Here is a 72,089-nt window from a genome sequence, read left to right as displayed (position 1 = left end):
GCTGCAATGCTTCCTTGAAAAGCACAAGCAAGCTTTGCTCGTCATGACTATCCAGATTGACCCTCGCCTAGTTACAACAATGTAATGTAAATCATTGATGTGTTCAATCAGCAGAAAACAGGAAAATAATAACCATGAATAATAGCACTTACACGTAAGTTGGACAGGAAGATGTGAAAATGGTGTTTGTCTTCACAATAATCTTCCCATGATGGGAATATATGCACGTAGTCCCTAACAACATTGAAAGCATTGTCTTTTAAACTGGGAATAAATGGAATGGGGTTCCAATCTACAGGAATTGGCCGTCTCTACAGTTGGGATAGGTCTTCGGCCGGTGGACTTGCTGTACTTTTTGCTGGAGTGAGATTTTTCTATGGTACAGCTGGTGCTATGGCAAATGAAATCGGTATACCTTTTGTTGGAGTGCAGGTCCTGTGTGGTGGGGCTAGTGGTGTGGCCAGTAAAGTATGGGTACAGTCTGCTGGAGTCGGTCCTACGTTTTGTCCTACTGGTTGTACAGCCAATATAAGTGGGGTGCTGTCTGATTTCTCTGGCACCACCACGTTTTTCAAGGACTTCACTGGTGCTCCTTTAGGTTCGGCAATCACCCTCTTCCTTTGTGATGTCTGATGCACAAGAACAACATTTGAGTGGAAAAACATGGTATGATGACAGATGGAATATGTATTGATAATGGATGGGCATGGCATCTCGACATATATGATGAGTAAACTAAGAAGATGGCGGTGCAACAAAGTAGAAGAAATGCAAGACAACATATGCAAGATACGCGCAATCAGTAAAACCTTACCAAATTAGAACAGGCACCTTGATGGGTGAACAGGACAGGCCATCTGCCTTTGACTCCTCGAGGTTAGAATAGTCATTAGGATGATATTCTGAACAAGAATCAACAGATGGGGAGTGTACGAGTTTCATTGCTTCCAGAATGGCACTCAATGCCTTGCTGCCAATTTTGTAAGTCATTGCAGTGTTCCACAATATTCTTCTGATGCGCGAATTCTGATATTCACTGTAATTGCGTATAATATCTGAGAACCATGAAAACATAAATAGTTGTGAGATTATGTTTGTAATGCAGATGATATTCTAATATAGGGGTGCCCCTGTAAACACTTGTGTGCTATCACTGGATTCTGATGAGAGAGCTCATGTGTGCTGTAATATGGTGTGTGCATTTATATAATCTGGCACAAGTACACAAAAAATAGGCTCCAGAAGTAAGGATAGTTGGCAGATGATAGGTTCATAATATACTGTATAGAGAGTTTATTGCCAAACCATGATAACAAGAGCACACAACAACTAGGCAGATCATAGTGTACATAACAGGGGTACACCATAACCAGGATATATAAATCGGGAAAGTGGAACTGGCTGGAAATTATGGTGTTGTATTGCCGCTAGTAATTGAAAGCCCATCGATCACGTACAGGCCAGCTCTATCAGCTATTGACTGCAAATGTCCCTGCTCCCCTTCCTGATAAGGAACATACTGTGCTTCCCATACAGAACACCGCACGGGCCGCCGGACGAACCACCGGCCCCACCGCCTGTGTTCCTCCACCACCCCCACCCCGCCCCCACCTGCGTCGAGTTTTCTTCGTTCGACGAGGCCCCACCGCCGCCTCCCACAACCACCGTCCCCACCCGAGCCCCTTCGATCGCACCGGCGAACTCCGGCGAGCTCTGAAAAATCGACTAACCCAATTTTGAAATTTAGTCTACTGTGATTTAACTAGTGTGGAATATAAAAGGGGAAAACCATAAGCATTGCAAGTATGGTGTTGAGCGTGCCATGGTGGATCTGAAGGTGCAAACCGAAGAAAGGCAACTTTGCAACCAAGACAAGAAATCAGAGTAAAGTAGTGGCGATCTATTTTCTTGCTGCGATAAATAAGTTGAGCAGATACGAAAGAGTACCGCCTCTGGTGCGGCGCCGTGTACGCATCTGCTGAGAATTTGATGGTGCTGCGGTAGCGATGGCTGTCGGCGGCGTGGAAGCAGATCTAGGAGGGTAGACGGTGGCGGCGGGGCGCGGTGGACGAGACGGTCGTAGGAGCGGCGCCGGCAAGGTGGACGACGGCGGGGATGAAGCGAGAGGACGGGATGCAAGGATCCCGGTCCGAAGCCGTGGATGAGAGAGGTCGATCTCTTGTAATGGACGGCGGCGTCGGGGTATCAGCTCCGACATGGTGGAGGAGGACGGTGGTGGATGGGGTGGCGAACGGAGGAGGGTGGGGTGGAGAGGGTGTTTTGGCGCCCACGGAGTACGAATGGGGAAAAGGGAGGTAGAGAGGAAGGGGGGAACCATGTATTCAGGGCGCACTTGTCTCAAATGCGAGGAAATTTACAAACTTAGCCCCCGTTTCAAATTTCTACTACATCACAGCAACACTAGTCGGTTGGGGATAGGACGGTAATCTCGCATACACCGAATATTTGCCGACGAGAGTTTGTTTTTGGCGCCCAACGTGTATGAATATGAATCAGGGAGGGAGTCGATTTCGGCCAAGGACACATTGTGTTTTGGCGCCCACCGTGTATGAATCCGGGTGAGAGGCGGTTACGTCATGTTTGGGTGAAATTACAAACCTACCCCTATCGAAACCTATAGAAATCCAGCATATAGGCTTTGCATGGCAGGGATAGGCAATAGTGATTTCCATCTCACAGATTTTGGTTTCGGGCGGTTACTGCGACTTTCCCCCCTTCGTTCAAATTTTGCAGAGTGCACGTTTACCGTGCCAACTCAATTCGAATCCCGTTTGTATTCTTTTTTTTCGGGCGGGATCCATTTTCAATTGGAATTACATTCTATATACATCATTTTTTTATATATACTTTCAAAAGCACAACACCATTTATACATAAATATGGTTTACAAATGGCATGATCTTAGATTCATAAAGTTGTATCCATCAATTTGGATTTTCAAATATTTGAAACCACTTTATGTTAAAATCCAATGTATGCATTCCTCGCTAACTGTCTCCAATTAATGTGTGTGTCATGCGGGGTTTTTTTACTTCTCAAACATGTATAATGTGTTTCACATACGCAACATATAGTGTAATCCCGTTTAGACATTAATTGCATATAAACCATGCATTGTTTGTAATTGAAGAATCTATGGATCACCAATATTAATAAACTATATAACATTACACGTGTGCCCAAATTCAAATGAATATGCATGTTTGATACACCAATTTGCGTTATGATATTATCGATGTCGTGATCTCCAGTTTAAATATTTGAATCCCCTTAAATCCAGATATTCGTCTCATATAGCTATCACTCATGCTTATATAGGACTATCTCTCTGGACCTATACGTGTTCATCGTCTCTCAGGTATCTCTCGTGCTACCTGTATGTCAACAATGATCTTTTATCTTCGTAACACACTGACGGTAGTCTCTCCCTCGACCTTCATCACTCTATCTCTCTCTAAGTATATCTCACTCCCTGCTATGTGTCTCTAACTATGATTATCCATGTGGAATCTCTTTCTCTCACACAAACACAAAACTTTGTCTCCCGGGGTCTCATTTCTCTCTACTATTCCCATGTGTGCCACTCGCACACCCCTCATACAGAGATGTCTTTCGCTCCTTAGATATGAGAACCTACGACTCTTCCTCTTCAATATCTCTTTCTCACACACAAACACAAACTCTATGTCCCAGGGTCTCATATTTCTCCATTGTTCTCTTGTATGTCGCTCACACACACCCTCTCTCCCTAGAGATATCTTGCGTTCCCTCGTATGTCTCTCTAGCTATCACTCTCGTTGTGAAATATCTTTCTCTCTCGCAGACACAAAACTCCGTCTCTCTGGATCTCATTTCTCTCTGATATCTGTTTGTATGTGACTCACACGCACCCTCTCTCTATCTCTCTCACACCCACACACATAACCCAGCCTTCTGATCCACTCAACTCCTATCTAACGCACACTAGCTAGCATCTTTATCTTTCTATTTATCTGTTTCTCCATAAACCTTCTTTCACGCCCTCACTCTTGATTCCTATCACGCACACTACATATGTTTCTCTCTACATGCAGTTAAGTGCCCTCTCATACACATATATAACTTCACCCTTTGAACCACCCAACGGTCATCTCCAACACCCAAACTAGCGGATATCCCTCTAGCTAGCATCTCCATCTCTGTATCTATCTGTAGTTTCTCCATCAACATTTCTTTCTCGCACGGAGTCTTGCTTCCTATCACCCACACTATATATGTCTCTCCATACATATGCATTTATAGGTTGGTCTCTTTTGCACAATCGTTGCGCCTCACTCCCTCTGCTCGCCATAGATGCATGCTCCAGCCCACGCCACTATCTCTTAAAGACAAAAACACATGCTCAATTGTCGGGACTTCTTCCATGCATTCTCACATGCATGCATATTGTCATACCGATCCGTCTCTCCCATGTCGTTGATCTTATGACTTATGTCTTCTTTCTTTTATCTCAATCATGCGCGCGCGCACACACACACATCCCACGTATACATGTATACCTCTCACACATGCACGTTCAAGGTCTCTAAGACTCCATACGTAGTTAATTACCCTCAATCCTAACGCCACATCGAACTGTTCTCCTCTTTTGTGCACATAACTTCCGCCAGGATGGGTAAAACACACACTCACACTTAACAATCTCCTTCTAGCTACCCCCCCCCCGCCTCTCACTCTTCCCCTATATCCCCGAAACCAATAAGACCATCCCTTAGTTTAATTCCCGCCTACATGCACCATCGATATATAGTAGTCTTCCTCGGTGTCTCTCGAACAAACACGTTCTCTTGAAGTCAACTCCTCTCACGCACACACACCTTCTCTTCCCTCTCTAAGGGCATTTTCTCTCTCGCACCCCATCGTTGGTGGCCTCTGCCATACACATCACCTCTCTATGATGAAAGCCATGCACACTTAAATTACATCCGCCACAGAGGACCCCGCAACACACACACACACCACACGCACCCCCCAACACACACACACACTAAGACTCCATCTCTCTCTCTCACACACACACAAACACACACACACACGCAAGCACGCACGCCCCCCCCACACACTAAGACTCCATCTCTCTCCCTCTCTCTCTCACACACACAAACTAAGACTCCATCTCTCTCTCTCCTCTCTCTCTCTCTCACACACACACCCCACACACACACACACTAAGACTCCATCTCACACACACATGCTCTAGGCGGAGCATTTGTTCCTACCACCCTTCATCCAACCTTACCCGTATGATAAACAATCACCTTTATTTACTTGCATAACATGGACAAATTCCACTTTACTTTAGTAGCCAGCAAACTTATCATTTGTACCCTTATAAAAAATGAGTTGGTGGTGATGGTGTGCCTGCCATCTTGTAATACAGACCGTATGATCTATATCTGAGGATAGAAAGCAAACTATGATAATTTTACAAAAGATACCGGCACCTCTCTCCACATCATTATCTCTCGCAACCTCATTGCTCAACAATTAAAAAAGGAATAAGTCTCTGGAACAATCTAGCATGCATGGTGGCCGCTGCCGCCTGCCGGCGCCATCCATACCCATGCCTCCTCCCATTCCGACCACCAGTCACCACCACGCTCCACTCCTCCTCGCCTTATATCTCATCTTTCATTTTTTTGATGACATTCTCGAGATACCCATTTTCCGATATAATTCTTGAGATATCATTAGTTTTTACACATGGGATTACTCCTGCATGGGTCAATCACAACAGGTGTTCTGTAAAAAATGCATATTGATGTTCCGTACAATGCACGAGAATCTTGCTTGTAATTATATAACGCAAATCACGAGCAGGAAGTGACATTTTTTTGACACAACCACGTTAACATGGCCACGTAAATCACTAGCTAAAGTAAATACCATTATACTTATATCCCGATGCAAAAGGTTGAGTACATGTCCGAAGAGTAGAGTCGCACACACGCACTCTCTCTCTCTCAGAATCTCTCTCACACACACCAGTTACATGATGCCCACTTAAGCAGACACGTATGTTACAATTTGTGCACCCGCGGGTACACGTGATGCTGCGCATTTATTTAAGTCGGAAGGCGAACCCAAACAGTAGCTGCATTCATTCCCCTCCCGCCGCCTCTTCTCTGGTCGCCATCGCCCGGTAGCCATGGGCCGAAGGTAACAACATACGCCATACTCCCGCTGGAGCGGCGCTTTAATATGGAAATTTTAGTGGTCATGCATGCATCTTTTTGTGCTAGCACTCCTATATAAGGGTTGACCGGTCGCTTCCCGCGGACGTGCGCGGGCGGTGGAAGAGGAAGGAGAAGGGAAGCGGGCTGTGGAGTAACGTTTTTCACCACAATTTCTTAGGAAACTGAGTGCAATAATTGAGTAGTTTTGCAAACTACCAGTACTACACCTGAAACGGTTCAAAACCTATACTCCCTTGCCAGCGCGTGCTTCCCGCGTGAAACGGTCAGCGTTGCCCTGGAGCGTCAGTGCCGCATTAATGCCCATCCAGAGCGGAGGCGACCTCTCACTGGCGCCGGCTTTGAAGTGGCGCGACGACCGAGAGAGCGCCGCTTCCCGGTGCACGTGACTGCTCCGCGTCGAGACTGGCCATAGGCCCTGTTTGGATCCATGGGTTAGAGTTAGTTTGAGCTAGTTGGGGCTCAAATAGCCCTAAAATATCCAAGCATGAGGGTTTAAATTGGAGCAAGTTGCACCGAACCCACCAAAAAAAACTATCCCACCCAAGAGGTGCTAACTGGAGATAGTTCTCATTGGGACCACTGAAAAATCACTTTTCTCTCTCCATGAAGTGCATTTATTGTCAATCTAACCCTATCACCCAAACACCTCTTTGGCTACAGTTAGTTCAGGGTTAGTCATGAGTTAGTCTAACCTCTAGCTAAGTTAGAGTATCAAACAAGAGCAGTATAGGACATGCAAGTTGCTCAAAGCATATAGGCAAATTCGTACGTGAAAGGATTTTTTTCTTTTTGAAAACGGAACGTGAAAGGAATTTTTTTTAGAACGCTCTTGGCATGTCGCTAACATGTGATAGTTAACCGACCTCAATAGACGGCAGAAACGCCAGCCCGTCGCACTTTGATAGAGACGAGGAGGGAGAAGCGATACAGGCTACTGGATTACTAGAGATAGGAGTCGCACGGAAGCCAAGAAATATGGTGATAGCGTGGGTTAGCCATGTACTAGTATGATACTACACTGGGCTGCCGTGTTTCGTACTCTTCCAGTCCACTGTTGAGATGATTGGTTAATTTTATATCACTGAATAATATTAAATATTATGAGTGCAGATGCTCCACCACGAGGTTCCTTGCTCCTTCTCGGTCGTCCGGAATCTATGTTCTTCCACTCTATTTTTTTACGTGAGCTTTGTTCACCCTTTTGCCAACACGCGAGACATCTATCATCAAGGTGCACGTGTTATGCAAGGATCGTTCCATCTATATGAAGAACACGTGGGACTCGAACTACGAGACGAACATGTACCCAGGAGTGGACGTACGAACCTGAGTAATGTAGCACAGTAAGTGAAGTAGAAAGGCACAAATGGTATGAACATGCGTGGCATATAGGGTGTGTTTGGTTGCGTTCTCGTCTCAGCATAGTTGTTCCCTCTTCATGCATGCTCAACTCAACACCCCTCTTCATGCATGCTCTCTTCATGCATGCTTCTAGTGTATTTGTGCTAAACTAGTGTGGACTCATGCACCCTCCATACACTCTACCAAACACCCAAAAGTAGGTCGAGAAGGGAACTCTTGGGTGGCATTTGTCTCTTACTACGTACTACCACTAAATGTTGTACGTGCAATGCACAGTGATGTTATGGAGTACGTGCCTAAGTACTCTACTACTACTATATTAGTTGGAGGCACATATTAACTTTTATATTTGTTTACGTGTATGTGCCCCGAGACCTTCCAACTAGACGTGTCTTTGTCTCCAGGTCGCACTTTGTATCGTTCATACCACTAAGTACTACTACGTGTGGTCTCCGACCCAGAAGTGGAAGAAGTGGAGACGCTCTACCACGATGTTTTTTTACGCTGGGCTCTACCACGCTGTTCATGTCCCACTCCTTTCGCTGACGTGTGGGACATCCAGCACATGCCGTGTTTGGCACCCTTCGTCGTAAGAGTTGAAACGCTAGCATTCATCAGAAGTAAAAAATAATTATAAATCGGCAGTGATACTATTTTTTTGCGAACCAATCAGCAGTGATACAATACCACACGGTTTCCTTGCTCCTCAATATCGGAAAGAATACTTCCGTTCGCCAACATGTGGGACGTCGACCATCCTGGTCCACTTGCCATGCACGTAGAACTCCAAGGGAGTCACCCAGGTCGTCGCGCCGCAGTAACAATGACTAATGAGCCGTCAAATCACAGGCCCACTTCCCACTTTGAAGTTGCTTGGACGAAGGAACCATCATGACTTCGTTGAATTCCGCTTCTTGAAGAAAACTACTGTACCAACAGTACTGCTAGCTACAGTAGTTACTCCAATAGAGGCCTCCTTTCGTTCATAGGATAGGAATATGAAAATCATAGGAAGTGAGATGACATGCATCTCAATTCCTATAGAGAAAGAGATGCCATTTGATGCTTAGGATAGGAGTATTTCCATTTAGTCAAGGCTAATGTACTGGTAATTTTCTCTAAAAACTACAGTAGCAACTAGTAGTACTGGTACATGCTCGTACTCAGACACACACACACACACTAACTACTAGTACTACTACTTCTCACATGCTGGCCAGACGCCGTCGTTCTCCTTCCCGGCTTTTTCGGCGACACCCCACTGTGCTTGGATCTCCGCCGACCTCTCCGCAGCAGCGCGTGCGTCCTTTTCTTTCTTGCGGCGGCGGGCCTCTCTTTTCTTGAGTGCTTTCTGACTTTTCCGCTCCCTCTGTGCGGCTTTGGCCGCCTCTTGCTCTACCGCCCATTCGGCCTTGGCATCTTCAAATTCCTCCCACCTAGTTGTGAGGTCGCGAGCGGTGATGAACTCGGCACGGCAGGATGCCATCGCTTCCCTACCATTTTGTGTGCGGTCGTGGGTGGCGAGGAACTCGGCGCGACGGGATGCCATCACTACCTTACCGGTTAGTGTGCGGCGCGGTGGCATGAACGACGCTTGGTGAGAGCTCTGGGGTGGAGTGGCCGGACAACCGTATAGTGCATTGGTTTGTCAAGAGCTCAAGGACAGAAGACAAAGCAAATTTGGATTCCCCTTCAATCCTGGTCATTTATTACCGAATAAAATGCATTGGCGGTCATCGAACTTGTCTTGATAGCTCACTTTGATCATTGTATACGAGATATGGTGATTATACGGTCACTGGCTCAGCGTATAGCTCCGTATTTGTCTGGTTGACCAGTCAAACAGTCCGCATGTGCCTCATCAGCTCGTGTTCTTTATCTATATACGTGGGCCTACCTGTCAATGGAGAAAGAAATATTGTAAAACCAAAATTATGCTAGAGTCCGGACCGCTTCCGGAGCCCGCTCTCACCGCCCTGGCCCCTCAAGACGCCAGCTGCATGCATGCATAGCAAGTAGTACTCCTTATGTAGAGGAGAGAGAGGCATTGACAAAGTCAAGGAGTGGGCTCTGCAAGAGCCCGTCTCTACACGTGCTCCTAGGTATAAAAAAATAATTCTAAAAAAGGCATAAAAACAATTGTGTCTTAAAAAAAGGAAGGTAAAAAACATTTGAGGAAATAGATAGAGAGAAAGTGAGAAAAAGCTATAACCTGGGCATTACATGAGGAAGGAGGGAGTGGTGCACATGCCAAGTTCACTGGGCTGCCGTGTTTCACACTCCTCCATCGTAACAGTGGAGACAATAGCTTTTATAAAAAATAAACAATGAATACTTGTTGCTCGTCCTCTATATCGGAAAGAATACTTTCATTCGCTGACATGTGGGACGTCGACCATCCTGGTCCACCTGCCATGCACAAAATTATCCTGGTCTACCCCGGTCGTATCGCAGGCCCAACCATTCCCACTGTAAGTTGTTCGGACAAAGGAACCATCATGACTTCGTTGAATTCCGCTTCTTCAAGAAAACTTATTGTATCCGCAATACTGCTACCACACGCGAAGACTGGACGGCACTGTACCACGTCATATCACTGAAACCCACTAGGGCAAACTAGCCCGCCTAGGTCATCTATTTTGGAACGGAGGGAGTACGTCTCTGCACTGCTATGATTTTGTGTTGCACGTCATATCACTGAAACCCACTAGGACAAACTAGCCCACCTAGGTCATCGATCGCTAAGCCTACAATTTTAGGAGCAAGGGCTATTGGTCGATCGACGAGGGATAAGTATAAGCGTACCACGAGCTCATCAGCCCCAATGTTTCTCTTCGGTGAGTGTTTTGCAAGTACTATAGCTCGCACAGTAGCTAGCCTACTAACACCAAGAATCATCAAACAAGCCCTGCTGATATGATAACAGTTCAAACTTACATCTAATCATGCCATATATTACATCAAAAGCTGGTGAGGATACATCTGTTTCCATAACTCGGAGAGGGTTCGCATGATTCATCGCATGATTCACTATCAAACAAAAGTAGCAAGATCCGCCCACACAAGATAGTGCACTAGCCCTAAGATGGTTTGATAACAAGCATTGTTTTGGTAATTAAACACAGGGTAATGCAAACTACCCTGAAGGATTAGCGCGACCAACTATTTCTTGTCATCGATCTCTCGGGCAATGACCACAACACGGACAGCGGCATGGGAATCGATTTCTAGGGCGATGTCCATAGTACTGACCGCGACATCGGAATCGATCTCTGGGGCGATGTCCACAGGATGGACAGCAAGATCGGAATCGATCTCCAAGGCGATGCCAACAGGACGGGCCACGACATCGGAATCATTAAGGACGTCCACCGGCACCTGCACAACCCTAACATATTAGCAAGCACATTGCAAATAATCAAAAACCACAACTATGGTAATAAGCCATTATTTTTTACCTTGTGCAGCTCACCCAGGGATCTCATCCCTCCGGGGGCCATCTCCTCATCCTCGATGGGGGCCATCACCTTGCCAGGGGAATACTGCTTCTCAACGGCGACTATCTCCTCAAACTCGGTCTTGAGCCTCACATAGGTGGCAATCGGAGTTCCTGGGGTAGGCACAGTGGGGCCCTTGCCGTTCTTCCAACTTTCTTTGAGGAGTTCGTCCGCCGACGTCCTCAACTCTTTGGCCAATGCTTGTTTCTTGGAGTTCCTCGTCTCCATGGGTTGGCCCGCCAACATGGTCAACTCGTTGGTCGGTGCTTGCTTCCTGGAGATCGCTGTCTCCGGTGGGTTGTCCGCCGGCAACTCTTTGCCTAGTGCTCCAGGATCCATCAATGAACTGACAAACAAAAAGCAATTGAAAGGAAACCACAATCGCAATGAAAACGGGAAAAGAATAGGATGTGAGAATCGGTCGGTGCTTCGCAAAAAAAGATTCTTGGAATGAAAATATAGCAGCATAACTAATTCGCCCACCTTTCCTTCGTCGGTACAGAAGAAAAATGGCAGAAGTGAGTAGCCTGGAGTGAGGTTTTCTTCAAGAAAGGGAAGAAAGGGCTTGAACGAGCGTTCCAGTGAAATGATGGTTGCTTCGTCCAGTCCAACCACTGCTAGTAAAGGTGTGGGTTTTGTGATATGACGGGTCATGACGGCCACACCGGGGTTACAGGTGAGTCTCGACTGTAGCACCTCTCTATGATTTGGTGGATGGCACGCGGGCCCGGATGCTTTGAAATGTCCCGCATGTAGATAGAGCGGCTAGTCATATAGGAGTGCTCAATATTGTGCACCGCGACCAAGGCGGAGAGGAAAACGAGAGAACTATGTAATTAATGCATGAGTTTAATTAGGGTAGTTTTGTAAAGTACGAGATACATTCCTCCAATCGCAAAATGCCTTGGTTCATGAGATTTGAGATTTGAGCCCTATAAACCGGAAGGGAGGGAGTACTGCACACGGTGTAGTCTAGTCACTTGTTGAAATCTCTAGAAAGGCAAATACTCCTTTCTGGTTTACAGGGCTATACTACTCCCTCCGTCTAGGTGTGTAAGTCATCTTAGGAAAACCAAATAGTCCCAAAACACTTAGGCTCCATGCATTAACTTCTACCTTGTTTCTTGTTTCTTGAGATATCAACCAATAAGAGATGAGAGGTGTGCATGCTTTTAATGACTTGCAAAGGCTAGTTCATTGCATGCAATGCTATTAATTAGCAAATAAACATTGGTGACCCCAGGAGGAAACGGTGCTAAGCGCGTGGACCTATGCAGAATGAGTATCAACCAATGGATAATGGAGTTTAATTGTTAAACAATAGCAATTTTGTCTCATGCAAGAGCCTGGCTAGTACTCCAACGAACCGCACCACGCGAGCGTTCGCAACTTCCACGTTCGGGTTGCGCTTGGCTCTTCGCCTCTTCGAGAAGACGAACAATAATGATGTTACTCCTACTTCTACAGTATCGAATCCACTGCTGCATGTCCGTCCACCTCGTGCGGGAGGGATAGCGAAAGCTTCAACTTACTGCTCCTGCCTTTGCGTCCATGATAGGTGGGCCCAACAGGTGGTTGGCCCTCCTATCATGCAGCCAAAGGCAGGTGCAGTTAAGGCACCGGAGCTCAGTCCGCGAGGGAGAGGGCGTTGTAGTAATCAAATTTCTTGGTCTTGTACGAGTTGACGAAGATAGGGGTTGCTTGCTTGCTAGGGTTGCTCACTACGTATATATATGCCGGAGCCTCCGCGCTTTCTTGCTAGGGTTGCTCTATTCACACACTCTCATCCTCTCCAGATTTAAACAAGATAGGGGTAGTAACACTGTCTTTCTCCTTTCAAAAAATACTGGCTTTCTATCCTCACCGCTGGTTATAGATCCGGACGTATCCCCCTCCGCCGGTGAAGGGGAGGAGGGGCAGTGTTTAGGCCGTCGTCGACAGCAAGGGAGGAGACCCACTACCGGCCTCACCGTTATCTCTAGCCGAGCACCGGCGCGGGAGGTCCTCCGATCCCTTCGTCGTTGCATGTGGGCGGATCCGGCCTCCTGCTGCCCACCTATCCACATCCCGACGACCTTCAGGTATATCTTCGTTCGAAACCGCCTTAGCTCTACTTCCCTAGCTCGCTACGTCGCTGCATGTGCATCATTTTCTACCTCTCAGCCCCTCTCAATCGGATGGTCCAACGTCACATATTTTTTTCTTCTATTGTTAGAGGTAAAGCTACTTCATGGAGTCGAATCTTGTACTCCCTCCGTCCGAAAATACTTGTCATTGAAATGGATGTATCTAGATGTATTTTAGTTCTAGACACATCCATTTTGATGACAAGTAATTCCGGACGGAGGGAGTACTTGGTTCAAACAAGAAATAAAGTGGGGGTGGGGGAATTTAGTATGTACATCGGACTTGGTACAAACAGGAAGGAAAGGGGGTGAAAGTACTACAGACTGGTCATCCAACCGGTCTCTTGGTCGAAAAGGGAAATATAGGGGTAACGCTGTACACAGTGGTATGACCAGGACTAGATTTGCTATCCACACATAGGAGTAGGTGGCTAGAGTGAACAAAAATGGGACCAACCCAGATATGTTTCTTGGATGTTTGTTTCTCGGGGCAACAAACTATGAATCACCACTTTATGCCCTTGTTTACGTACATGGTGCTGGACTGCTGGTGCACCCACTGTTATAAGCCATGACAAGTTTAGCCAAATGTTTTTGCCTGTAATTGTTTGAGACTCTGACTGTTTCCTCTGTGCCTTTTTGTGCAAACAGGGATATCCAATTCACCTGGTTGTTGTTGTGACCTTTTGGTGCACTGCACAAAACTCTTCTTAAAAGAAGTGACTTTTGTGCTGTTTAACTGGAATGTCAGAATGGAACAGTTGGTTCATTTTGGTGGAACTTCACAAAGGGAGATCTGTGTTCCAATCCTCATCATCCATATTGGCGCCATAACCTTCCTTTAGGTAAGAATGATATTTAATGCATGTGTTCATCTCTATTTTCCGACTGCCATGAGAAAATAATGTTGTTTTTTACTAGTACACTTGTACTCCCTCACTGACAAAACCAATTCTGAATTAGAAGGCCAATCATGTACTTAGTTTCACCAACTGGTGAGGAGAAAGATAAACAGAGCATGAAGAGGAAGAAGAAGAATAATAAGTAGTGCCAAGGCGATCTTGCTGAAGCCAGAGGCCTCAGTCGAGGCCATTCAAGGGCTCCGGCAATGACTACCTTACATGTGAGACGATCCTCCAGGGAGCCCTTCCACTTCTGTTGTCTCACTTAATTAATTAGGAGTACTTAAGTACCACTAATTTATTACTGCCTAATTTTCCTGTTGGAGTTAAATAAATCTTTAGTAGGACCCTATGCTAAATCATGTACGTGTGTATGTTTGTCTATGGAGGTGAATCATGTGGTGGAGCAGGGAGGGAATATTATTAGTGCCATGACATAATAGTGTTATTGTTTTGCATGTCAATTTATTGCCATTGGTTCAATGAGGCAATGTTTTGTGTATTGTCCATCATGAATTTGATGCTACTGGTTGAGTAATATGCTAATGTCTTCCTATCCTTTCTCACTAAGATAATGAAGGTTTCACCTTGTTCCTACTTGTGCAAACAGGGATCATGTTGTGCCAATCATACATTAAATGGAACTACACAAGACAATACAATGAACTGTATCCCAGCCAGTGCTTTAACTCTGCTGGAAGTTCTTGATAATCTTTCGATATAATCTCAGCACTGGTAAACAAGAGTGATTTCAACCATACATTTGAAGTGCACAAAAATATATACTAGTGTGTGATTCCAGTGAGTGCTTTATCATCTCTTATGGGACTACATGAATAAGCTTTTTTCTCAGGTTGGTACAGGCCTAAGGCCTTCATCCATATTAGTTTGTTGTCATATCTATTTGTATCGTGCTACTGTCATGAGAAACTCCTTTATCTTTGCACGTTAAAGTTTTGCAACCTATGATAAATGGCAATGCTTTGAGTGCTGAGTTGAGCTAATTGGCACTGATTAAATAAACTAATACCTCTCTTTAAGCAAGACTACTATGTTGCTAACTTTACCCATTAAGATAATGAGGGTGCTTATATTTGTTAGTGTATGTTTCATAAACTAGTCCCACTATTACAGTAATCTCACTCTCTCAATATATGTGCCAACAGGGATGCTCGATTTTGGTGGAACTGCACAAAAACTTTGGGTGCTTCATTGCCTCTACAGCTTCCGTCCTTTCCTGTCAGTCGCTATACTCCGCATGCTTTCTTCCTTTGTTGTCAGTCGCTTGGCTTATCTCGGCTCCAGTCAAAGGAAATAGTAATTGATATGCTACCTCACACAGGTTGGTACTGGTCTTTATCCTGATTATTGTGCCTGTCATATGTATTGGTAATTTGGTATTGTGCTACTGTTTACCGATTCCATAAAGGAGTAATTTGGAGCCTGAACTCGTAGGCAAATCATTACATCGGGTGATTTCAGTAGAACTGCACAAAATGATCAGATGGACAGGTACTTATGCTGCTGCTATGTACTCCAAAGTTCACTCAGACAAGCATCGATGTTGACAAGAAGTGCCTATATTCATTCGAGTATCAACCGGCGTCAACCAATTGTCAAACTCCAAGTGTTAGGAGAGTGAACGCCAAAAATATTGCTTGGTGCATAGCCCAGAAAAACGCAGTCCAGTCTTTGGTCCCAACTTGTGCCTTTTGGTTATCGGCACATATGGTAGCGAACTATATGGCATGGAGTCTAAAGATTCTAGACAAGTTGGTTGACGCGTATATTCATCTGGCACTTAATCAGTCTGCACGCCAAGGATGCTCCATTTCAGTTGAACTGCACAAAAAAATTGGGTGGTTCATTTTCTCAACCGCCTCCTTTCTCGTCTTCAATGTAGAATTTTGGCGAGATACAGGACCAAGATGAATCAGTAAACTGGTTGGATGAAAGTAGTGGCCAAGTTGCTCAAACCTCCCTGGGCACGAGGCCACTATTTGAGGATAAACCTACAAGCAAAGTTCAGATTGTCTGTGCTGCCTCTTATGTACTCGAAAGTTTACTCGTACAAGAATTAATTTTAGCAAGAAGTACCTCTGATTGAACACCATTTACCAGTCTGTACCCTAGGTAATTAAAGTTCGTCCATGGATCATATTGGCTGTGATCTCAATCATTTGGATGCATAAACATACTGAACATGTGTATATCTGAATCTTTTTGTAAATTATGTATGAATATTGTCGTGTGATCTATCAATCATTTGGATGCATAGATATGCTGAGCTTGTGTATATATGAATCTTTTGAGTTGTTGATCCTGAATGTTGGCTATGGATATGAACGTGTCCTGTGAACCTGAGTTTGATATGAATGTTTACCTTTTCTGTTGAATTTGTGTATGAACTTGTTAGTATGCCTACTGTGGGGTATAAAACGCAGGTCTCTTATAAAAGTAATGTTGTGTCCAATTTATGTTTTCCCTTCTAACCACATTATATATATTTATATTATTACTATTATCATATATTTTATAGAGACTTATATATACATTATAAAAACATCCCAACTTATAAAAGTAAATGTTTAACGAAAGTTGGCAAGGAAAATCCTGGTGATTGCATACAAAAACTTGCGAAGATTTTAAGGACCAATTTAATAATAACGCGCTCATTTTTATTTTGAGCAATAACTCGCTAATTTCTTAATTATATATATATAAAATGTGTCTCTCTGGTTTATTCTTTGATATTAATTGCTCCTTCTAACATAACATTATACTCCCTCCGTCCGAAAATACTTGTCATCAAAATGGATAAAAAGGGATGTATCTAAAACTAAAATACATCTAGATACATCCCTTTTATCCATTTTGATGACAAGTACTTCCGGACGGAGGGAGTATATATAACGAGCCCACCTAATATGTGTATTTCAAGGAAGTGCAAATGGGCTGGGATTTCTTAGAAAATATAAATGGGCCTGATTGACGCGAAATTATTTGTTCACCCAGCCCAGCAAATGGACTGTACATTCTAGAAAACATGGGTTAAATATATGCCACATTTTTGCAGGCTGACATGTGGGCCAATAGGTCGAAGCCTACACAGGGCATTGTCAACTTGGTCAAAAAATGATTGTGTCATCCACAGCCATTGGATTTATATCCAACGGCCGGCATGCACCTTCAATCTCTCGTCTTCTTCCTCCAGCATCGCCGGGACCGCCTGGTCTGGCCTCCGGCGGGTAGCGGCTCTGCTTAGCACGCATCGCTGCGAAGCGCTACCCCATCGCCGGCTAGGCTATCCCTCCACCCCTCGACACCTCCTGTTATTCTCCACAGACTACAGCCCCACGCCGCAACAGAACCAGTTATAACCCTTCTCCTCCTCTCAATATGCGACTCCACTGCCGCGTTTTCCCATCTCCGAGTCGTTCCCATCCGGGGCCTCTCCATCGTCCACCGCCTCGCTGCGTTCGGTGCGGCGTGGTCAACAAACGAGAGTCATCGGAAGAGGACTTTACGTGGAGAGCCTGACGGCTGGGACCCACGAGGTCCATGGTTGCATGCAAGGAAAGTTCCTCCTTATTAAGCCGAAAAAATGTTTCCTCCACCTGACAGCTGGGACCCACCGGCTGTATCTTCGCACGGAAGGAAGTGCCTCCTTGTTTTGCGAAAAAAAATTATTCATCCCGTTGACAGCTGGGACCCGTCAAATTTGGTGACTGACTTGTGGGCCTACTAAGCGGACGTGTACGCATGGCTTTGTCAACTTAATCAACAAATGATTCTAGCAGCTGGACCGTTGGATGTTAATCCAACAGCCGTGCTCCTTCTTCAACCTCTGTTCTTGCTCCTATCTCCCGTGGGCGGCACCGCGGCTGTGCTGCCGCGCACCCGAACCAGTGAAGTTTCCCACTCCTCTCCATCTGCGACTCCACTACAGCTTAATAAATAGTAACGTCTTTGGTTTTAGCCTGGTTTTCCCTAGATTAACCAGGCAATTCTCTTCTTCTTAATTAATCGACGAGGCAATTCTTTTGCCTCCGTTTCGAAAAAAATAGTAACGTCTAACTGAGCCAGTTAGTTAGATGCGTACACTTGGTGTAGTAGGATCTTTATTTAGTTTGATGCATACACTTGTTCTTTTTTGGTAGCCCTTTTGTAATGATGGTTGATGTTTGGTTTGGAAGAGAGAGCTGTGTCTTCACTCTTCTGGCCTGCTTACTGCTTCTGTTGCACCCCCAGCCCTGGTTGCTACTGCTGCTGTTTTCAATGTACAATCAGTAGTATATTTCGTCTGTTGGTTGAATAAATGTGTTGTTAGAACGACAAACACAATGTTTTGGAAGTCGTTGCACGGTTCGATCCTTTAGTGCCCCGTACCGTACGTAGCGCATACTATTTATCGTACGGAACACATTTTTTTGAAACTCGGAACACATTTTCCACTTGTTGATAACATCCAGCGCACTGATGAAGGCCCAATAGAGAAGCGCATAATTAACTAGAAGGGAGGCTCTCACATGAATCCGGCCCAGGTGTTACGGCATATCTCGCTCAAGGTAGTTTTGGTGATTGATGACAACATGTTTGCGGACTAATCCTGTGCTTTGAATAATTCACAGATTCTCCCCTGGCACGAGACGCCTTCTTCCCCTCGGAGTGTATTTCAAGACGGTGTAGCTCTTTCGTTTCTTTCTCGATGGACTAGTTGCGTAGAGGGCACCGTACTATCAAGAGGGGGTCCGCTGGGGTTTTGCATGGGTGGAATCATCACGTACACATCAGCTTCTCACCCTCCGAGCATTTCCTTTCCATTGAAGAGATCTCAACTCTCTTCCTTGTCCTGTCTGGGTCAAAGCGGTAGTACCGCGCACCCAGCGGTAGTACCGCTGAGGAGCCAAGCGGCAGTACCGCTCCGCAGCGGTAGTACCGTCCATGTCTCCACAGCAGTAGTACCGTTGGGGGCCTGGCACCTCCGCCTTGTCCTCAGCATCTTTGAGAGATTCCTTCTCTCTCGCGCGCGCGCCCCAGCGGTAGTACCGCACTACCTGCGGTACTACGGCCGAAGGGTCACAAGCGGCAGTACCGCTCCACAGCGGTACTCCCGCCCTTGACCCCACTGCCGTAGTACCGCTGGGCAGTCTGGCTCCTACCGCCTCGATTCGAGAGGTCTTTTTCTTGTGTCGGGTTTTGCGGCACTAGTCACGGTTGTAGTGGCGGTAGTACCGTTCCAGGAGCGGTAGTACCGCCCTACCACCGCGGTAGTACCGCATTTGGGTCCGTTCCCTACTAGTCTCCTCAGTGCGGCAGTACCGTTGTCCTGGCGGTAGTACCGCCCCCTCTCAGCGGTAGTACCGCCCTGTGCGGGGCTGGTTGGTGGGGGGCATTGCCCCCACTATAAAAGGGAGTCCCCTTCCTCCTTCTCACCTACCTCTTCCTCCCCCAAGCTCCATTTATTGCTCAAGCTCCATTAAATACTCCAAGCTCCATTTTCGCCCGATCTATCTCTCTAGCCAATCAAACTTGTTGATTTGCTCGAGAGTGGTTGAGAAGGCTCCGATCTACACTTCCACTAAGGGATTTTCGATTCCCCCACTCATCCCTAGCGGATCTTGTTACTCTTGGGTGTTTGAGCACCCTAGACGGTTGAGGTCACCTCGGAGCCATACTCCATTGTGGTGAAGCTTCGTGGTCTTGTTGGGAGCCTCCGATTAAGTTGTGGAGATTGCCCCAACCTTGTTTGTAAAGGTTCAGTCGCCGCCTTCAAGGGCACCAATAGTGGAATCATGGCATCTCGCATTGTGTGAGGGCGTGAGGAGAATACGGTGGCCCTAGTGGCTTCTTGGGGAGCATTGTGCCTCCACACCGCTCCAACGGAGACGTACTTCCCCTCAAAAGGAAGGAACTTCGGTAACACATCCTCGTCTTCACCGGATCCACTCTTGGTTATCTCTTACCGTTACTTGTGCAAGCTCTTTAGTGTTTCTTCCCTTGCTTGCTTGTATGCTTGTTGTTATTGCATCATATAGGTTGCTCACCTAGTTGCACATCTAGACAACCTACTTTGATGCAAAGTTTAATTTGGTAAAGAAAAGCTAAAAATTGGTAGTTGCCTATTCATCCCCCCCTCTAGTCAACCATATCGATCCTTTCAATTGGTATCAGAGCCTCGTCTCTTTATTAAGGACTTTACCGTCCAAAGAGTATGGTTGATACCGTAGACGGTGTGGAGGAACACTCCGGTGTGAATCCGATCTCATCTACGGGAGATGGGGGAACTTCGGTCTCTCATGACGAGTTCAATGTGGCCTTGGAGACATTGAAAACCTCCATGACGACCGAAGTTGAAAGCATGTTTACTAAATTTCTTGAGGGGCTTAAACTATCCACTGCACCGTTGAAAGTGGGTGATCCCGCCAACAAGGTGACGGATGCTATCCCCGACAAGGGGGAAGCTAGTAGTGAAAAGGCTCCTTCTTCTAGTGGCAAGAATGGCACCGGCATCTTTGCCCATGTGGAACCACCACTTGTTTATGGTGGACCGGTTCCTTCCACTCATTTGAATCATGTCGGTCCTCCCCCTAAGATTGTGAAAAATGAGGATTTTGATTCTTGGGTTTACCGCTTTAAACGTCATTTAAATCATGTGAACACTAGCCTTTGGAGAATCATTGAAGAAGGTTTCTATCCACATGATCCAAGCAACTTCACTCCTCGAGAAGCCGCGGACAATCAATTCAATGAGAATGCTCTCTTCATCATTCAAGATGCAATTCCACCCGAAGACCTACCTCATCTTCGTCCCTTCGCCTTGGCCAAAGATGCATGGCATTGTGTCGTGTCTCTCTACCAGGGAAGTGCAAGCATTCAACGCTCCAACTATGAAGTGGTAAAAGATGAGGCCGATGAGTTTGCAATGAAGGAAGATCAAGAACCTCGTGAGCTTTATCGGAGAGTAACCAAACTCGCGGTCTCACTACGAGATCACGGGAGCAAGGACACGGATTACAATTGGATCAAGCACAAATTCCTCAAGGCAATGATGCCCTACCACAAGGCCATGTCCTCCGTCATTCATCAAAGACCGGACTTCCACACTTTGACCTCAAGCGAAGTGTTGGATGAGTTTGTGGCCATGAACATTTTGGACAAGACCGCCGACAATGCGGTGCTCTGTTCTCAACGGGCAAAGAAGCCTAACCTTGCATTGAAGGCCAAGCTCACCGTGGAAGAAGAAGAAGAGGAAGAAGAGGAGAGCAACCCCGAAGATACGAAGTATGCATATCATGAACACATGGCACTTGCTTCAAGGCAATTTTGGAGCAAGAAAAACTCGAGGCCCAACTTTAGCAAAAACAACTCGAGTGGCACAAGGGGCAAGCAACGTGTAAGGACTTGCTACAATTGCGGCAACGTGAGTCATTTCGTTACGGAATGCCCGTATGAGAAGAGGGAAGACAATGGTGGCAAACTCATCCGAAAGGACAAGGCCAAGTCGTTCCCCAACAAGAACAACTTCACCAAGAAGACTCCTCCCAAGGCTTTGGTTGTGCAAGAAGAGTACAATGAGGATGATGAAGATGATGAGTCGGTTGCCATGGCCTTCGTTGCCATTGCAACAACGTCACGGGTGTCTCTCTTCGACTCACCCAACGAGAGCATCACCGCCAAGTGCCTCATGGCTAAAGCCACCAACAAGGTAACCTCCAACATCAAAACTACCATCATTAATCATCCTTCCCCAACGGATAGCATTAATGAACTTGAGGGAGCTAATGTGGAGGCTAACGAGTTTGAGGCCTTTATGGGCAAACTCAAGGGAAAATCCAAGAAGCACTTTGTTGCTCTCTTGGAACAACTTGGTGAGGCCAATGACATGATCGAGGCTCACGAAGACACCATCTCCAAGATGGAAGGGCATAGTCGTGACTATGCCGATGAGATTTTGGATCTTTCCAATGCTCTTGAGGAAGAGCGTGGTATTCGTTTGGCTCTTGAGGAGTCACACAACGTTGATCATGCTAAGTTAAAGAAAGATTATGATCATGCCCTCATTGTTTCTCGTGTGCTAAATTCCGAGAAGGCCAAACTCGGGGTTGATCTTGCTAGACTCAAAGAGGAGTTTGATATACTTGACAAGGCCCACAAGGCCTTGAAGGGTATTCACGCTAGTCTCAAGGAGTCTCATGATCAACTCCAAGTGAAGCTAACTAAGGAGAAAGCAACTTTTCCTCATATGGTTTTAATTGATAATGCAAATTCTACTAACCCGTGTTTTGAGCATATACATCTTGTTGAGGAAAATGCTAAGTTGAAGGAGCAACTTGATAGAGGTCTTGCGACTTGCATACAAGGCAAGAAGAACCTCAACGATCTCTTGATCAACCAAAAGGGAGGTGTGGCCAAGGAAGGGATTGGGTACGTGCCCGACTCCAAGAACAAGAAGAAGAATGACAAGACCAAACGACCTCCTCCCCTCATGCAAACCTTTGTGAGGGAGGGAGAGAGTGCCCCCGAGGAGAAGAAGAAGAACAATGTCAAGAAGGGCAATGCCACCTCTCCCAACAAAGCTGGCGATTTTAATCCTTCTTATGTGTTATGCCGTGCTAGTGATGGGCATGTTTATGCCAAATTTGTTGGTTATCTTCATGAGTACATTGAATGGTCTATTTGGGTTCCTAAGACCCTTGTTACTAACATCAAAGGACCCATTACAAAATGGGTACCTAAAACCAAGCATTGATCTCTTGTAGGTGTTTGCTTCCGGTGGTGGATCATGGTTGCTCAATAGCGGAGCTACAAATCATATGACCGGAAGCAAGGACTTGGTGGTGGACGTGCACAAAGTTCCATCTATGCCCACCAATGTCGAGTGGGGTGACGCCTCATCCTCTAAGGTATTGGGACTTGGCAAGGTGGTCATCTCTCATGATCTCACGATCGAGAAGGTCATGCTTGTTGAGTCCCTTGCATACAATTTACTTTCCGTTCGTCAACTTGCAATCATGGGCTTTGCCACTTTCTTTGATATTGATACCATGGCCCTCTTGTGGAGCAAGACTCTTAAAGTAGCTTTTGTTGGGCATGTCGAGAACGGTCTATATTTGATTAACTTTTCGGAGCGACCCACTAAGACCGCGACATGCCTAATGGCTAAAGTTGATGTGGGATGGCTTTGGCATCGCCGTTTAGCCCATGTCAATATGAGATCTTTGCAAAGTCTCCTCAAGGGGGACCATGTCCCTGGACTAACGGATGTTAGTTTTGTTAAAGATCGAGCTTGCAGTGCTTGTATCGAAGGAAAGCTACATGAGAAGTCTCACCCTCCCACGACTATCATTTATTCAAAGAGGCCCTTGGAGCTCCTTCACATGGATCTTTTTGGGCCCCCATCCTTCTATAGTCTTGGAGGTAGGAAGTATTGCTTGGTGATTGTGGATGACTACTCAAGGTACACGTGGGTGTATTTCTTCAAGAGGAAGAGCGAGACCCAACAAACTGACATTGACTTTGCAAATGAAGCACAACGTCAACACAATGCAAAGATCTTGACAATAAGAAGTGACAACGGCACCGAGTTCAAGAACTACACCTTGGATGAATTTCTTAGTGATGAGGGAATCAAGAATCAATATTCCGCACCATACACCCCTCAACAAAACGGTGTTGCGGAGAGGAAGAACCGGACGTTGATGGATGCGGCAAGGACCATGATGGCGGAGTTCAAGTCTCCGTACAACTTTTGGGCCGAAGCCATCAACACCGCGTGTCATGCATCCAATCGGCTCTACCTCCGCAAGGGATTGAACAAGACTCCATATGAGATACTCACCGGTAACAAGCCCAACCTCAAGTACTTCCGGTATTCGGGTGTAAGTGTTTCATTCTCAAGAAAGGTGTTCGGTTGTATAAATTTGAGGCTAGAGCTTATGAGGGCATATTTGTTGGTTATGCTACAAACTCTCATGCTTACCGTGTCCTCAATAAATCCACGGGACTTATTGAGGAGACGTGTAACATGGAGTTTGATGAGAATAACGGCTCCCAAGTGGAGCAAAGTGGCACTTGTGATGTAGGTGATGAAATTCCTCCTCAAGCCATAAGAAGAATGAGTGTTGGTTTCATCCTACCCATTGAGGAACCCCTTGTGGCCGAAGGAGAAGGACAATGCTCCACTCAAGTGGAGCCATCACCAACCCAAGGCCCACACGCTTCCGAAGAACAAAGTGAAGGCCCTTAACCTCATGAACAAGACCAAGGGCAAGATCATACTCAAGATGGTGTTGACACACCAAGTGATGCCCAAGGTCAAGTTCTCTCCCCCAAGCAAGTTCAAGATCAAGAACAAGTTCATGACGGCGCTCAAGATGATCAAGTAACCGCTCCTCAACTCACCACCGAGGAGGAATTAGAGTGTCGTGTCGCCAAGGTTGCTTCCAAGCTCTCCACCAAGGATCATCTCATGACGAATGTGCTTGGAAGCTTAAGAAAGGGGGTAAGCACTCGTAGACAATTAGCAAATTATTGTGAGCATCACGCGTTTGTCTCTTGTGTGGAACCCCACAAGGTCTATGAGGCGCTAGAAGATCTGGATTGGCTCAATGCCATGCACGAAGAACTCAACAACTTCGAGCGCAACAAAGTGTGGAGATTGGTGCCAAGGCCAATGGGGAACCACAATGTCATTGGAACCAAGTGGATATTCAAGAACAAGCAAGATGCCCATGGGATTATCATTCGCAACAAGGCTCGTTTGGTAGCACAAGGCTACTCCCAAGTCGAGGGTATCGACTACGGTGAAACCTTTGCTCCCGTTGCTCGTCTTGAATCCATTCGCATGTTGATTGCATATGCTTCTCATCATAACTTTAAGTTACAACAAATGGATGTGAAGAGTGCTTTTCTTAATGGTCCCATTAATGAATTAGTTTACGTCAAGCAACCCCCCGGGTTCGAGGATCCCTACTTTCCCGATCATGTGTATCAACTCGATAAGGCACTCTATGGCCTTAAACAAGCCCCACGTGCGTGGTATGACCACCTTACCGAGTTGTTACAAGACCGTGGTTTTGAAGTTGGGCTAATCGACCCCACTCTTTTTACTAAGAAGGTCAAAGGGGAGTTGTTTGTGTGCCAATTATATGTTGATGATATTATCTTTGGTTCTCCTAACAAAGCCTTCAATGAGGAATTTGCCGCTCTCATGACCTCAAAGTTCGAGATGTCCTCCATGGGAGAGTTGAAGTTCTTTCTAGGGTTCGAAGTGAAGCAAAGAAGAGAAGGAACCTTCATCAATCAATCCAAATACACTCAAGACATGCTCAAGAGATTCAAGCTAAGTGACGTCAAGCCGGCCTCCACTCCAATGCCCACCAAGTGCCAACTTGACTTAGATCCCAATGGTAAAGTGGTGGATCAAAAGGTATATCATTCCATGATTGGATCCTTGCTTTACCTTTGTGCATCTAGACCGGACATCATGTTGAGTGTGGGAATTTGTGCACGGTTTCAAGCCGCACCTAAGGAAAGTCACTATGTGGCGGTCAAACGAATCTTTCGATATTTGTCCCATACCCCAAACTTTGGCTTATGGTACCCAAGAGGATCAAACTTCAAGCTTGTAGGGTACTCGGATTCCAATTGGGCGGGAGACAAAGTGGATAGGAAGTCCACTTCCGGAGGGTACCAATTCCTTGGTTGCTCTTTGGTAAGTTGGTCTTCCAAAAAGCAAAGTTGTGTGTCTCTCTCGTCCACTGAGGCGGAGTATGTTGCCGCCGGTAGTTGTTGTGCACAACTTCTATGGATGAGGCAAACTTTAAAGGATTACGGTGTCACTTGTGACAAAGTGCCTCTTTGGTGTGACAATGAAAGTGCCATCAAGATTTCTCTCAACCCAGTGCAACACTTCAAGACGAAGCATATTGAGATTCGGTATCACTTCATCCGGGATCACATTAGGCGAGGAGAGATCGAGCTCAACTATGTCAACACTCATGACAACCTTGCAGATATTTTCACGAAGCCCTTGGATGAAGCAAGATTTCGCGAGTTAAGGCATGAGCTAAATATCATTGATTCGAGCAATGTGGCTTGAACCCGTGCACACCCTACCACGCTCTATTTGTTGTCTAGTTTAGGTGTAGGCATGGACATAGGGGGAGTGTTGTTCTCTCAATGAACTCTCCCTCCCCCCATTATGCATAAATTGATCAAGTCTTTCACTTTAGCCATTGTTGATGGCACTTGCGCTTCAAAGACGAGTTTTGGTCATGGGCCCAAGGTTAAAATCTTCACGGTGCCATACCTTTTGACTCAAACATAGGTGGCCTCGGCCACCGCCCTCTTTTGAAGAGGTGTGTCTTGGTCGTTTGCTGGTGTGTTTTTTTTCTCTTGTCGTTTTTGTCGTTTTGTCGAGCTAAAGCCGTGTTTGTTTAGTTGCCGTGGCGTGCTGGGCGGTACTACCGCCCCCCAGCACGGTACTACCGCTGGGGGACAAGAACAGGGGGTCAAGTCGGGGCAGGGGGAGGTTTCTTCTCCCCCATACCCATTCACTTCGTCCCTCTTTTCTCTTCCTCTCTCCAGCCTCCTCTCGCCGCGGGAGGGCTCCGGCGGATCTCCATCTCCGGGGCGTCCCTCTCCATTTCCTTTGGTGGAGTCGATCCCCACCTCGTCCTCTTGCCATGGATGCCGGTATTGCCCCGTTCCTTCTTTCGTTTTGTCTCTTTTTCAGTTCTTGTTTCTTAGGGGCAATGGTGGTTGCATCTCTAGATTTTTGGCTAAATCTAGGCTTGAGTTGGTTGGAGAAGGCAACTAGACTATCTCGATTAGAGTTTGGTAGGATTATTTTTGAATTTGGTAGGCCGGTAGTGCCGGATCTGACCACGGTAGTAGGAACCCGCTGTTTCACCGCCTCGTGCTATAAGAAACTGCTGTTTCTCCGCCTCAAGCAGTACTACCGCTCTCTTTGGAGTGGTACTACCGCTTGACCTAGAGCGGTACTACCGCTCCCTTTGGAGCGGTACTACCGCTTGGGGCGGTACTACCACGGGCAGGTCACGGTACTACCGCTGCATGCCAATTTCCATCATTTTCCTGCCTTACCTTGATCCTTTTGTTGAGTTTGTTGGCTTATGCTCATTCTTTCTGGTTGTTTTGCGTGTTCTTGTGTTTGGCTCTAGGTGATGACCTTTTCGAGCAGCAAGGTCGCCGTATCAACCCCGGGCGTGCCACATCAAAATGCTACCGCACCTCAGAGCCAGCCGGTGGTTCCTCGAGCACCCAACCGCCTCCAGCAAGTGCATCTGCAAGTGTTCCTCCACCTCCTCAGCAATCGAAGCGAGCCGCCCACAAGCCAAAAGGGAAGACTGTGACTGAGATGACCAACAAGGAGTTTTGGGAGAAGCGTCGCCCCAACCCCTATGCGGTGGACCAAGAACCCACTTTGGTCAACCGCCCGTTCTGGAACCGTTTTCAGTTTGCCATCTACTTTGATGTGATCAAGGCCAAGAAGAATCTATTTGTTGATGTTCGCTCTGTTGATACTGATGCTATGGAGAAGGACCCAGAGTACTTTGGCGAAGCCCTTCAGATGTGCACTCAGTTGAACATTCTCAGGATCATGCAATTCAACAAGGATTTCAATGCGGATTTGGTAGCTCAATTCTATGCCACCGTCCATCTTGGGACGGATGTCGACAGGACTCTGACATGGATGACCAATGGCAAGCTGCTTTCCGTCAAGTGGCAGGCGTTCATGGGGTTACTTGATGTGGTGGATAACGGGCTTGAGACTCCTATCGGTTTCCGTCCTCACCGCAATGCTACATCCACCCACAAACAAGCCCTTTGGCCCTACTGCACTATGAAGGTTCACCCAGTAACTGAGAAGAAGACCTATGAGCTGTCTCCGTATCTGGACATTCTTCATCGCATATTCCATGAGACTCTCTTCCCTCGGATCAGGAATCTGGATATGGTTCACTCTTACCTCATGGACATGCTCCTTTTCTGTCAGCATGAGAAGGAAGCAAGCACTGGAGAGAGCCTGGATATCTCTCATGTCATGTGGTCTGAACTTCTATCTGCCGTGTCTGAGCGCAAGTGTCCTATCTATGGTCCATTCATCATGAGGCTCATTGAGAGGGCCTGGGCACAGACTTATCCGAGAGTGCTGCTAGAGACTGGTGACTTGGTTGCTCATGAGATCAAGCGTCTGAGGAAGAAGGACAACTGGACAGCGCCTCACACAGGGGGTCCATCTGCTACTGCTGCCACAGGGGGTCCGTCTGCTGCTGCTGCCATGGGGACCGAGGGTGAGGCTGCTACTGATGCCCATGAGGAGAACTTTGGCCCCTCTAGTGCAGAACCGTCGTGGGCACAGAATCTTAAGCGCAAGATGAAGATGAAGAAGCTTTTCTGCATGGAGTCTCATGGTCAGTACATGACTCATGTGGCGGAGAAGCATGCCAGGACGCGCCACAAGGAGCTCATGCGTCAGATGGGAGCAATAGTTGCCAGTGGGTCTGAGGGTCAGATCACTGAAGAGGAGGACTGGATTTATCAGAATTGCCACTGGACCGACTCCGATGCCGAGCAGTTTTCGACCCACGATGAAGATGCAGAGATGTGATGTTCGAGATCTTCCTCCTCCCATCACCTGGAGTCGTAGTGTCACTCTATGCCCTTTTTGGTGTCTCGCTGCCAAAGGGGGAGAGAGTGTAGGGATTTGCTTCTTGTGTCGTGCTTTGAGTCGTCTTGTGGTTTCTTGTGTGTTCTCTCGGTGTCCTTCTTTGGTTTGGTTTGGTGTGAGACCTAAGTTCTAGACATATGGTGTGAGACATATGCTCCCTATCGCTACCTTATTACTTAAGTCATTTCAGAGTACTGTAGTTTATTGTGAAATGCATGCTTGTCCTGCTGTTTATTCACTTCTCTCATATATCTTGTGCTTAGTATTGTTGGACTATAAAATATAGGGGGAGTGTTGATCCGAATGTGTGTGTCGTGCCATCTCTTGGTGCACGCATTCTGGGGGAGCCCGTCTATATTTTGTAGTTCTTAGCTTTCTTCGTTTTATTTCTTTTCCTTGCGCAAATCCCTAGTTGTCATCAATCCACCAAAAAGGGGGAGATTGTTACGGCATATCTCTCTCAAGGTAGTTTTGGTGATTGATGACAACATGTTTGCGGACTAATCTTGTGCTTTGAATAATTCACAGATTCTCCCCTGGCACGAGACGCCTTCTTCCCCTCGAAGTGTATTTCAAGACGGTGTAGCTCTTTCGTTTCTTTCTCGGTGGACTAGTTGCGTAGAGGGCACCGTACTATCAAGAGGGGGTCCGCTGGGGTTTTGCATGGGTGGAATCATCACGTACACATCAGCTTCTCACCCTCCGAGCATTTCCTTTCCATTGAAGAGATCTCTCCTCTCTTCCTTGTCATGTCTGGGTCAAAGCGGTAGTACCGCGCACCCAGCGGTAGTACCGCTGAGGAGCCAAGCGGCAGTACCGCTCTGCAGCGGTAGTACCGCCTGTGTCTCCACAGCAGTAGTACCGCTGGGGGCCAGGCACCTCCGCCTTGTCCTCAGTATCTTTGAGAGATTCCTTCTCTCTCGCGCGCGCCCCAGCGGTAGTACCGCACTGCCTGCGGTACTACGGCCGAAGGGTCACAAGCGGCAGTACCACTCCACAACGGTACTACCGCCCTTGACCCCACTGTCGTAGTACCGCTGGGCAGTCTGGCTCCTACCGCCTCGATTCGAGAGGTCTTTTTCTCGTGTCGGGTTTTACGGCACTAGTCACGGTTGTAGTGGCGGTAGTACCGTTCCAGGAGCGGTAGTATCGCCCTACCACCGCGGTAGTACCGCATTTGGGTCCGTTCCCTATTAGTCTCCTCAGCGCGGCAGTACCGCTGGCTGGCGCGGCAGTACCGTTGTCCTGGCGATAGTACCGCCCCCTCTCAGCGGTAGTACCGCCCTGTGCGAGGCTGGTTGCTGGGGGGCAACGGGATTGTTGCCCCCACTATAAAAGGGAGTCCCCTTCCTCCTTCTCACCTACCTCTTCCTCCCCCAAGCTCCATTTATTTCTCAAGCTCCATTAAATACTCCAAGCTCCATTTTTGCCCGATCTATCTCTCTAGCCAATCAAACTTGTTGATTTGCTCGAGAGTGGTTGAGAAGGCTCCGATCTACACTTCCACCAAGGGATTTTCGATTCCCCCACTCATCCCTAGCGGATCTTGTTACTCTTGGGTGTTTGAGCACCCTAGACGGTTGAGGTCACCTCGGAGCCATACTCCATTGTGGTGAAGCTTCGTGGTCTTGTTGGGAGCCTCCGATTAAGTTGTGGAGATTGCCCCAACCTTGTTTGTAAAGGTTCGGTTGCCGCCTTCAAGGGCACCAATAGTGGAATCATGGCATCTCGCATTTTGTGAGGGCGTGAGGAGAATACGGTGGCCCTAGTGGCTTCTTGGGGAGCATTGTGCCTCCACACCGCTCCAACGGAGACGTACTTCCCCTCAAAAGGAAGGAACTTCGGTAACACATCCTCGTCTTCACCGGATCCACTCTTGGTTATCTCTTACCGTTACTTGTGCAAGCTCTTTAGTGTTTCTTCCCTTGCTTGCTTGTATGCTTGTTGTTATTGCATCATATAGGTTTCTCACCTAGTTGCACATCTAGACAACCTACTTTGATGCAAAGTTTAATTTGGTAAAGAAAAGCTAAAAATTGGTAGTTGCCTATTCACCCCCCCTCTAGTCAACCATATCGATCCTTTCACCAGGTACATGCTCATGGTCCCCTAAACATAAATAAGTAAATAAATAAATAAAGCTAAATGCTCATGCACCAGTTCTTTGGGAAAATAGGTAGCCCAGTATTTCTTTTTGAAGAATACCCAAGCTAGGCCTATTTGTTTTCTCCGAATTACTGGGCTGCAAATCTTTCAAGACGAGGAGGGATGCATTCCGGCCTGGCTTAAGATTATGGTCAATGTCTGTTAAAAGTAATATCAAAAGGGGTTGAAAATCCAAAAAAATTATAGCAAATGGGATATAAGTTTCTTTTTGTTTTTGTTCTTCACTGATATCTTATACGTATTTCATTGGATTTAACATGACATAGTACTAATTTATTTTTAAATTTGTTTTAGTATGGCTATTAATTTTTGGATTAAGAATATTTCGTTCCCCAGCAAAAATTTGCGAATTTTCAAAATTTCCCACATATTTAGTTAATTTTTTGACCCTGGTACTGACCAGAAAATGGCCAGCAATTCTAAAAATGGAAAACAGGCTGCAATAAATTCCATATGAATTAGGAAATGAGTAAAATTTATAAAAATAATAGCAAATGGGTTGTACACGCCACAGATTTCGAGGCTGACTTGTTTACGCAAGGCTTTGTCAGTGAACACACGATTCTAGCAGCAGTTGGTGTTGGATGTCCATCCAACGGTCGACGTGCTTCTTCAATCTCTAATCTTCCTGCTCTAGCAGCCTAAACTAGCGCCGGCGGGACTGCCTGCTCCCTCCTCTCGTGGCCCGCTGTGACGCCGCGCAGGCTTCCCCGGCCCACCCTACTCCCTCCGCTGGCCTGGCCGCACGCAATCAACTGCCTCCTTATTACGCGAAAAAAATGATTCCTCCCACTAACATCTGGGGCGCACTAGTTGGGAGGCTGACCTGTGGGCCTACTAAGTTGACGCGTACGCAGGGTGTAACACCCTCGATGCGACTATATCTCCCACGTGTCGAGGCACGACTTAGAGGCATAATCGCATTGAAGGCATATGTCGCAAGTTAGGCAATCATCACAAACATCCCAAGTAATATAATCAATAAAAGGGGAGATAACATAGTTGGCTTACACTCACCACGTCAATCAAGGTACATAAATAACATTACATCATCCAAACACTCATGGCCCGACTACGGCGCCAAAATAAAAGATAACCCAACATGCGACACGGTCCCGATCACCCCCAACTGGACACCACTACTGATCATCAGGAAAAGAAACATAGTAACGTTGAGAGTCCTCATTGAACTCCTACTTGAGCTCAAGCGCGTCACCTGGAGCGGAATCATCAGGCCCTGTATCTGGTGTAATAGTAATCTGTGAGCCACAAGGACTCAGCAATCTCGCACCCTCGCGATCAAGACTATTTAAGCTTATAGGTAAGGCAAGGTAAATATAAGTGGAGCTGCAGCAAGCGACTAGCAAATATGGTGGCTAACCTGTTCGCAAAAGAGAGCGAGAAGAGGAGGCAAAGCGCGAGCGAGAAACTAGAGAGCAACCTGCGCAAGCATTACTCCAACACCGTGTCCACTTCCCGGACTCCGCCGAGAAGAGGCCATCACAGTAACACACTCAGTTGATTCATTTTAATTAAGTTAAGGTTCAAGTTATCTACAACCGGACATTAACAAATTCCCATCTGCCCATAACCGCGGGCATGGCTTTTGAAAGTTCAAATCCCTACAGGGGAGTCCCAACTTAGCCCATGACAAGCTCTCACGGTCAACAAAGGAATAGACCTCCTCCCAAGACGTTCCGATCAGACTCGGTATCTCGGTTCTTCAAGACACTTCGACAGGTTAAAGCAAGACCAGCAACACCACCCAGATGTGCCGACAAATACCGATAGGAGCTGCACATATCTCGTTCTCAGGGCACACCGGATGAGCAAGACGTCGGGTAGGCCAGCCCAGAGTTGCCCCTGGTAGCCCCGGACATCGCTCGGTTGGACCAACACCCAAAGGAGCACTGGCCCGGGGGGGGGCTAAAATAAGATGACCCTCGGGCTCCGGAAACCCAGGGAAAAAGAGGCTAGGTGGCAAATGGTAAAACCAAGGTTGGGCATTGCTGGAAAAGCTTTAATCAAGGCGAACTATCAAGGGGTTCCCATTATAACCCAACCGCGTAAGGAGCAAAATCCGGGAACATAACACCGATATGACGGAAACTAGAGCGGCAAGAGTGGAACAAAACACTAGGCGAGAGGCCGAGCCTTCCACCCTTTACCAAGTGTATAGATGCATTAAGATAACAAGATAATATAATGATATCCCAACAAGTAAATAAATGTTCCAACAAGGAACGGCCTCCAATCTTCACCTGCAACTAGCAACGCTATAAGAGGGGCTGAGCAAAGCGGTAACATAGCCAATCAACGGTTTGCTAGGACATGGTAGGTTAGAGGTTTGACATGGCAATTTGGGAGGCTTGAAAGAAAATGGTAAGCATCGTAGCATTGGCATAGCAAAAGAGCGAGCAATCTAGCATAGCAAAGATAGTAGTGATTTCGAGGGTATGATCATCTTGCCTGCAAAGTTGTCAGAGTTGACTGGATCCTCGAAAGCAAACTCAACGGGCTCCTCGTTAGCGAACTCGTCTCCCGGCTCTACCCAAACAAGACAAACAATCAACAAGGACACAATCAACCACGTGCAAGGATCAACCAATATGATGCAAGGATGGTATGCTATGCGGGATGCGATGCGGGATGCATATGCAAGAATTGACAAGGGATGCAAGAACCTGGCCTCAACTTGGAAATCCAAGTGTTCCACTGGAAAGATAAGATGAAATCGCTTGAAAACGATATAAAGATCACCGGAATCGGAGTTACGGTTTGGAAATGGCAAACGATTCAAATATGACACCGGTCTGCGATTTACAGCAAGTAGCCATCTAAATGCAATGAGATGAACATGCTACAGCATCCAAACATGACAACAAAATACATGGCAGGGATGTACTCAAGATTCTTAACAAAAGTCTAGCACTGAGCTATGGCCAAATCATCCATTAACAGGTTCAAACAAGCATGGCAAAAATGCATATGACAAACAGATTTCAGACTTAGTGAAATTAACACTTGTCTGGAATTTCAGATCAGGTAGCACTCTTCGGAGCAACAAAACTACATGCTACAGGACCTGAACATGGCAAAGTAAAGCATGGCATGGAGCTACTCAAAGAGCTTAAAAAAAGTCCCTTAGTGACCTTGAGCCAAAAGGGATCAGAAAATACAATCGCAAGCATGTGAACATGGCAAAACATAATCAGTTTTCAGACTTAGTGAAAACTGGAGCATGCTGAAAACAGATATCAAGTAGGCATGTTTACGAGCTTGATGCACTCACTACGGAGCAAGACATGATAAGCTAAGAATACACCCATCAAGAATACACAAAATGCAAGCTAGACATGGCAAGAACAATAGCATAGCATGGCACGGATCAACTACAACATCATCGGCAAAATCGCTAAAAGTAGACAATCTGCCCAGATTCACGAAGTAGCAAAAGTAGAGCTCGATTGACTCAAGCTAGGGTGCTCCGTAATTGCAAACAAAGGCATGGATGGATAGAGCACTACAATATTAACAAAACATCCTTACTGATCATCCTCAAAAGAGGCACGGATCACTAGGAAATAACATGAACATATGGCCATATGAAATAAACAGGTCAAGGACTTAGTGGAATTGCTAAGTCCCTGAAATCAGCATTAACAAGTGCACCACTTTGCAAGCTTGTGCTAGCCACCACACACATCACAAAAATACATGGGTTGCACCTCTGGAAAGATGGCAAAACCCTTAACAAAACATATGTAGAGCTCATGGGCATATCATGCACACAATAATCAAGTCAAAAATGACAAATATCTAAATGGAGTAGCAGATCTGACAAATATCTCAAGTAGCCCTCTTCTAACAGCATTTCGGGCATCAAGATGAACTCAAATGAAAATGATGCAATGAGTTGGAATGATGTACTCTCTGAGATGAACATTTTGATATGCTATATGCCAAAAACGGAGTTACGGATGCAAAGTTATAGCATAATGAAGATGGGCACATGAACTAGGGTTTCCGGGCAAAAGTCAACCGAGATATTTTCAAATCTGGATCTGGCACGGATTTCGGAGCAGCCCGCCGGAGTTACTGTTCACGCGCTCGCCGGAGAAGCTCGGACGGCGGTCGGAGGGGAGGTCCGGCCCGGGGTCTTGCCGACGTGGAGGAGGCGGCGCGGCAAGGCGCGGTCGCCGGTGCGCGGCGGCGTCGGGCGGCGGAAGCGGCGCGGCGGGGCGGCGCCGGAACGAGGAGGCGGCGTGGGCGGCGATGGCGGCCACGGCGGCGCGGCGGCCCGGCGACGAGGCGAAGGGGCGGCGCGGCGAGGCGCTCGGGAGGAGGAGGCGGGGCCCGGGCGCGGTGCGGAGAGGGCCGGCCTTGGGCCCGAGCGGGCCTCGGCGGGAGTGGCGGCGACGATGCCACGTGTCGGCGCGCGGATGGCTGGCGGCGGCGTGTCCGGCGCCGGCGGACAATGTCTGGCGCGCAGATGGCTGGCGGCGGCGTGTCCGGCGCCGGCGGACAATGTCCGGCGCACAGATGAGGAGCGGGGCTAGGTTTAGGGTGGTTTGGATCCGGAATTTTTGGGGAGGGGATATTTATAGAGGTAGGAGGAGTTAGGAAGCTCCAAATGAGGTGCGGTTTTCGGTCACGCGATCGTGATCGAACGCTCTAGATGATGGAGAGGGTTTAGGTGGGTTTTGGGCCAAATTGGAGGGGTTTTGGGCTGCAACACACACGAGGCCTTTTCGGTCCCTCGGTTAACCGTTGGATTATCGAACGAAGTCCAAATGATACGAAACTTGACAGGAGGTCTACCGGTAGTAAACCAAGGCCGCTTGGCAAGTCTCAGTCCAATCCGGAAATGTTTAATCCCCACACACGAAAGAAAGGTAGAAATGACCACCGGAGGAGAACGAAGCGCCGGAATGCAAAACGGACAACGGGGAAAAAGCTCGAATGCATGAGATGAACACGTATGCAAATGCAATGCACATGATGACATGATATGAGATGCATGATAACGATAACAACAAAAGGAGACAAAAACCCGAACCCGAGAAAATAAAATAACTTAACGCCGGAAACGGCAAGAGTTGGAGTACAAATTGGGAAAGTCATATCCGGGGTGTTACACAGGGCTTGTCAACTTAGTCAACAAACGATTCTAGCAGCAATAACCGTTGGATTTGAATCGAACGGTCCTGCTACTTCTTTAATCGCTGCTCTTCTTGCACCAGCCGCGCAAACCAGCGCCGGGGAGACCGCCTACTCCTGCCTCCAGTGGCCGGCTGTGCTGCCGATGAGGCCTCATCGCCCCCTACTACTCCCACCGCTAGCCAGGCCCTGCGGCGACGGAAGCCTCACACCGCAGCCGAACCAGTGAACCCTCGTACTCCTCTCCGCGTGGGCATCCATTGCCGCGTCTTCCCCGGCTCCGCGTCGTCCCCTTCCTAGGCCTCGCCGTCGTCCACCGCCTTGGTGCTCTCGGCGCGGCGTGGTCAACGTGGTCAATGACATTCCATCGGAAGAGTACTGTACGTGGAGAGGCTGACAGCTGGGTCCACAGCCACAGCCCAGTTTTTTTTGTGATTTGCCAAGTAAGTCGCTTTGTCAGGCCTGTTGGGCTGCAAATCTTTCAAGACGAGGAGAGCTTTCATTTGGCTGCCCGAGAAAATGGCCCATCAGTAATGAGAAATGGGCTGTACATTTTTAAAACACATCAAACCGGCAATTAGTTTCAAATATCTTTTTTTTCATTTGAAGATTTGAAATTACATTAATTTTTATGCATGAAGAATTTGTTGGATTTTATATTGATATACATTTATTTTAAAAATCAGTTTGAATATGAGTCGAAATTTCGGGATTAAAAACAGTTCGGACCGAACCGAAATATGCAAAATTTCGTATAATTTTTTAACCGTGGCCACAATATGGGCTGTAATGCTAACAAAAAGAATATGGGCTCAAAAAAACCCTTAATAATTAGCAAATGGGTTGTAAATTATTAGAAATAATGGCAGATGGGCTGTATGCTGTTTTCCACAGATTTGAGCCTTTCCTAAAAAAAAGGTTGACACACAAGCAATGACTATTGGATGGCCATCCAACGGCCGTCGTGCTTCTTCAATCTCTACTCTTCCTGCTCCAGCCGCTCAAACAGGCGCCGGCAAGACTGCCTGCTCCCTCCTCCCTGCGGCCGGCTCTGCTGCCGCGCAGGCCTCACCGCCCCAGCGTACTCCCATCGCTGGCCTAGCCATCCCTCTACTCACCCACACCTATTGTTATTCTCCGGCAACGGCGGACGAACTAGTAAACCCTCGTATAGTCATACTCCCCTCCGCGTGGGAAACAACTGCCGAGTCTTCCTTGCCTCCGTGTCGTTCCCTTCCTAGGTCTCGCCGTCGTCCACCGCCCTGGTGCTCTCGGCGCGGCCTGGTCAACGTGGTCAACGATCGACATGCATTTGAAGTGAACTTTACGTGGAGAGGCCGACAGCTGGGTCCATGGCCGCACGCAAGGAAATGCCTCCTTATTACGCGCAAAATAATGATTCCTCCACCTGACATCAGGGACCCACCGAAAGGGCCTCTGTATTTCGCGAAAAAAACGTTACCGCCGCTGACAGCTCGGGCCCACCAGCTATATATTCGCACGCAAGGAAGTGCCTTCTTATTATGCACAAAAAATGAATACTTCCCCTGTTAGCTGGGACCCAGTATAGTGGCAGGCTGACTTGTGGGCCTACTAAGTTGACGGGGACGGAGGGCTTTGTCAACTTAGTCAATATGCACGATTCTAGCTCCAGTGACCTTACGATGTCCATCCAACGGCCGTAGTGCTTCTTCAACCTCTGGTCTTCTTACTCCAGCCGCCCAAACCAGCGCTGGTCGTGCCTCGTGCTCCTGCCTCCCGTGGCCGACTGCGATGCGGCGGAGGCCTCACCGCCCCCTACTACTCCCACCGCTGGCCAGGCCATCCCTCTACTCACCCACACCCCCTGTTATTCTGCGGCGACAGCAGCCTCACACCGCAGTGAACCAGTAAACCCTCGTACTCCTCTACGCGTGGGCATCCACTGCCGCGTCTTCCCCGGCTCCGTGTCGTCCCCTTACTAGGCCTCGCCGTCGTCCACCGCCCTGGTGCTCTCGGCGCGGCGTGGTCAACGTGGTCAAGGAACGACTTCCATCGGACGTGGACTGTACGTGGAGAGGCTGATAGTTGGGTCCACGGCCGCAGCAAGGAAGTGTCTCCTTATTACGTGCAAAATAATTATTCCTCCAGCTGACAGCGGGGACCCATCGGACGGGCCACCGTATTTCGCCCCCCTGACTGCTGGGACCCACCAGCTACATCTTCGCATGCAAGGAAGTGCCTGACAGTCGGGACCCACCTGGTCAAAGCGTACGTAGCGTTGCCATTCTGGTCGCGAACGTGTACGTACATATATACTGGTGGATGTAGAGGCGCGCACGCGTCGTAGTAGAGGCGGCCAGGGTGCAAGAAAAGAAAATACGGCCACGTATGTGTACATACGGGCGGGGTCTCGAACGCCTACTCGCACATACGTACGGCCAGGGCTCGTGTACATGGCTGGGTCGAAACGAAGAAACAGCGTCGTCGTCGTGTTCATCGGGAGGCAACAGAATGCGTCGTGTTCATGGGGAGGCAACGGAATGCGTCGTGTTCATCGAGAGGGCTTGGACGGAACAGGCGATGGAAACGAGGCCTCGCGTACCGCAGAACGGAGGAAACGGCCTTGTGTTCGACCGGCCACGTTCGAAACGGGATCCTGTTCATCGGGAGGGGTCTGGCGTACCGCAAAACGGAGGAAACGGACCTCCTACGGTCAAAACGGGGGTCCTGTTCATCGGGAGGGGTGTGGCATACCGCAAAACGGACGAAACGAACTTGTGTTGGAGCGCTACGGTCGAAACGGGGGTCCTGTTCATCGGGAGGGGTGTGGCGTACCGCAAAACGAGACTCAACGGGATACTGTTCATCTCCACCGTCGACCCCTTCCAGCCTCCACGAGCTACTGTTTATCCACCGTCGACCTCCTCTAGCCTCCACCTGCGACTGTTCATCCACGGGCTCCTGTTCATCCAGCCTCCACCGCGCGCTACTCCACTGGCTCCTGTTCAACCAGCTCTCTCCACGGGCTCCTGTTCAACCACCCCTCCACAGGGCTACTGTTCATCCTACCCTCCACCGTCTACTGTTCATCCTGCCCTCCACGGGGTGGTCCTGTTCATCCAGCCCTCCACGGGGTCCTGTTCATCCAGCCCCAACCGGCTCGATCGATCGGGGTCCTGTTCATCCAAAGGCAACACCACGGGGTCCTGTTCATCCACCCCCACCGGAAACTGTTCATCCAAACCCCCCCCCCCCCCCCCCCCCCGCAACGCTCACTGTTCATCCAGAGGCAGCATCGATCGGCTTCAGTTAGTAGCAGTAGCGAAGGAATCGCTCGATCGGGTTCAGTTAACAGCCATCGATCGATCGATCGGGTTCAGTAACGCGTAGCCTGCAGTGCAATCGCTCGGGTTCAGTTAGAGCCCAACGCCTCGCTCGGGTTCAGTTAGAGCCAACGCCTCGCACACACGCGCATACGTGTACGAGAGAAGCGCGCATCGCTCGGCCCCCGACCTCCCACCGTAACCGGGAACTCTCCGAAATTTTCCTCGCCCTCGCTTCTACCATGGTTTTTTCCGTCATGGACGGCCCAAAGAATGTCATGCAGCTGCGTCTCCGGCCCGCCCAGGACGAAAAGCCCATTTTCTGTCATGATTTTTTGTCATAGAAGTAGGAGCCCACCACATCTATGATGATACCAGGTTTTGTCACAATTATCGTCATAGAAGTGTCATATGTATGACAGGAAAAAAATTCGTTCGGCCCAAAATGTCACGGATGTGTCTTTTTTTGTAGTGAGTAGTAGATGCAGGCAGGAGTCGGTCTACTTGTCTTGGACGTGATGCCTATATACATGATCATACCTAGATATTCTCATAACTATGCTCAATTCTGTCAATTGCTCAACAGTAATTTGTTTACCCGGCATGAATACTTATGCTCTCGAGAGAAGCCACTGGTGAAACCTATGGCCCCCGGGTCTATCTTCATCATATTAAATCTTCCAATACTTAGTTATTTTCATTGCTTTTATTTTACTTTGCATCTTTATCATAAAAATACCAAAAATATTATCTTATCATATCTATCAGATCTCACTCTCGTAAGTGACCGTGTAGGGATTGACAACCCCTTATCACGTTGGTTGCGAGGATTTATTTGTTTTGTGTAGGTGCGAGGCACTCGCGCGTAGCCTCCTACTGGATTGATACCTTGGTTCTCAAAAACTGAGGGAAATACTGATATGTCTCCAACGTATCTATAATTTTTGATTGCTCCATGCTATATTATCTACTGTTTTGGACATTATTGGGCTTTATTATCCACTTTTATATTATTTTTGGGACTAACCTATTAACCGGAGGCCCAGCCCAGAATTGTTGTTTTTTGCATGTTTTAGGGTTTCGAAGAAAAGGAATATCAAACGGAGTCCAAACGGAATGAAACCTTCGGGAACGTGATTTTCTCATCGAATACAACTCAGGAGACTTGGACCCTATGTCAAGACACGTAACAGGAGGCCACGAGGTAGGGGGGCACGCCCTACCCTACCAGGCGCGCCCCCACCCTCGTGGGCCCCCTGTTGCTCCACCGACGTACTTCTTCCTCCTATATATACCCACGTACCCCCAAACAATCAGATACGGAGCCAAAACCCTAATTCCACCGCCGTAACTTTCTGTATCCACAAGATCCCATCTTGGAGCCTGTTTCGGAGCTCCGCCGGAGGGGCATCGATCATGGAGGGCTTATACATCAACACCATAGCCCCTCCTCCGAAGTGTGAGTAGTTTACATCAGACCTACGGGTCCATAGTTATTAGCTAGATGGCTTCTTCTCTCTTTTTGGATCTCAATACAATGTTCTCCCCCTCTCTTGTGGAGAACTATTCGATGTAATCTTCTTTTTGCGGTGTGTTTGTTGAGACCGATGAATTGTGGGTTTATGATCAAGTCTATCTATGAACAATATTTGAATCTTCTCTGAATTCTTTTATGTATGATTGGTTATCTTTGCAAGTCTCTCCGAATTATCAGTTCGGTTTGGCCTTCTAGATTGATCTTTCTTGCAATGGGAGAAGTGCTTAGCTTTGGATTCAATCTTGCGGTGTCCTTTCCCAGTGACAGTAGGGGCAGCAAGGCACATATTGTATTGTTGCCATCGAGGATAACAAGATGGGGTTTTCATCATATTGCATGAGTTTATCCCTCTACATCATGTCATCTTGCTTAAGGCGTTACTCTGTTTTTAACTTAATACTCTAGATGCATGTTGGGTTCAATCTTGCAATGGAAGAAGTGCTTGGGTTCAATCTTGCGGTGTCCTTTCCCGGTGACAGTCAGGGCAACAAGGCATGTATTGTATTGTTGCCATCGAGGATAACAAGATGGGGTTTTCTTCATATTGCATGAGTCTATCCCTCTACATCATGTCATCTTGCTTAAGGCGTTACTCTGTTTTTAACTTAACTAGTTGACCCGTTGCGCCAAATGACGCAGAGACCCGCTAAAGCCATGTTGTCGATGAAAATAGTTTTATTTTGCAAGAACCTATTCGATATTGGTAGTAGAAAGCTCATTTTTTAAATCATGATATATTAGAAATATGGTTATTACGCTGCGAAATCCGAGTTTGAAAAAAAAGTATAACATGTACAGACGAGCTAAGGAAGCATTGTTTTAGCTGAAAATATGGTTATCATGGACCCGTTGCGCATGCCAAGTCACGCTAAATCTATGTGCATAATGAAACAAATATCCATGGTTTAATTTCCTTTAATAAAAAACATAATGAATTGTTGTCTACAATAAGATGTATATACACATTTTAATTTGATGGCACAGACCCATTTGAAATCATGCATGCAAATAGCGCAGAGACCCACTAACACTCTCAAAAAAAGACCCACTAACACTCATGCTTTGAAAAAAAACACGTATCAATAGACTTGTTCATGGGCAGGCATGTATGTCAACTTAAACGCCCGTGTGTACATCTATTTATTTATTTTTGTACAGGGAGAAGAGTTGGTAAATGTAGGCAAGTATAGGTTGATACTTCTGGCCTTTTTCAGTTGTTTTCGTCATCAGCAGTGGAGGAAATATCAATTACTCTTTGGGAGCTTTGCCTTTTCCATTCTCTAATGCACCTGCATCTTGGTTGATTGTCTGAATGTTCAGAATTTATGCTTGAGCTCGCTTGACGGATGGATGGTAAATTAAAAGACAGGGCGCAAGCTGTTTTAAGTTAGGTGAACATTGCACACCGCCACAAGTTTGGTCACTGATGGTAACAGGTATTTAGACATTTAAAACCTCTTAGCAGAACTGATGTCACTGAAACAACTTGAAAACTATTCGAGACAGCCAAAAGTTTTGCAAAATTGGACACTTTCCAACCAAAGAAGCGTCATTTCAGCACAGGTTCTGAAGACTACATGTAACAGGCAGTTTTCCATCCTGCATTAGCAAGTAGAAGAAAATGTCAAGGGCTGAAAAAAAGTAGTTGGGGTATTTAACTATGAATCTGAATCGGAGAAGAGAGTCTGACTGCCATACAAAACTTCCTTCTCTAAGACACAATGCAAGTGGAAAATCAGTTCAATACAGGAAAACTGATTTGTTAAGATCATGTAGCTCGATGAAGGGCTCTGATATGTTAACATTAAGCTGCTTGCTTGAATTTAGCGACACCACAGTACTGGGAGATACATCCAGTGCATGATCAAAACATTTTCGAAGTATATTTAACTGAAAACATGAGGACTATAAAAGGCTCCCACATAACCTACACACATATAAATTGCCATTCCTTTACCATGAAAAACATGATACATCGGACAGCAAGGAAGCATAACTTTACCTTGTCGATGTTTTTGTAATTTATCAGAAAGTCAACGAAAGTAGAAACTTCAATCTCAACACCCATTTGACTAAATTGCAGTGACAAGTTTTTCACCAAGGTCTCTATAACAGGTCCATGACTGCTCCACTATCAAGAAAACATTACCAAAAGAATGAGCCAAATGTTGAAGCTGAAAAGTAGTTATCCAACGAATTAGATAAAAGATCTTGATAAATATACATGTCAATAATTATTTTTGGTCGAAAGTTGCATAATCTAAATTAGCCGTTGTGGAATCCTTCAGAACTAATCGGCTGACATAAAAGCGGTGAAATCAATAACACAACAGAACAATAGTTAAATGCTTAATTTTAGTTAAAGGCATAGACCTGAAAAGTAGTTATCCAACCAATTAGATAAAAGACCTTGATTTCAGTATACCTGCAATCAAACCTTTCATTAACAATCGCTTGTTGGTCTGCACCATATGAACCCAAAGTGAGTTTTCCCTTTTACTTTTGTTTTTTCATGGAAATGTGTAACAGAGAGAGGGTCTGAAAACAGAGATAGCTCGCATGCATCTATGCATGTAAGGATGATTAGAGATAATTATTAGTTTTTTAATTGTTAGGCGTCTATATATAAGGCACATCTACTTCATATTCGTAATCCCTAATCTGAAAGCTCTCACTACTTAATTACTCTCATGAAACCGTATTAGACACACGACACTCATCATTAGTAATGACCGAAGAAAAGAGGCATGAGAGTGTTTCAATAACCTGAATGATTGCTTAAACCAGAAAAGCAATTCCAACAGAAAGGCACGATCCTCTTCATTTTTCGATGAACTGAAGGGCAAAAAGAAGAAGTAACCAACAGAAACCTTAGCCTGTGAAATAAACGCCTTCCCCTTAAGTTCATATGAAAGAAATGCTAGATTAAATCTTCTCAAATTAATCTTTCATGGCACTGATTTTATGCTTCAGTAATTAGGATATGCCGAACCCACACAACATATAGGTGCGATCATGACTAACTTTATATACCTATATATGACTACTCTACTACTCCAAAAATTAACATTGTTGTACTTATTGAAGTATAAGATTCTGCAAATTGCTCGAGCTAAATAATCCAGATAGGTGAAGTATGGGTGAGACAATGGATCAAAACACCAGTACATCACATCTATATAGGAACTTCTGTCTAAACAAATTCTTACTAATGGGTCTCATTATCAGGAAACTCATGATTCCCAATAACAGACCACAATGTCAATTTCTGTAGTAACATAATACAGGACGTACCTTCAAATGTTGATTTTAGTCGCTTTCTTTCAGATTTTCCTGCATTGACCAGCTTATCCCTGAAAGTAAAGTTGAATATCATATTAGCAAATTAAAGATTGGAGCATCAAATTAGCAGCTATATATTGCAAGCATGCATTTTTAACTGTAAAAGAGCTAATAAAGTGTTTACTTCAAGAAAATACAGCAGGCCAAGCAAAAAATGTATATCTAAATGGTGAACAAAAAACTGAAATACCAATCCTAATTAGGGCGTGCAGGACCAAATAATTAATATGACACTCTGGGAAGAAACCTTCAAAACTACCAGCGATTGTGTTCACATGGTACAATTCATTCCTCCCATCATCACATGAAAAAGTACTCCCATAGCCTCACATATGTACTCGGGATGCTGCAAGAAGCAACAAACAACCAAAAAAAGATAAATTTGCATATGTAATACAAAAACATTGAACCATAAACTACTTTGCAATTATACTGAGCCATAAAGTTGTCACCAGCATAAAACACTTATGGAAAAGAAGATAGAACGACCCAGGATGGATTCAATGGGAATTTGCAATTTAACAAGGATGAATTGCACATGAGCTTTGGTTGTACGAAAGAGATAAAACTTCGCACAGATTAATGACCGTGTACAATAGTGAATATAAATTCTAATATTTCTCAGTATAAGAAAAATCTAGAGAGGTAATTACGGCAACAGACACATCCAATCTTTGCTCAATGAAAACTGAGGAAGAATTCTATAACTATCCTACTCCTTACTGATCATTGCATCATAGCAATATTTGTCTTGTACAGAACTAAATTTCGACAAGCATGTAACCACCCAATTATTATCCGAACTGCCACAGTCAATATCCATTGCATCCACACTGATCTCGTGGGAGAGTGTAGACCCCCCACACATAAAACTGGGAAAGTAAAACCGAGGATAAAGTAAGAGCAGAGTCATGATCAGAGTATTGAGGAATAAGTAGACATAAGTGTTGTTTTTTATAACAAAAGAGTAAATAGAGACAAGCAGCTGTATTTCTCTGGAAGAACAAAACAAGCCTCTCCAATTGACAAAGAGGGGGGAGAGCTTAGGTACAAGGAACAGGAGAAGGTCATCTTGGATGGATGACAATGAGAAACGTGACAAAGTTTATGTTTTTGTGAAATTTGTTCTGAACCTGCTATACACATAAAAACCCGAAACTGGGAATAAAAATATTTTGTACACACCCAATGGAAAGCACCCAGAAAATTGGTTTACATTAGACATTTCTGAAAAAGAGAAAAACTGATCTTCAATTCAGTGTTTTGTTAATCTCACTCTGCCAAGCATCAATGCTATTTAAACTCCCACCGTTTTCATGAAACTAATAAAACAAAACCATCCTTTGGACATGCTTATTGAATTTACAGTCAAAGAGAGCCTATTAGGCCAATAACCCGTATAATGTGATTTCTTAGGCCAATAAATAACATCACAACACCACTTTCCACATGATTACCATCTTCTCAAATTATTTGCTCCTGTTGAGTTAAAAAACTCACTACGGAGCAAATGGTCGAGCTCGCCGTAGGAAGGAACACACCAAAACATGCCAAGAAAAGTGCATTGGTAAAAACAAAACAAAAATAAAATATATGAACAATCAGGAGGGGGTTAATGCTTTGGGAGTTGAGAGAGTTGATAGGAGGGACAACCGAAGAAGCATACCAAGAAGAAATTAGCATCTGCTTGTCCAAGATGATGTGCTCATCTTGATGCCTCGGTAGATGATCATCATCATGAATCCACTGTGAAGGTCCTCGATTCTTATATGCATTCAGTTTCTGCAAGTTCAAAAGGCACACTATATAATCACTAAACAGAGGCACTAACCTGATACTGAATTTATAGAATAAAAGTGCAAAGCCTTTGTTGAGTCCTCTGCAATCTCACACAGTTGATCCAACTAATGTGTGCATGATTCAATCTATTTCAGAAATTAGGATTTCTATTTTCTATGTGATCCACATAGAACATGAGGACTCACCAAAGCTTAGCTGCTGTATCAGCCCCAGAACATTCACTAATGCAGTTAAATATCTACATAAATATAAAGAACATGAACATACAATTTCATGGTTCAGTATATGAACAAAAAGACCCACGTCCAGAGAGAGAAAGAGAGGAGCTAAAAGCAAACCATGAACCACCTCCAGCTCCCTGCTACGTTTCGTGCTCGACCCACTACTCGCGTGCACCAATGGCCTCATCCATGAGACAAATTGGGGAAAGAGAAAGAGAGGGGGGAGGAGCTAGAGGCAAACCTGAACCACCTCAACCTTCTTGCTCCTGCTGCTTCGGCCATCAAGCCTCCCTCCACGGCCGACCCTGACCTTCGCCGCTGCACCAACTCCGCTGCTTTCCTCATCAAGGTCGAGCTCTCCTACGCGTCGTCATTGTTGGCTGGATTGGCCACGGGTTTCCTCTTGTACGGAGGGGCTCTGTACTGGCTGAACTGCTCCGGGGCCTCGCGGTGCGTGTCTCCGCCAGCGTGCTCGGGTTGGAGCATGTGAGAACGGAGGAGGAGGAGCTCGCGGCGGCCAGGGAGGGGCTCGTACCAGGGAGAGGGAGGAGGACGGATGAAGGAAGGGAGCGGCTAAGGGTTCGTGGGGGTGGCGGCTAGGGTTCGTGGGGTGGCGGCTGAGACGAGCGAGGGAGGAGGGAGGGGTGCGGGCGTGCGGGCGGATTGGGGCCAATGGGCTTTCCAGGAGGCACGACCAATCAGACCTTCATGCGGACGAACCCAGCCAACATATAGCGACCCCACCAACGAAGCGGCCCACTGGTCATACATGCGTGAAAGAAATAACCAGGTGAAACAGGAAGTGAATATCTAATGGATGAGGAGAGTCGAGGTGGGATTTTCACCGCGATCTGACGGCCGACAAAGCTCCAGTCGGGGAGCCTTGTGAAGGTGAGTTGGCTAGCCTCTTTATAGTTTTAAATACTCTTTATAGTTTTAAATACTCTAGATGCATGTTGGATAGCGGTCGATGAGTGGAGTAATAGTAGTAGATGCAGGCAGGAGTCGGTTTACTTGTCTCGGACGTGATGCCTATATACATGATCATACCTAGATATTCTCATAACTATGCTCAATTCTGTCAATTGCTCAACAGAAATTTGTTCACCCATCGTAGAATACTTATGCTCTCGAGAGAAGCCACTAGTGAAACCTATGGCCCCCGGGTCTATCTTTATCATATCAATCTCCTACTACTTAGTTATTTACTTTGCCATTTACTTCGCATTTATTTTACTTTGCATCTTTATCATAAAAATATCAAAAATATTATCTTATCATATCTATCAGATCTCACTCTCGTAAGTGGCCCTATAGGGATTGACAACCCCTATTTGCGTTGGTTGCGAGGATTTATTTGTTTTGTGCAGGTGCGAGGGACTCGCGCGTAGTCTCCTACTGGGTTGATACCTTGGTTCTCAAAAACTGAGGGAAATACTTACGCTACTTTACTACATCATCTTTTCCTCTTCGGGGAAAACCAACGCAGTGCTAAAAGAGGTAGCAAGAAGGATTTCGGATGCCGTTGCCGGGGAGGTCTTCGCAAAAGTCAACATACCAAGTACCCATCACATACCCTTATCTCCCGCATTACATTATTTTCCATTTGCCTCTCGTTTTCCTCTCCCCCACTTCACCCTTGTCGTTTTATTCGCCCTTCTTCTATTTGTCTTTTTGTTTGCTTTTATGTCTTACTTGGCTCGTTTGCTCGTTTGGTTGGAATAGTTGTTTATTTATTACTAAACAGAGAATCTAAGATCTATGGATCCTCATCCGCTTGCTAATCTATTTAAGAGATCCAATTATGATGAACCAATTGCTAGTGAGTTTTGTGCACTAGATTATCTTTCTGAAGCTTTGCTTGAAATTCGTGAATCTGAAAATTGTGATGAAGTACTTTATGGAGTGATTCACGATGAATCCTTGAATGAAAAAGCATGATTGCAATGATGTTATTATAAATTCTCTTAATGTTAATTGTGCTAATAATATGCAAAACCCTAAGCCTGGGGATGCTACTTTTGCTATGTCCTCTACTTGTTGCAATGATCATGATTGGGGTGATTCTTCTTTTGATCTTGAAAATTTATTGAAGCCCCATGATGAATATGAGATTGATAATAATGTTTGAAATATTGAAAGTGGGTTTGGAAGAGGGTCAACTTTAGATCCCACATATTTGGATATTGCTCAATCTTATGAAGTTTTTGATAAAAATGGGTTTGAAGAGGTCATGACTTTAGTTAATATTAATCCCACTATTTTGGAAGAGTGTCAACTTTGCATGCATGTGGATCGTGTTGAAAATATTTTATGTGGTAGCTATTTTGTTGAATTTGCTTATGATCCCACGTGCAATTATTATGAGAGAGGAAAATATGGTGGTAAAAAATTTCATGTTACTAAATTACCTCTCATTATGTTGAGATTGCTATTGTTTCTTTCCGCTTCCTTGCATATGCTAGTTTTTGCTTGCCTTGATAATTTGTTTGCCTATAATATGCCTATGCATAGGAAGTATGCTAGACTTAGATGTGTTTGTCATGTGTTTTATGATGCTCTCTTTGTGCTTCAATTCGTGTCTTTCATGCGAGCATCATTAAAATTATCAATGCCTAGCTATAAGGCTTTAAAGAAAAACGCTTGTTGGAAGACAACCCAATATTTCTCCTTGCTGTTATTAATAAATAATTTATCTAGCCTCTGTTTTGGTTGTGTTTTTTGTGTTTAATTAGTGTTTGTGCCAAGTAGAACCGTTGGGAAGACTTGGGGAAAGTCTTGTTGAACTTGCTGTAAAAAAACAAAAACTTTAGCGCTCACGAGAACTACTGCCATTTTTATTTGGAATGTGATATTTATTTAATTATTTTTATAGATGATTAATAGATAAATTCCTCACGTCCAGCAATTTATTTTAGAATTTTTGGGGTTCCAGATCTTGCGCTAGCTACAGATTACTACAGACTGTTTTGTTTTTGACAGATTCTGTTTTTCGTGTGTTGTTTGCTTATTTTGATGAATCTATAGCTAGTAAAATAGTTCATAAACCATAGAGAAGTTGGAATACAGTAGGTATAACACCCATATAAATAAATAATGAGTTCATTACAGTACCTTGAAGTGATCTTTTGTTTTCTTTCGCTAACGGAGCTCACGAGATTTTCTACTTTAAGTTTTGTGTTGTGAAGTTTTCAAATTTTGGGTAAAGATTTTATGAATTATGGAACAAGGAGTGGCAAGAGCCTAAGATTGGGGATGCCCATGGCACCCCCAAGATAATCTAATGACACCTAAAAGCCAAAGCTTGGGGATGCCCTGGAAGGCATCCCCTCTTTCGTCTACTTCTATCGGTAACTTTACTTGGAGCTATATTTTTATTTACCACATGATATGTGTTTTGCTCGGAGCGTCTTTCATTATTTGAGTCTTTGCTTGTTAGTTTACCACAATCATCCTTGTTGTACACACCTTTTGAGAGAGCCATACATGATTTGGAATTTGTTAGAATACTCTATGTGCTTCGCTTATATCTTTTGAGTTATATAATTTTGCTCTAGTGCTTCACTTATATCTTTTAGAGCACGGTGGTGGATTTATTTTATAGAAACTATTGATCTCTCATGCTTCACTTAGATTATTTTGAGAGTCTTAATAGCATGATAATTTGCTTAAAATCCTAATATGCTTGGTATGCAAGATTAATAATAAAACTCTCTTATGAGTGTGTTGAATACTATGAGAAGTTTGATACTTGATAATTGTTTTGAGAAATGGAGATGGTGATATTAAAGTCATGCTAGTTGAGTAGTTGTGAATTTGATAAATACTTGTGTTGAAGCTTGTGATTCTCGTAGCATGCACGTATGGTGAAGCGTTATGTGATGAAGTCGGAGCATGATTTATTTATTGATTGTCTTCCTTATGAGTGGCGGTCGGGGACGAGCGATGGTCTTTTCCTACCAATCTATCCCCCTAGGAGCATGCGCATAATACTTTGCTTTGATAACTTGTAGATTTTTGCAATAAGTATGTGAGTTCTTTACGACTAATGTTGAGTCCATGGATTATACGCACTCTCACCCTTCCACCTTTGCTAGCCTCTCTAATACCGCGCACCTTTTCGCCGGTATCATACACCCACCATATACCTTCCTCAAAACAGCCACCATACCTACCTATTATGACATTTCCGTAGCCATTCCGAGATATATTGCCATGCAACTTTCCACCGTTCCGTTTATGACACACTCCATCATTGTCATATTGCTTAGCATGATCATGTAGTTGACATAGTATTTGTGGCAAAGCCACCGTTCATAATTCTTCCATACATGTCATTCATGCATCATTGCATATCCCGGTACACCGCCGGAGGCATTCATATAGAGTCATATTTTGTTCTAGGCATCGAGTTGTAATTGTTGAGTTGTAAGAAAAATAAAAGTGTGATGATCATCATTATTAGAGCATTGTCCCAAGTGAGGAAAGGATGATGGAGACTATGATTCCCCCACAGGTCGGGATGAGACTCTCGACGAAAATAAATAAAAGAGGCCAAAGAAGCCCAAATAAAAAAAGAGAAAGAAAAGAGGCCATAAAAAAAGAGAAAATGCCCAAATAAAAAAATAAAAAAATGAGAGAAAAAGAGAGAAGGGACAATGTTACTATCCTTTTACCACACTTGTGCTTCAAAGTAGCACCATGATCTTCATAGTAGAGAGTCTCTCATGTTATCACTTTCATATACTAGTGGGAATTTTCATTATAGAACTTGGCTTGTATATTCCAATGATGGGCTTCCTCAAATTGCCCTAGGTCTTCATGAGCAAGCAAGTTGGATGCACACCCACTTAGTTTCTTTTTGAGCTTTCATATACTTATAGCTCTAGTGCATCCGTTGCATGGCAATCCCTACTCACTCACATTGATATCTATTGATGGGCATCTCCATAGCCCGTTGATACGCCTAGTTGATGTGAAACTATCTTCTTCCTTTTTGTCTTCTCCACAACCACCACTCTATTCCACCTATAGTGCTATATCCATGGCTCACGCTCATGTATTGCATGAAAATTGCAAAGGTTTTGAGAATGTCAAAAGTATGAAACAATTGCTTGGCTTGTCATCGGGGTTGTGCATGATTTAAATATTTTGTGTGGTGAAGATAGAGCATAGTCAGACTATATGATTTTGCAGGGATAACTTTCTTTAGCCATGTTATTTTGAGAAGACATAATTGCTTTGTTAGTATGCTTGAAGTATTATCATTTTTATGTCAATATGAACTTTTGTCTTGAATCTTTCGGATCTGAATATTCATACCACAATTAAGAAGAATTACATTGAAAATATGCCAAGTAGCATTCCATATCAAAAATTCTCTTTTATCATTTACCTACTCGAGGACGAGCAGGAATTAAGCTTGGGGATGCTTGATACGTCTCCAACGTATCTATAATTTTTGATTGCTCCATGCTATATTATCTACTGTTTTGGAAATTGTTGGGCTTTATTATCCACTTTTATATTATTTTTGGGACTAACCTATTAACCGGAGGCCCAGCCCAGAATTGCTGTTTTTTTGCCTGTTTTAGGGTTTCAAAGAAAAGGAATATCAAACGGAGTCCAAACGGAATGAAACCTTCGGGAACGTGATTTTCTCATCGAACACAACTCAGGAGACTTGGACCCTACGTCAAGGCACGTAACAGGAGGCCACAAGGTAGGGGGCGCGCTGTACCCTACCAGACGCGCCCCCACCCTCGTGGGCCCCCTGTTGCTCCACCGACGTACTTCTTCCTCCTATATATACCCACGTACCCCCAAACGATCAGATACGGAGCCAAAAACCCTAATTCCACTGCTGTAACTTTCTGTATCCACGAGATCCCATCTTGGGGCCTGTTCCGGAGTTCCGCCGGAGGGGGCATCGATCACGGAGGGCTTCTACATCAACACCATAGCCTCTCCGATGAACTGTGAGTAGTTTACTTCAGACCTACGGGTCCATAGTTAGTAGCTATATGGCTTCTTCTCTCTTTTTGATCTCAATACAATGTTCTCCCCCTCTCTTGTGGAGATCTATTCGATGTAATCTTCTTTTTGCGGTGTGTTTGTTGAGACTGATGAATAGTGGGTTTATGATCAAGTCTATCTATGAATAATATTTGAATCTTCTCTGAATTATTTTATGTATGATTGGTTATCTTTGCAAGTCTCTTCGAATTATCAGTTTGGTTTGGCCTACTATATTGATCTTTCTTGCAATGGGAGAAGTGCTTAGCTTCGGGTTCAATCTTGCGGTGTCCTTTCCCGGTGACAGTAAGGGCAGCAAGGCACGTATTGTATTGTTGCCATCGAGGATAACAAGATGGGGTTTTCTTCATATTGCATGAGTCTATCCCTCTACATCATGTCATCTTGCTTAAGGCGTTACTCTGTTTTTAACTTAATACTCTAGATGCATGCTGGATAGCGGTCAATGAGTGGAGTAATAGTAGTAGATGGAGGCAGGAGTCGGTCTACTTGTCTCGGACGTGATGCCTATATACATGATCATACCTAGATATTATCATAACTATGCTCAATTCTGTCAATTGCTCAAAAGTAATTTGTTCACCCACCGTAGAATACTTATGCTCTCGAGAGAAGCTACTAGTGAAACCTATGGCCCCGGGTCTATCTTTATCATATCAATCTCCTAATACTTAGTTATTTACTTTGCCTTTATTTTACTTTGCATCTTTATCATAAAAATACAAAAATATTATCTTATTATATCTATCAGATCTCACTCTCGTAAGTGCCCCTATAGGGATTGACAACCCCTATTTGCGTTGGTTGCGAGGATTTATTTGTTTTGTGCAGGTGCGAGGGACTCGCGCGTAGCCTCCTACTGGATTGATACCTTGGTTCTCAAAAACTAAGGGAAATACTTACGCTACTTTGCTGCATCACCCCTTCCTCTTCGGGGAAAACCAACATAGTGCTAAAAGAGGTAGCAAATACTTACGCTACTTTGCTGCACCAGCCTTTCCTCTTCAAGGGAAAACCAACACAAATGCTCAAGAGGTAGCAGACGTCATCGAGCTGAATGTGTAGAACTCGGAGGAGTCGTACGTTCGGTGCTTGATCGGTCGGATCTAGAAGAAGTTCGACTACATCAACCGCGTTGTCAAACGCTTCTGCTTTCGGTCTATAAGGGTACGTGGACACACTCTCCCCCTCTCATTGCTATGCATCTCCTAGATAGATCTTGCGTGAGCGTAGGAATTTTTTTGAAATTGCATGCTACGTTTCCCAATAGGAGCCTCCACTACAAATCCGCTTCTCCCTCGTCCTCTTGAAGAAAATCGATGATGCGTGCAGCGGGTAGGGTTTGTAGGAGCACTACGGCGTGCGGGGCCACGGTTGTCGGTGTCAAAACCGGCCGATCTCGGGTAGGGGGTCCTGAACTGTGCGTCTGAGTATCGAAGGTAATAGGAGGCAGGGGACACGATGTTTACCTGTAACGCCCTCGATGCGGCTATATCTCCCACGTGTTGTAGCACGACTTAGAGGCATAAACGCATTGAAAGCAATGTCGCAAGTGAGGTAATCTTCACACAACCCATGTAATGCATAAGGGAAAGAGATATATAGTTGGCTTACAATCGCCACTTCACACAATTACATGAATAAAGCATTACATCATCCAGATACAATCAAGGTCCGACTAGGGAACCAAAATAAAAGAAGACTACCCCAAAAGCTACACAGATCCCCGATCGTCCCAACTGGGCTCCACTACTGATCGACTGAAACGAAACAACACAAAGGACAAGATCTTCAACGAGCTCCTCCTGAGCTCATCTGCGTCACCTGTATGATAACATCGACACCTGCAAACTGGTTTTGGAAGTATCTGTGAGTCACGGGGACTCAGCAATCTCACACCCTCGCGATCAAGACTATTTAAGCTTATGGGTAAGATAAAAGGTATGAGGTGGAGCTGCAGCAAGCGACTAGCATATATGGTGGCTAACATACGCAAATGAGAGCGAGAAGAGAGGGCAAAGCACGTTTGAGAAATCTATGATCAAGAAGTGATCCTAGAATAACCTACGTCAAGCATTACTCCAACACCGTGTTCACTTCCCGGACTCCACCGAGAAGAGACCATCACGGCTACACACGCGGTTGATGTATTTTAATTAAGGTCAACTTCCGGTTTTCTACAACCGGACATTAACAAATTCCCATCTGCCCATAACCGCGGGCATGACTTTCGAAAGTTCAAATCCCTGCAGGGGTGTCCCAACTTAGCCCATCACAAGCTCTCACGGTCAACGAAGGATATTCCTTCTCCCAAGACAATCCGATCAGGCTCGGCATCCCGGTTACAAGACATCCTCTACAATGGTAAAACAAGTCCAGCAAAGCCGCCCGAATGTGCCGACAAAGATGACCCTTGGGCAGGCCTACCCAAGGGAAAGAAAAGGCTAGGTGGCAAATGGTAAAACCAATGTTGGGCCTTGCTGGAGGAGTTTTATTCAAGGCGAACTGTCAAGGGGTTCCCATTATAACCCAATCATGTAAGGAGCGCAAAATCCGGGAACATAACACCGATATGACGGAAACTAGGGCGGCAAGAGTGGAACAAAACACCAGGCATAAGGTCGAGGCTTCAACCCTTTACCAAGTATATAGATGCATTAATTAAGTAAGAGATATTTTGATATCCCAACCAAATATCCATGTTCCAACAAGGAACAAACTCCAATCTTCACCTGCAACTAACAACGCTATAAGAGGGGCTGAGCAAAGCGGTAAGATAGCCAAACAATGGTTTGCTAGGACAAGGTGGGTTAGAGGCTTGGTTTAACAATATGGGAGGCATGATAAGCAAGTGGTAGGTATCGCAGCATAGGCATAGCAAAAGAGCGAGCATCTAGCAAGCAAAGATAGAAGTGATTTCGAGGGTATGGTCATCTTGTCTGAAATCCCGCAAGGAAGAAGAACGAGTCCATGAAGAAGATAAACGAACGTAGTCAAACGGGTCCTCACAAACGCGATGTTATCAGAACCAACCCGAAGAAGCAACACCGGAAAGAAGCACACAACATAGTAAACAACCAACACATGAACATGGCATGATATGCGGGATGCGGTATGCGGTGCATATGCATGATTTGGAAAGGAATGATTGAACCTGGCCTCAACTTGTAAATCCAAGAGTGCCACTGGAAAGTTGAGGTGATTTCGGTCGAAATCGATATAAAGACCACCGGAATCGGATGCACGGTTTGGAAATGGCAAGCAAAACAAATATGGCACCGGTCTGCGATAAACAGCAAGTGACCCTATAAATGCATCAAGATAATTAAGCTACTGCACTCAAACATGGCAACAAAATACATGGAAGGGATCCACTCATGATTCTTGAAAAAAGATGAACACCGAGCTATGGCTAATTCACTCATTAATAGGTTCAAACAAGCATGGCAAAAATGCAAAAGATAACAGGTTTCAGACTTAGAGAAATAACAACATGACATGAATTTATCATCAGGAAGCAATGTTTAGAGCATGAAAACTACATGCTACAGGAACATATCATGGCAAAGCAAGGCATGGCATGAAGCTACTCTAAGCATATAACAAAAGTCCCTTAGTGACCATGAGCCAAAAGGGATCAGAAAGTACAATTGCAAGCATGTGAACATAGCAAAAACATAAACAGATTCAGACTTAGTGAAAAACTGGAGCATGGCAAAACAGTTAACGAGTAGGCATGTTTACGAGCTCGATGCACTCACTACAGAGCCTGACATGATAATCTAAGCATACACCCGTCAAGAAGACATGGCATAGAAGCTATACATGGCAAGAACAACCACATAGCATGCACGGATCAATAGCAACCTCCTCGGCATAATCGCTAAACATGTTAACAATCTGCCAGGAACATTTTATAGCAAAAGTAGAGCTCGATTGACTCAAGCTAGGGTGCTCCATAATTGCAAACAAAGACATGGATGGATAGAGCACAACAATATTAACAAAACATCCTTACTGATCATCCTCAAAAGAGGCATGAATCACTAGGAAACAACATGAACATATGGCATAAAAATAATGACAGGGCAAGGACTTAGTGAAATTCTAAGTCCCTGAAATCAGCATCATCGAGTAAGCTACTTTGCATGCTTGTGCTAGTCACCACAAAGATCACAAAAATACATGGCATACACCCCTGTAAAGATAACATGGCATTCTACAAAACACATGTAGAGCTCACGATCATAGCATGCACACATTAATCATGGCAAAAATGACAAAAGGCCATTTGTTGAAACAGATCTGACATAATCATCACATAGCCCTCTTCCAATAGCATTTAAGGCATCAAGATGAGATCAAATTAAAATGATGCAATGAGATGAAATAATGCACTCGTCGAGACGAACATTTTGATATGCTACACGCACGAATCGAAGCAACGGGTGATGAGTTATGATGCGATGAACAAGGGCAAAAAATAACACTGGGAAAAGACTTAGAAGAAAATGGACCTTCGCGGAAAGTCAACGCGAGCGGCGGATCTCGCGGGAATGTCGCCGGAGACGATGGAGATGACGGCAGAGGTCGAGGGAGAGGTCGGGGAAGCCGGGGAAGGACGGATCCGGGGCGCCCTCGGCCGGGTCTCGCCGGATCCGGGCCGGAGAGGCACGCCAACAAACTGGAGAGGCGGCGGTGCGGTGAGGTCGCGGGCGCGCCGAAGAGGTCACGGGCGGAGCTGGGCAGCACGGGTGGCTCGCTGGAGAGGCATGGCGGCGAGGCGGGAGGTGGCAGCGCTCGCGGTGGCGCGAATGGAGGCGGCGGCGGCGCGGCACGTGGTGGTGTGGCGGCAGCGGAGAGGAGCTCCGGCAAGCGAGGCGCAGAGACGGGCAGCGGGGCAGGCGCGGGCAGCTCGGGCCCGTGCGCGGCGCGGGCAGCTCGGGCCCGTGCGCGGCGCGGGCGGGCCGGCCACGGGCCGCGGCGGGCTTCGGCGGGCGCGGTGATGTGGGGCTCGCCCCCAGGCGACGTGGCGGCTCCGGATAGGCTGCGGGCGGTGGCGGCGATGACATGGCAGCCCACGATTGGCCGGGGCGACGTGGAGGGGAGCGGCGGACATGTCTGGCGCGGCGCAGATGCGTTCGGACGCGCGGAAGAGGAGTGGATCTAGGTTTATCCGCAAAAAATGGAGGGGGTGCACATATATATAGGTACAGAGAGCTAGGAGAGTCCAAACGAGGTGCGGTTTTCGGCCACGCGATCATGATCGAACGACCGAGATGATGGAGATGTCTTAGGTGGGTTTTGGGCCAGTTTGGAAGGGTGTTGGGATGCAACACACACGAGGCCTTTTCGGTCCCTCGGTTAACCGTTGGAGTATCAAACGAAGTCCAACTGGTACGAAACTTGACAGGCGGTCTACCGGTAGTAAACAAAGGCCGCATGGCAAGTCTCGGTCCAATCCGAAAACGTTTAATACCCGCACATGAAAAGAGGTAGAAAGGGGCACCGGATGACATAGGAGCGCCGGATTGCAAAACGGACAACGGGGAAAATGCTCGGATGCATGAGACGAACATGTATGAAAATGAAATGCACATGATGACATGATATGAGATGCATGACACGCAAGCAATGACAAGGCAACAACGGCGAATAACTGGAGGACACCTGGCACATCGGTCTCGGGGTGTTACAACACTCCACCACTACGAGAGGATCTCGTCCCAAGATCTAGAATGGCACCGGAGGGAAAAACGGAAGAGAAAGAGAAGAGGTAAAACTAAGTTGCTCCTTTGACAAAGAGTGAACCCAAAGAACCTTGAATAGGTTAAGCCATTTCGAGAAAAGAATACAACGGAGATAAATGAAGTTGAAAGCACTCCGATAGCAAAGAGGAACAAGGAAGAACAACTTCGAGCAGCACTCCGGTTGAAAAGAAAAGGAATTGAATAAGAACTTGAGCAAAAGGGCACAACACTCCGGTTCAATGGACAGGCATGAAAAGAACATGATCTTTGACAAAACGAGATGACGGGTGAAAAGAACAACATCGCAATGCCTCCGGAACGAAATAATAGAAGATAAATAATTGAGACAAAAGAATGTAGAAGAGAATGCCAACTTCTGCTACAAAAGAGCTTGAAAAGGCATCTTTAGGGGAAGGGTTGAACGGAGTTGTTGGAAAAACAACAACATAAAGGATAAACTTGATATGGACTTATAGAAGACATCTCAAAATTATGAGGTGACAACTTGTCACTCACGGAAAAGATTTTATTGGATTGATAAGAACAAGTAGACGAGAAAACTTATCTCACCGGGAGGATAACCGAAGAACTTGGGTTAATTATAAGCACCATAATAGCAACAATCCTTAGGGAAAGCTTTAGGTGAAATATAACCCAAGATAACTCCAACGAAGAGGTTGATGGATTTAAAATACCCCATTCTTAACAACCTATGAATCATGAAACATGAACTCAAATAATCAAGAATGACATAATACCACCTCCAAAGATATGGAAAGAAAGAATTGCACTCCGGATTGCAAGATGAAAGAAACTTGAGCTCCTCTAAAAATAATCTCGATGAACACTTCGAAAAAGGAATTAAATCATTGGTGAACCATCATGTAAAACCTCCATGAAGAACTCCGGTAACAAAAGGATGATCAAACGGAAGGAAAGAGAAGTTGAAAACACAAGGTGACGCCTTGCGATGATTTAGATGAATCTTCATGACGATATAATGCGGAAAAAGCTTGGAACTCCGAAAAAGAAAGATGAAACAAATGAAACCGAGAATTTGATGAGCCTCCAGAATAAGGAATTGAATTTGCTTGATGAAACAAGAATCAGAATTACATTATTCTTATCCTTCACCAATTAAATTGATGATAAGCAACGGATTTGGCATACTACTTATTCTCGTAGAGAGGATTAAGAGAGATATAGCGCAAACTTGAGAAGGTCTTCTGCGAACCACCGGTAGGATTGAAAAGAACGAATGAATTAATATGACAACCATGGAAAAGAATCTTGAATGAACCACCGTAAGAATTGAAATGGAGGTAGCAAAGCACAATTCACCAGAAAGAATTAGAAGATGAGACGAAGATACTTGAGTGAATTTAGATCCATGAGAACGAAGAGATCACGAGCTGATTAGAGAAAAACTTGAATGGTGCACTGGTAAGATTTGGAGAACAATAGTTGAAGGCTGAGAATGAATAAATCTTCTGGGATGATGGGCTCCGTGAAATCAAACTGAAAAGACTCCTGAATTGCTCCGGATAGATGAAAAGAATTCTCACAATCAAAACAATTATGAGAGGATGCCTCGAACTAGAACCACGAATCTAGAGAGAGCGGATAAAATATGGAGGTAAAACTCTTCTTCGGTCTTCAAGTGTTGAGAGTGGCGACGAGAAACACCACCATGAATTATTTAGACACTCCGGAAAAATCAAAGGCGAAGAGGTTGAGCCCATGATGAAAATAATTTGAAACAAAATCTTGGAGAAATACATATGACTGATGATGAATCATTCTTACGTCAAACTTCGAAAAGAATTTGGGAGTAACGCCGGAAAAATTAGAAGGGTCAGGTAAGATCCTGGAAAGAGACCTGTGGGTTAGGGCCCACTCAAAATAAACACCGTAGAACGATTTAAAAGAGAGAAAGCACCGGTTGAATTAAATGTCTAGAATGAGATATCAATCTCGAAAGAGCTTGAAAGGATCACGAAAGCAGAGTGGAAACACGAATCTTCGAGATATCTTGAACACTTCGGAACAATAGAATAGCGAGAGGTGAACGATTAAGAATTGCACCGGCATGAGAAAGCATTGAAACAAGGAAAAGATATGATCAACAAAGCTTGACTTGAAACCACCGGAGATGAAAAGAATGAAGAATGATGAACTTGAAGCTCCGTTAGAATCTTCATGATAAATCATCGGATAAGACATTGACGAAAAAGAATGGAAAGACTTCACAACAATAAAAGGATACTTGAATAAGAAATCTGAGTCCTTGAAGAAAAAAGGTGGGAGGGCGGGAAAAACAAAGGCAGCTTGGGACGAATGAAATGAACACCGTTGAGAAGACTTGAGTTGATCTTGCGGATGTTGAAATGATTGGATCCACTTGAGGAGGAGCACGTCGGTTGAAAAGGATTGACATGACAATCTCGATTATCATGAAGGATTAGTATTCTCATCGGAGTATGAGAACACCGGTTCGGAAAGGTATGGAATCAACACTTGACATTGAAGCAACTCGAATACCACAACTCAAAACAAAACAAAGGATTGGCTTGCAGAATAAGCCGAAACAAACATATGATAGAGATTTCGTCCGAAGTTTTCGTGGTGGGGCCTACAAGGGCTCGATCATACAGCACCATAATGTACAAGGCAGTGCACATGACATATGAAGCATCCCCGAGTCGGCATAGCCAAGGACTCTTTAAGACACAACGAGACCACTGTAAAACCAACCGTGGATAGGCGGACCACTAGACATCGAACCCCAATTTCATATCATATATCTGTCGGAAAGATATCCTAAGAGCTACTTGACTTCCCACTTATAAACTCCCGAAACTTTTTGGTTATGCAATCAGGTGTTGGGGATACAGGGGAAGCATAATATCTCACCCAAATCTAATAAATCCTACATCCAGCTGTATCCATCCTTCAACACATAACCAAGAAACCTTCGGAAATCATTTACCTCAACCTTCGAAAAGCATCCGTTATACGAGTTATGGCAATACTCCCGAACTCCCGCCCCAGTACTGGGTGGCGTCGAGGTTATCTCACCAACAACTGCATAAAAGAGATTTTCGATGTCGGCGAACTCAGGTATTCCCGAACTACAACGATAAAATTGTGACGACAACACCTCGGAGCTCAACTCCCCGGGACACTGCCACAACCCCTAAATGTCAGGAGGCACCAAGAACAATGTTCTCGTCACAAAACCATCGGAACGATTCCAAGATACCCGCGTGATCCTAAATTTTTTTTAGTGAAATTTGAGAAGAGAAGAGTCAAAACTCTACATCAGGATGCCTCACCAGAGCGACGAAGGGACTGAGGAGTAAAAAGAATTCCTAAATCTCTGATATATATAATTCCTAAATGACTCAAAACATTTTTCTAGACTCAACAACGCCAATGATTCGATCAAGCAGGGGGCTCCTAAGGTCGGGGAAGGCTCTGATTACCAACTTGTAACGCCCTCGATGCGGCTATATCTCCCATGTGTCGAAGCACGACTTAGAGGCATAACCACATTGATAGCAATGTCGCAAGTGAGGTAATCTTCACACAACCCATGTAATGCATAAGGGAAAAAGATGAACATAGAGCTACGGCTAATTCACTCATTAACAGGTGCAAACAAGCATGGAAAAAATGCAAAAGATAACAGGTTTCAGACTTAGAGAAATAACAACGTGACAGGAATTTATCATCAGGAAGCAATGTTTAGAGCATGAAAACTACATGCTACAGGAACATATCATGGGAAAGCAAGGCATGGCATGAAGCTACTATAAGCATATAACAAAAGTCCCTTAGTGACCATGAGCCAAAAGGGATCATAAAGTACAATTGCAAGCATGTGAACATAGCAAAAACATAAACAGATTCAGACTTAGTGAAAAATTGGAGCATGGCAAAACAATTAATGAGTAGGCATGTTTATGAGCTCGATGCACTCACTACAGAGAATGACATGATAATCTAAGCATACACCCATCAAGAAGACATGGCATAGAAGCTATACATGGCAAGAACAACCACATAGCATGCACGGATCAATAGCAACCTCCTTGGCAAAATCGCTAAACATGTTAACAATCTGCCAGGAACATTTTATAGCAAAAGTAGAGCTCGATTGACTCAAGCTAGGGTGCTCCATAATTGCAAACAAAGACATGGATGGATAGAGCACAACAATATTAACAAAACATCCTTACTGATCATCCTCAAAAGAGGCATGAATCACTAGGAAACAACATGAACATATGGCATAAAAATAATGACAGGGCAAGGACTTAGTGAAATTCTAAGTCCCTGAAATCAGCATCATCGAGTAAGCTACTTTGCATGCTTGTGCTAGTCACCACAAAGATCACAAAAATACATGGCATACACCCCTGTAAGATAACATGGCATTCTACAAAACACATGTAGAGCTCACGATCATAGCATGCACACATTAATCATGGCAAAAATGACAAAAGGCCATTTGCTGAAACAGATCTGACATAATCATCACATAGCCCTATTCCAACAGCATTTCGGGCATCAAGATGAGCTCAAATGAAAATGATGCAATGAGATGAAATAATGTACTCGTCGAGACGAACATTTTGATATGCTACACGCACGAATCGAAGCAACGGATGATGAGTTATGATGCGATGAATAGGGGCAAAAAATAACACTGGGAAAAGACTTAGAAGAAAATGGACCTTCGCGGAAAGTCAACGCGAGCGGCGGATCTCGCCGGAGACGATGGAGATGACGGCAGAGGTCGAGGGAGAGGTCGGGGAAGCCGGGGAAGGACGGATCCGGGGCGCCCTCGGCCGGATCTCGCCGAATCCGGGCCGGAGAGGCACGCTGGTGAACTGTAGAGGTGGCGGCGCAGCGAGGTCGCGGGCGCGCCGGCGAGGTCACAGGCGGAGCTGGGCGGCGCGGGCGGCTCGCTGGAGAGGCATGGCGGCGAGGCGGGAGGTGGCAGCGCTCGCGGTGGCGCGAATGGAGGCGGCGGCGGCGCGACACGTGGTGGTGCGGCGGCGGCGGAGAGGAGCTCCGGCGAGCAAGGCGCAGAGACGGGCGGTGGGGCAGGCGCGGGCAGCTCGGGCCCGTGCGTGGCGCGGGCGGGCCGGCACGGGCCGCGGCGGGCTTCGGCGGGCGCGGCGATGTGGGGCTCGGCCCCAGGCGACATGGCTGCTCCGGATAGGCTGCGGGCGGTGGCGGTGGCGGAGATGACGTGGCAGCCCACAATTGGCCGGGGCAACGTGGAGGGGAGTGGAGGACATGTCCGGCGCGGCGCAGATGCGTCCGGACGCGCGGAAGAGGAGTGGATCTAGGTTTATCCGCGAAAAATGGACGGGGTGCACATATATATATAGGTAGAGGGAGCTAGGAGAGTCCAAACGAGGTGCGGTTTTCGGCCACGCGATCGTGATCGAACGACCGAGATGATGGAGATGTCTTAGGTGGGTTTTGGGCCAGTTTGGAAGGGTGTTGGGATGCAACACACACGAGGCCTTTTCGGTCCCTCGGTTAACCGTTGGAGTATCAAACGAAGTCCAACTGGTACGAAACTTGACAGGCGGTCTATCGGTAGTAAGCCAAGGCTGCATGGCAAGTCTCGGTCCAATCCGAAAATGTTTAATACCCGCACACGAAAAGAGGTAAAAAGGGGCACCGGATGACATAGGAGCGCCGGATTGCAAAGCGGACAACGGGGAAAATGCTCGGATGCATGAGACGAACATGTATGCAAATGAAATGCACATGATGACATGATATGAGATGCATGACACGCAAGCAATGACAATGCAATAACAACGAATAACTGGAGGACACCTGGCACATCGGTCTCGGGGCGTTACATTACCCAGGTTCGGGACCTCTTGATGGAGGTAAAACCCTACGTCATGCTTGATTGACTTTGATGAGTATAGGGGTTACAAGAGTTGATCTACCTCGAGATCGTAATAGCTAAACCCTAGATGTCTAGCATGTATGATTGTGATTGCCTCAATGGACTAAACCCTCCAGTTTATATAGACACCGGAGGGGCCTAGGGTTGTACAGAGTCGGTTTACAGAAAAAGGAATCTTCATATCTGAACGCCAAGCTTGCCTTCCACGCCAAGGAGAGTCCCATCCGGACATGGGGGGAAGCCTTCTATCTTGTTTCTTCATGGCCCACCAGTCCGGCCCATTTCACATAGCCCGGACGCCCGGGGACCCCCTAATCCAGGACTCCCTCAGTAGCCCCTGAACCAGGCTTCAATGACGATGTGCCCGACACGCAGATTGTCTTCGGCATTACAAGGAGGGTTCCTCCTCCAAACACTTCAAAGTAGTTGACCAAAAGAACTATATTCGGCTCTGTATAATAGTTACAACCCTTAACCACAAGGGCAAAATACTTGAAAAAATAGGTTGTGTCTTCTGACAGCTTTTCCAGCGAGGCGTTGTGTTTCGGCCTTATTATTATTTCGAACTGTTTTTAGCCTCCCACTTCGCGTTTCGAGACACATTTTTTATTGACACGTCCTGTCGAAGTAGAGATCGTGTCCCCTTATTGTGGGATTCTCATCAATACGGTTTTGGGTAATCCAACTGTGTCATTCACACGACTTCTGGGGAATAGGCAAGTTTTAAGGCTCGTGAGGGGGACGCTTGATATTCACTGCCTTTATAAGGAGATAAGGATCCACCTTTTTACCCCACGCCTTCTTCCTCCTCAGGCTACAGCGCCTAAGTTCCAAGCTTTCCCCTCGCCGCCAAGTACTCCAATCATGTCCGGATCTGGCTCGCAAGGAAAGTGGATGGCCTCCTCCGTGACGGAGAAGGACATCAAAGAACTCCTGGAAGCGAGGTATTTGACAGTAGAGATTAGGCATAGACTTCCTGCCAAAGAGCAAGTTATCCCCACTCCAGAACCTGGTGAGAGGGTCGTATTCCTCCCTCACTTTCTCCGTGGACTAGGGTTTACCCTACACCACTTTGTTCGAGGTCTCATGTTCTATTATAGGCTAGATTTTCATGATTTGGCCCCAAATTCTTTTCTCCACATCTCGGCGTTTATCGTCATGTGCGAGGCATCCTCCGCGTCCCTCCACACTTCGGCCTATGGCTCAAAATTTTCAATGTGAAGCCGAAGGTGGTCGACGGGCAACACGCAGACTGCGGCGGTGCCATGATAAGCAAACTTCCCAAACTTATCTGGCCAAAAGGGGCCTTTGTGGATACCATCAAGATATGGCAGCAGGAGTGGTTTTACATTACTGAACCCCGCGACACCAAATGGGCAGCCGCCCCTGCGTTCAGATCCGGACCCCCGCTGCAGCTCGCGTCCTGGACCAACAAGGGTCTGGATTGGGGATCCTTCGATGAGGTGCTGACACTGAAGAAGCGCATCAATAATATCATGGAGAAAAACACCAGCCTCACAGATGTGATTCAGGTGATGCTCATCCGTCGGTCTCTTCCCTGCCAACATCGGCCTCTCCGCATGTGGGAGTTCAATCCAGAAGGGCCACGGATCCTAACGTGATTCTTCGGCACGACGCATAAAGCGATCTGGAAACTACTTTCAAGACTCAAAATTCATGGCCGGAGACGTCCAAAGACATCGGCCTCGACTGCAATCATCCAGCCTCCCCAGTAAGTGCTATTTTTCATAACACAGACAATTAACCAAAAGAGGGGGTGGACTCCATTGCCCGTAAACCCAGCAAATCCTCTTTTAATGAAGATGCTGGTCCCGGTGCCCTATTAAGCGCCAGAGAAAAAGGTCGGAAGAAGGGCAAGGAGGTCAAAGATGGCCCCCGCCGCAAAGGTACTCCGGACACGGTGTCCGGAGAGACCAACACTCACTCCTCAGAGGAAGATGAAGAGGAGGAGGAGGAGGCGCAAAACAATCCTTCCCCAAAGGGGGCGAAGATAAAGAGGGCGGCCTCCAAAGACCCCGAGGCGGGGGCATCTAAAAGGGGAAAATTATCCCTCCCAGACGGCTCGGATTCAGATACCGAAACCACCCCAAGTGGCACCCCAGGCTGAAGCCCCTTGCCAACTCGTGAGTATCAGAAGATGCCGCACATAAGTCTGGTTTTGATGGGTATGGTATTGATGTTTTGAATGGTGCAGGCCGGCCCTCAATCTTCCCCAACAATCTTCGGAGGGGAACTCATTGGATCCAAGGATGATGGAGAGCGAGTCACTTTCGCGGGCCTCTCTGCCTCTCGCCCAGGAGGACAGTGAGGTGTTGTCCCAAAGGGCCTCTCTTGGGCACGAAGCGGTATGGGAATCCACCAAAACGGCGCCAGAAGGTGACACTTCGGTCGCCGAAAACATGGGGGTAACAATCACCTTGAGGGCTGGTGGCGGGGGTCTAGACCAGTCCGATCATCTACCGGATATTACTCCGGAAACCCAAATGGCTCCGGAGCCGAATAAGCAACCCTCCTTGGGGGAAGAGGGATTGCCAACTCCCGCGGCGACCTCCTCTAGTCCGGAGGCGACGAATACACTGATGGAGGCACTACAACGAGCTTCCATCGTGGAGGAGCACCGCACCCTGATGGGCGCGGTGGTTGAAAGGGTTCAGTCTGCCAAGAATGGACTGAATGAGGCCTTTTCTAGCCTGCTGACGGGCTTTGAGGTATGCAATGTAATATTCCTGACCACTTTTCCTATGAAAAGATGCCTGTGTGTAGATAGTAGCCCCTGAGACTCTGATCGTCCCTTTTGTTAATCAAAAGGAGGCGGACAGAGGATCAATAACTTCCGCAGGAGCTAATGTACTTTCATATGTTGAAATGTAGGCTTCACTGTTAGCAGCGATCGCCCAGGCCGCCGAGGTATCCGAACTCAAGCGTCAGCTGGGACTGGCCGATGAGGATCTCGTCCGCATCAATAAGGGTTTTGATGAGGCACAGGGTATGTTATTAAAAAAATTTCATTCAGACCCGTACCTTTGGAATCAAAGCTCATGCGCTGCTATGTGAGTGATTGCAGGTAGCGCAGCTACAATTGAGGCCCTTAGGGGTGAACTTACCCAGGCCCAGGAGCAGGCAAGGGTGAACAGGGCGGCCGCTGATAAAGCGGCCGAGGACTTGAAGTCCGAACAGGTTGTCCACTCCCAATACGAGGAGCGGGTGGCCGAAGTAGAGAAAGCACTCAAAGACGCCGCCGATAAGTACAAGTCCCTGGAGAAGAAGAGTAAAGCCCAGGAGACCGACCTTGCCGAGGCCCTTAAAGAGGCCGAGGAGGCACGGGCCGAATCCCAAGCAGCGCGCGAGGAGATTAAGAAGCCGTACAAGTAGCGGCCGGTAAGCCCTTTCTTCTACAAAGTAATTTACGCAATCAGTTGTATGTTTTACTCACGCAACTGTGGGGTGCCCTAGATATCTTTGCGGATCTTCCGGAGAGCGCTGCTGACGCCGCGCGGTTCTTCCAAGGTCAGGTGGGGCATGCGGCGGAGAAGCACTTCTGGAGCCAGTTCGTAGCATGGGAGCGCCCCACACTACCGAATGACTAGATGGTGCAGTGGGTCGAGCTGCATAGGATGTCTGGTTCAGCTATGAGGGACATCATAGTCCGGCTGTGGCCGACCGAACCCGTTCCAGGCAGCTATTTTGGCCTAGTGTGGCGACTTATTGATGTTGTGCCCCCAATTGATGCGGTTAAGCGGTCGTCATGCATAGAAGGTGTGCTGCTAGCCTTTGCCCGTGTCAAGATGCACTGGGCTAAAATGAAGGCCGCTAGCATGGCCGTTGAAGCTCCGCCCGGAGACAAGATCCACTGTACGCTCGAGCGCTATTTTGAAGACGTCCTGGAAGGCGCCCGCTTAATAGAGGGCCAGTGTTCGAAGGACATCATGTTCGAATGATTGTATCCGGATGCCTGGATGTTTGTATGAACCAGAGCTTTGCAATATATTTATGGTGTTTGTCTTAAAGAATGTTTATTCCTCCTGTGTGGTCGTTGTATACCTGAGAGCTCGTCGGCTTCAGCCCCCACATAGATACTATCGGGGTGTTCGGGGTAACACATAGCCACACTTGATCCAACGTCTTGGTTCGTAAAGGAGGTGTCAGTGTTGTGAATGAGGCAATTGGACTATGTGGCTTTACCGCTCTCACTTAGCCATAGGAGTTTAATAGATGGGGTTGTAAGATAGCCCCTGGTGCGTATGCGGCTATCGAACTTAGGTGCCTTAAAACGTGTGACTGATAAAAAGTTAGCCCTTCATGTAATACAGAAGAAATCGCTAAAGATTTTAATAATTCACCAAGTTGCTGACCAGCTCTCGCCGCATCACGATAGTCAGTTTTTGGCTTTCTCTACTGAGGTGCTTGACCGAGCTAGCCGGAAACACAATCGCAGTACTTCTCCCTTTACTACCTTAGCAAAAAGGAACATAAGGTAGCAAGCACAGGAGCCGGGCAACCCAACTATTGACCAAAGACGTGATTCGGAGCCGATGCATATAATGCAGTATTCGGGACGCCGAACTGTACTCTGAGAGTGTTCGGACTTTCTATTACTGTAGATATGTATACGGCTTGAATACAGCCCCCAGCGATTTAAGTCGTACCAAGGTGTATATGCCGATTTGAACGTAAAGTGGGAAAACAGAAAAAGTGGGCCAATACCAAACAAGGTTGGGCGAAACTATTTCCATTATAATCTGATTGGTACGTCAAAACATATTTTTACAGAAGATGCAATAAGCATCACGGCTATTTTACATGCCGAGAACAAGGGAAAGCTGTATATAGGTCCGAAATTTGAGAAGATGATCTAGAAGGTCCTTTGATCATTCTGCAGCACGTCTGCGCTGCTTTTCACCTTGGTTTAGGATCCTTTGAGAGGATCCACAATTAATTATGCATACGGGGCCCAGAAGGAGGGCCTTGTTAGCTCCAGAAATTGATGTGGGTTGTAAAGAACCTGAAAAAATAAAAACAAGAAGAAAAAGGTGGATCAATATGTAGGTACGGATAGGGTCAAGCCGTATCGTGGACCGTATGTTTAGTATGCCTCCGTCCTTGCCCATGGTATTTTTAACGTGTAATTATGTATGCGCGTTACGTATGCCACTGTCAGGCTGGGGCTTTGGCGGAGGCCGAATTGCTAATCTAGCTCTAGATGAGCTAGACTATCGTTTTGCGGGGTAGACCGGACTCATTTCACAGTGTCCGGGGATTTGACTGCCAGTGTAGTATTTGGCTTAGCGAGGCCACCCTGCACCTCGGTTGGCAGGGTCGTGGTATGCTCCTCTGTACGGAGGGAGGGCTCCATGTTTCCTTTTACTGTTATAACGCCATGTGGTCCAGGCATCTTGAGCTTTAGATAGGCGTAGTGCGGGACTGCATTGAAACGGGCGAAAGCGGTTCGTTCGAGTAGTGCGTGATAGCCACTGCGAAACGGGATGATGTCAAAGATTAGGTCTTCGCTTCGAAAGTTATCTAGAGAGTCGAGTACGACTTCCAGCATTATGGATCCTGTGCAACAGGCCTCTACGCCAGGTATTACCCCTTTAAAGGTGGTTTTAGTGGGCTTGATTCTTGATGGATCAATGCCCATTTTACGGACGGTGTCTTGATAAAGCAGATTGAGAATGTTCCGCCGTCCATAAGGACTCGCGTGAGGTGGAATCCATCAATAATTGGATCGAGGACCAATGCACCTCAACCCCCATGACGGATACTGGTCAGATGGTCTCTGTGATCGAAGGTGATCGGGCAGGCTGACCATGGATTAAATTTCGGGACGACTGGCTCTAAGGCATAGACGTCCCTTAACGTGCGCTTGCGCTCCCGCTTGGGGATATGTAACATCCCAAATTTTCAATTTGGAATGTTATACATAGGTCATTCATGCATATCATATTTTTTATTGCATTCCGTTTCGCGATCTTCAAAATTCTAAGCAACTCAAGGACCCTCGGAGAGAGTTGGGGATTTCACGATTTTCATATTCGAATTCTATCAAATATTGAAACAAGGATCATTTTGGTTTTAATTAATTTTTCTCTCCGAAAATATTTCATATTAAAAAAAATACATGAGAGGAGATAATATGACTTCTCCAAAATAAATGAAATATTGGAGGAAAAATATTAAAATCAAATAAATGATTTTATTTGGTTTTTATTGCAATTTTATTTGAATTAGGAAAAATACGCGTTTTTCAAAATTGCATTTTAGGCCCAAATAAATGTTCACCTTGTCCGGCATATTTTTAGAGGACGGGGAAAATTTATTTCGGGATTTTTGGAGTCCGTTTAGTATTCCTTTTATTTTTTTCTATGCAATGGATTTTTTTTTAAAAGTAACTGACCTACTGGCCGTATCCGGCCCGGACTCCCCAGGCCCCCCTTTATAAGGCGCCAGCCGCCGCCCCGCAGCCCACCCCGAAACCCTAGTTGCCACCGCCTCGGTTCCCGCGCCGCGTCGCCGCCAGCCGCCGCCGCCGGCTTCACCGGATTAGCCGCCGCCGCCATTTTTTTCATCGGTTTATTTCGGTAAACCCTACATCTAGATCCGTTTTTTTAATTCTTCCGGTTTATTTTATTAGATCGATTTTTTCCGTCGGTTTACTTATTTTGCGGACGTTCGTCCGTTCTTTCGTTTTAACGAATGCTGTTCACCCGTTAATCACAGACAGCGAACGTTCGTTCGTTATCATGTTTGTCCGTTTTTCTTTTTCCAGGGTTTTTCACGTTTATTTTCGATCGCGATTTCTGACCCGATTTTCGTTTTAGTTTATCTTTTCGCTCGCTTATCGGAATCAGGCGATTCAAGCGTCTCGATCTTCATCTCAAAACTCTCTTTCCGTTTAACCAACTTGAACAAGATTTTGGTACTGTAAAATTTCACTTTAGTCCAGATTAGTAATCGGATCTTGTTTCTTTCGTAGTTTGTGTTTCGTTGCTCCGTTTGATTTGATTCTTTTTGCAAACCGGAGTTCTTAAGTGGAACTTTCTGGTTAGATCTTATTATTTGAGATTTACCCGTGCATCTTTGTTTGGTTGCTTATGTATGCTATTGTTTGTTTGCGATAGAACACCCAGAGTGCGAAGCGTGCTACTACGAGTCTTTAGGATTTGCAGATCATCAGCAAGGCAAGTAACACTTTATTCATACCCCTTTATCACCCAGTTTTTATGCATTAGTTACAACCCTCACGCATTGCATGAGTAGGATCTCTTAACATGTTGGTTTGGGAAGTAGATGATGAGGTAGAACCTATTACATGTTTTATTATCAAACCCCTGGGAGTTACTTCTACGTTATGCTTATATTGCTATGCTATGCTCGTAGACATGGATTGGGTTTGAGTGTATCCATGACAGATGTGAGATTGTTAATTAATGGTTCAATTTAAGATGGCAATTTTAATACACATATGGGTGGATTGCTAGTTTTGGGCACCTGGGGATATACCAGTGTTGTCCTAGGAGATCCCGGGGATATATCGTGTGATCCTCCTACTGTCCGCCACCCAGGCTCAAAGGGATCAAAAGATTTTTCATGCTAGAAACTTTCGTGTGCAGCCACAAGCCATTATGGGCTCTGGCATAGTTGAGTATGCTGTGTGACCTCTTTCAGTGGTGGGCTAGCAGATGCAGAGGGAAAGTAGGTGTAACTGTCCACACGGAGTAAAGAGTTAATGCTTTTGAAAGACTGTGTCTCAGTCATCCGTTTCTCAAACACCCTGCAGTGCGGGAAATACAACGGAGGAGACAGAGTCTTGTGGGGAAAAGTGCACAAACCTCTGCAGAGTGTACAAACTAATCATGGTTAGCCGTGTCCCCGGTTATGGACATCTTGAGTATCTAGTGCTTGGATTATGCTACTGAATCTCATCACTTTAATTTAATTTGTTGGGTTGATAATTACTTTTAATTGGGA

General features: G+C 45.9%; 1 protein-coding gene across 35 annotated transcripts; it reads right to left on the bottom strand.

Moving 5' to 3' along the window:
• Nucleotides 1–42,050: 42,050 nt before the first annotated feature.
• On the bottom strand, nt 42,051–47,060 carry LOC125508858. Of its 35 annotated transcripts, none has more exons than XR_007283818.1 (8): nt 46,615–47,060; nt 46,019–46,134; nt 45,076–45,224; nt 44,600–44,698; nt 44,305–44,363; nt 43,777–43,845; nt 43,013–43,141; nt 42,051–42,609 (listed from the first exon to the last, which is right to left on the bottom strand). XR_007283818.1 is itself a non-coding variant. In XM_048673654.1 (4 exons), exons 1-4 carry the CDS (start codon nt 43,916–43,918, stop codon nt 42,875–42,877), a joined length of 423 nt encoding a protein of 140 aa, XP_048529611.1. In that variant the 5' UTR covers nt 43,919–44,297; the 3' UTR covers nt 42,051–42,874. The 35 variants fall into 35 exon arrangements, 2 of the variants coding, with proteins under 2 accessions (XP_048529611.1, XP_048529612.1); XR_007283820.1 differs by lacking the exon at nt 45,076–45,224 and adding an exon at nt 43,436–43,472 and having other exon boundaries at nt 43,013–43,184; nt 43,777–43,886; XR_007283821.1 differs by lacking the exon at nt 45,076–45,224 and adding an exon at nt 43,384–43,435 and having other exon boundaries at nt 43,777–43,886.
• Between the last annotated feature and the right edge of the window lie 25,029 nt (nt 47,061–72,089).

The sequence above is a fragment of the Triticum urartu genome, chromosome 5 (genome assembly GCF_003073215.2).
Source record: "Triticum urartu cultivar G1812 chromosome 5, Tu2.1, whole genome shotgun sequence".
In the NCBI taxonomy this organism is placed as follows: domain Eukaryota; kingdom Viridiplantae; phylum Streptophyta; class Magnoliopsida; order Poales; family Poaceae; genus Triticum; species Triticum urartu.
Note: the sequence above shows the minus strand (reverse complement) of the source record. Positions and strands in the feature narration are given on the sequence as shown.

Excerpts from the sequence above, each read along its gene's own strand:
- LOC125508858 (XM_048673654.1), bottom strand. The coding sequence starts at position 43,918 with ATGAACTTAAGGGGAAGGCGTTTATTTCACAGGCTAAGGTTTCTGTTG. Across the intron at positions 43,142-43,383 it reads GTTGGATAACTACTTTTCAG|TGGAGCAGTCATGGACCTGT; the intron begins GTCTATGCCTTT and ends TTTTCTTGATAG. Across the intron at positions 42,938-43,012 it reads ATTACAAAAACATCGACAAG|GTTATGTGGGAGCCTTTTAT; the intron begins GTAAAGTTATGC and ends ATATGTGTGTAG.